General features: G+C 37.2%; 4 protein-coding genes, 3 long non-coding RNA genes and 2 pseudogenes across 7 annotated transcripts; 2 read left to right on the top strand and 7 right to left on the bottom strand.

Moving 5' to 3' along the window:
* Positions 1–870: 870 nt before the first annotated feature.
* On the top strand, positions 871–2,663 carry LOC117618194 (KRR1 small subunit processome component homolog). Its single transcript, XM_034347799.1, has 7 exons — positions 871–1,021; positions 1,252–1,328; positions 1,448–1,555; positions 1,746–1,835; positions 2,200–2,247; positions 2,330–2,374; positions 2,505–2,663. Exons 1-7 carry the CDS (start codon positions 889–891, stop codon positions 2,661–2,663), a joined length of 660 nt encoding a protein of 219 aa, XP_034203690.1. The 5' UTR covers positions 871–888.
* Positions 2,664–13,119: 10,456 nt separating this feature from the next.
* LOC117618192 (putative protein TPRXL) lies at positions 13,120–13,791 on the top strand. Its single transcript, XM_034347798.1, has one exon. It carries the CDS (start codon positions 13,120–13,122, stop codon positions 13,789–13,791), a length of 672 nt encoding a protein of 223 aa, XP_034203689.1.
* A 1,556-nt stretch (positions 13,792–15,347) lies between these two features.
* On the bottom strand, positions 15,348–18,428 carry LOC117619628 (UPF0481 protein At3g47200-like). Its single transcript, XM_034349627.1, has 4 exons — positions 18,263–18,428; positions 17,879–17,987; positions 17,296–17,358; positions 15,348–17,019 (listed from the first exon to the last, which is right to left on the bottom strand). Exons 2-4 carry the CDS (start codon positions 17,956–17,958, stop codon positions 15,591–15,593), a joined length of 1,572 nt encoding a protein of 523 aa, XP_034205518.1. The 5' UTR covers positions 17,959–17,987; positions 18,263–18,428; the 3' UTR covers positions 15,348–15,590.
* Positions 18,429–24,783: 6,355 nt separating this feature from the next.
* On the bottom strand, positions 24,784–25,218 carry LOC117619629. The gene is made up of 3 exons (XR_004584594.1): positions 25,202–25,218; positions 25,026–25,100; positions 24,784–24,947 (listed from the first exon to the last, which is right to left on the bottom strand). It is a non-coding gene; the product is annotated as an uncharacterized LOC117619629 (long non-coding RNA).
* Positions 25,219–27,426: 2,208 nt separating this feature from the next.
* On the bottom strand, positions 27,427–29,386 carry LOC117619630. Its single transcript, XR_004584595.1, has 3 exons — positions 29,236–29,386; positions 28,014–28,074; positions 27,427–27,457 (listed from the first exon to the last, which is right to left on the bottom strand). It is a non-coding gene; the product is annotated as an uncharacterized LOC117619630 (long non-coding RNA).
* Positions 29,387–33,274: 3,888 nt separating this feature from the next.
* LOC117618191 lies at positions 33,275–37,638 on the bottom strand (annotated as a pseudogene).
* Positions 37,639–39,011: 1,373 nt separating this feature from the next.
* LOC117619627 (UPF0481 protein At3g47200-like) lies at positions 39,012–42,354 on the bottom strand. Its single transcript, XM_034349626.1, has 4 exons — positions 42,205–42,354; positions 41,872–42,001; positions 40,985–41,050; positions 39,012–40,648 (listed from the first exon to the last, which is right to left on the bottom strand). The coding sequence occupies exons 1-4, from the start codon at positions 42,215–42,217 to the stop codon at positions 39,190–39,192; spliced, it is 1,668 nt and encodes a 555-aa protein (XP_034205517.1). The 5' UTR covers positions 42,218–42,354; the 3' UTR covers positions 39,012–39,189.
* Positions 42,355–43,912: 1,558 nt separating this feature from the next.
* LOC117617137 lies at positions 43,913–50,900 on the bottom strand (annotated as a pseudogene).
* An 8,938-nt stretch (positions 50,901–59,838) lies between these two features.
* LOC117619999 lies at positions 59,839–61,388 on the bottom strand. The gene is made up of 4 exons (XR_004584647.1): positions 61,146–61,388; positions 61,027–61,098; positions 60,847–60,914; positions 59,839–60,109 (listed from the first exon to the last, which is right to left on the bottom strand). It is a non-coding gene; the product is annotated as an uncharacterized LOC117619999 (long non-coding RNA).
* Positions 61,389–71,794: the final 10,406 nt, after the last annotated feature.

Below are 71,794 nucleotides of genomic sequence, written 5' to 3'. Positions count from 1 at the left end.
TCTCTTCATGTTTACTGTTCTGCTTTGGACTACTGTACTCCACATTCTCGCCGACCGTCAACATCTTTTCGTCCCTTTGCTTTCTATCCTTTTCTGGTCATTGTTAGAAATTCAAACCATCTATAATTACAACATTCAGCTTATAAAAAGCAATTTAACGGGTAAGTGCTCTTAATTACTTGAGCTATATAGGGCCCTTGCTAGATCTCCAAAAAATACTTGATACATCCCAAAATCCCAGACGGATTGTTAACTAGGAACAGTCAATGATCTTTAGCAGCAAAGAAGATCAAAAAAGAAAAGAAAAAAGAGTAGAAGTCAAGTTTGCAAATTAACTGAATAAATATGGAGGAAATCAAACCTGCAAGTTTTATCTGTTGAGGTTCTTGAGTCGACTACCACAGTGTAGGGCTTATAAGGGCGATAAATATTTGTTATGTTTTTTGATAAATGTTGTTATGTTATATGGGCTATAAATGTTGTTATGTTTTTTGCACTCAAATAATATTCATGGAGTTTTAGGGTTTAGGGCTTTTTCGTCCAAGCCCAATAGTATTTTTTTTTTTTTTTTTGGGGTCAAGCAAAGCCCAATTTTCTAGGCAATATAACCTCACCATTGTCTGATATGTTTCTTCTGTGTGCGTCTGTGCTTAGCTAGGGTTTCGACAATTACCCAAAACAACAGCGTTTAGCTACGTTGAATAACAACGTCCAATTTTCTAGGCAAGAAACGCATCCTCTTTCTATCTATCTGTGTCGGTGCCTCGTTCTCTTTCTCTCTATCTGTGCCTCAGGTTTTCATAGGTACCCAACACATTCTCTCTCTGTTTATGCCAAGGGTTTCAACAAGTTCCCAAACCAACATTAGCAACAGCGAGCTTACTTACAATGAGTAACCACGTCAATGGCGCGGAGGATCCAATCGTCCACCGCATGGTTATCGACAAGTCTACCCCTGCATCTGACGAAGATAGCCCAGTTGATTACAGCATTCTCCGCATGCCCTTTCTTAGACGCATCAGTATCTTTCTTTCTTTCTTTCTTCTTATTTTTCCTTTTTGTTTGCCTTCTCATGAATTTACTGAAAAGAAATTTTCCTCTTCTTATTCGTTTGAGTTATATGTGATTATGCGAGATTTCCTTTTCTTCATTCCAGTAATGATTATGTTTGTACCCAGTTTTGGCTATGATAATTATGAAATAGAACGAATAAGCTTTCTTACTTATGAGTCTTTGCATTGTTTTTCACAGCAACAGATTTGCAAGAAGCTTGGCCGGTGTTGCAATCTGCTTTAGAAGAGTATGACATTTCATGTGCATTGGATGTGGTATGTTATACTAAATGTTGGTTTTATATTTGTTGACTTTTGTAAATATGAACTATGGATTACTGGGGTTTTTTATTTATTTATTTATTTATTTATTTATTTATAAAAATCATGGTTAGGATCGGTATTTCATCACATTCACGACAACCAGGACTAAGGACCCATATGCTATTCTCAAGTCTAGATATCTTATTCGACTCTTGTCAGCAGCTGTTCCTGCACTTCAGGTACCAATGTCAAATCTTTTGTTATTCTTTCTTATCGGTAACCACTCAGTTATTATTCAAGTTCAATCAATGTCAAGCATGCCAATCATATTTGTTGGACGGTTTTCAATCAAAATTTTATGTCCAATTTACCTATCCTTTTCATCTATGTATTCAACTTTTGATTTAAGTTCCCAACATTTTGATCCAGGCAGTAAAAGTATTGAATGGAATTCCATGTCACCTCATCTACACTGGGTATCACATAGGTGGGCTTTGCAAAAAATTTGGGATCAAGATGGTAGGTATTTCTTAAGTTTCCTTCCATTTTTGTTTCGTATAATTACTTTTGTTCTTTTAAGCATTCTTCTTTAGTTATGATGCAGGAACTTTAAATTTAAGGAGTGGTATAGCATGGCATTTAGAGTTGTTGTTTGGCTTTAGAAAGGTTTAGAATTGGTTAGGGTGTAGTGATACAACAACTAATGTGACAATAATTTGAGGAATATGGGCCTTCCAGTGTTATGCTCTCTATCCCATGGAGAGTCTGACAAAGACTCTCTTTTCCGCGCAAAAGCTCAAAGATAAGTGTGTGTGTGTTTTTTTTTTTTTTTAAATTTTAATTTTTTATAAATATATTGTATTGTGTATGTATGTGCGTGCAGGATAAGTATGTTTCTAGGAAGAAAATACTCATGACTCTCCCGGTACAGGTAAATAAAAGTGTTATAGATCACGTTTTTTTCTGCTTGTCATTTCTATTTTTTTTTTTTTCACAATGTAATTGGGATGCAGGCACTTGAAAAACTGACAGGCTGTGACATTTATCTCCGCCCATCTGTTAGTGTTTCTTTCTACTTTTGATGGTTGTATTTGTAAATTTATTTTAGCCGGTCTTCCCACATGCCCAGATGGAGTGGGAAGAGGAAGATGACTTCTAATGATTTTTAACTTGCTTGTAAATGAATAGGATGACCTAGTTGCCGTTATGGGTCCGGTTCAAGGATTGGAACTAGTCAGAAGGATTGTGGAAGACTGCATTGTTCATAATGTTCCTCCGGCACCCGGTGTCAAGAGGCTTACAATTTATGCTCAAACGATTAAGGGAGTTAAGGCATTGAGGTTATGATGAGTAATCTCGGGGTTGAGAACTAATGTTGGGGTCTGCTGCTCCAGTTGTGGTCGCTTAGTCCATTAGTTTAGACTTTACTAGAGATGGATGCATCAGATTCTGCATTTAAGAAATATATATTATCTACTTGTTGAGATGCTTAATTTGTCTTTAAATGTAATGACGTGTTTAATTCCTTCACTAATCAATATCATCTACGTAGAGTAGAGTTTTATTATCTATTTGCATTCAAAGAATATTGAAGATATATATATATATGATCAGATAGAAAAAGAAAAAGGAAAGAAAAGAAAACAAAATAATTTTGCTGATTGTATTAAGCAAGGACAAATATATCATCGCATATGACGGTGCGGTGGATTGGATTTGGTGTGGATTTGGAACACATGCTGAAAAGATCTTTGCTGGGTTCAAAATTTCAAATAGAAAACTGTCATCTTCTTTTTTTGTTTTTTTGTTTTAAGAACAGCCAAAACAAAAAACTATTAGCACAAATCTGGGCTTCTATGAATCGCTTTTGGAGCAAATCTTTTTTTGGGTACGTGCACAACCAAACTGGATATCCAAAAGAGCGAGGAGCTATACTATCCCAAGCCGCCAAACTGGATATCCAAAAGGGCAAGTCAGGAGCTACTATCCCAAAACAAACTGGGATATCACATCCCAGAACAAACTGGATATTCAAAAGGGTAAGTGAGGAGCTATACTATCCCAAGCCGCCAATCTGGATATCCAAAAGGGCAAGTCAGGACCTATCATCCCAAAACAAACTGGGATATCAAAAAGGGAAAGTAAGGACCTATTATCCCAAAACAAAAAGGAAAAAGAAGAACCTTATCACAGAGCTATTATATATACAGTCCTCTCAGCCCCAATTGTGTTCCAGGTTTAAGATAGTGCATGCACACATCAAGCTTCTCGATCATATCTTTTCAATTTTTACTCCTTTTTCTTTCTTACATCACATTCATAGTTTGTGATTTTACGTACAATGGATGAACAATGCCGTTTACCTGGACAAGAATCACCATCATTCTACAAAAAACTTGAAGATGTGGATCTATTATTCATCGATGATCTAAACGGTGGTAGTGTTGGTGTATAAGTGTGGCTGTTGAAATGAAATTAGGATAGGAAGGTTCTATTCTAGTTAGGAAGGCTGCATTGGATCATAGTCCAAGTGTACAGGAGAGAATGTAATAGCTTTAGCCACTTGTCATTATCTCATAGGGTAATGATTAAATGGCTAAGATTGAGTGATGTGTTAGAGAATATTCTTTTCTCTAACGGTTTTGTCAGAAATGATATATGCATGATTTTGGTGCTGAGCTAATTGACAGCCAGCTTCTTCTCCAAGCTCTCTCTCTCTCTCACACAGAAACTCACTACTCTATTCTCTAAAACTCTCTGCATTTTCTTTGAAATCTATTACATGTTTGATTGAATCAATATGCAAGATAATGTTCTGCATATACTAACATGGCCTCAGAGCCTGGTTTGATCAAGTAATACTGGGCGTTTTTCTGTGCTAAGCTATTGAAGTTGCAGCTGAGCTTGAGTTCTGCAGATCTGAGTCTAACATGGCTGGGTCAAGTGGTGGTGAATTGAGAGCACCAATTTTCAATGGTGAGAACTACGATTTCTGGAGCATAAGGATGAAGACCATCTTCCAATCTCATGGACTGTGGGATTTGGTGATCAAAGGACTTGATGATATGGATCTAAAGAAGTCAGATGAATCTGATGATAAGAAAAAGGAGACATAAGAATCAAGTGGGAAAGGCATGGTTGCTGAGGTACTCATGAAGGATGCTGAGGTACTCATGAAGGATGCTAAGGCTCTTGGATTGATTCAAGGAGCAGTTTCAGAAGAGATATTCCCACGAATCTCTCATGAAGAGACATCAAAAGGTGCCTGGAGTATTCTGCAGCAAGAATTCCATGGAGATAAGCAGGTAAGGAGTGTTAAATTGCAAGGTCTTAGAAGAGAATTTGAATATACAAGAATGAAGGATGATGAATCCTTAACTGTCTATGTTACTAAACTATTTGATTTAATAAATCAAATGAGAAGTTATGGGGAGGAATTGCCTAGGGAGAGAATTGTTCAAAAACTGCTTATTAGTCTGCCATCTACCTATGACTCTATCTGTTCAGTTATGGAACACTCTAGAGATCTGAATGAGATTGAGGTGCAGGAGGTTGTAGCCTCACTAAAGAGCTTTGAGTTGTGTTTAGATAGGCATTCTAAAAACAGAACAGAGAAGGCATTTGCTAGCCTTAGTGTAGATGCCAAACAGACTAAAACTAGAGAACAGAACCGCAAGCAAAATAAGAATTGGAAATCCAAAGGCAAGAAGTGGGATAACAAGCACTACTACATTTTACACTTTGCGCGACGAAGAGAATTTCGTCGCGCAAAATACATTGTAGTCGCACAAATTTTAACGCGACAAAAACTTCGTCGCGCAGAATCCGTCGCGCAAAGATCGTGAAGAAAGACTTTGCGCGACCAATTTTTTTCATTGATCACGCAAAGTGACTTTGCGCGACGAAAAAATATTGGTTGCGCAAAACTTTGCGCGACGAAACACATTGGTCGCGCAAAGTTTTGCGCGACTAAACAAATTGGTCTCGCAAAGTTTTGCGCGACGAATATAGGAATATTGGTCGCGCAAAGTCTAAAAAAATTATTTAAAAAAAAAAAAAATTCCCGCATCCCATTTTTGGTACCCGCCAAAATTTTTAAATTTTTGCCCGAGGAAAAATACATATTGGTCACGCAAAGTCTAAAACAATTATATATAAAAATTCCTGTGTCCCATTTTTGGTACCCGCCCAAATTTTTGCGCGACAAAAAATATTGGTCGTGCAAAGTCTAAAGTTTTTTTTTTTTTTTAAATTTTAAAAACCCGCATCCCATTTTTGGTACTCGCCCAAATTTTTTGAGTTTTGCATGACGAACTGTTGGTCGCGCAAACTTTTGAGCGACGAAAAATTGGTTCGTAGCACAATATTTATAAAAATAATTGTTATGAATAATTTAAAAAAATATTTTATTTTATGATTTAAAAAATAATTAAGGTGAAAGCTACTTAATAAATGTATATACTATTCAATTTCTTAAGTGTTATACGTACAAAATAAATAAATTTAAAGCTACTTAATAAATAAATAAGTATATATATATACACACACCATTCAACGATCCAACCATAAGACTTGTTTGTATATACTTCAAGATCGTATACCCCAAAAATCGCAAAAAACAAACATTCAGAGATCTAGTAACGGGACAAAACTTTTCGATAGTTATAAATGAAAAATCACGATTTAACGGTTATTTTAACTCCGATTTTGATTATTTTTTTACAGCTACACTCCTTGACCCTATATGAATACAATGACTGAATTTGATCTTCAATTTAAAACATTTGCACTAATGGATACCACAAAATCTTATGTTATATTTAACGAAAGTATAAATAAACTCTTAATTGTTAGTGAATATATTGTTTTGATGGCATATGCATTCTATGAAACTAGTTTCAACGATCCAACCGTCAAACTTGTTTTTTTATACTTCGAGATCATATACGCCAAAAATCGGAAAAAATAAACATTCATAGATCAAGTAACGGGACAAAACTTTGAGCGACGAAGTTTCAAGTTTCGTCGCGCAAAGTGACTTTGAGCGACGAATAGCTTTTCGTCGCGCAAAATTTGGTCGCGCAAGGGGCTTTTTTTACTAGTGAAGGCAAGTGAAGGCACTAAAACTCCCTGCAAGCACTGTGGTAAGCTACATTTTGGTGAATGTCGATTCAAGGGCAAGCCAAAGTGTTATAACTGTGATAAGCTTGGCCATATTGCAAAAGACTGCTACAGCAAGAAAACACCACAGCAGGTCAACTATGCTACTCAAGTGGAAGCTGCACCAACAATGTTCTATGCTAGCAATGCAAGTGGTGTTGTAACAAAGGATGAAGAGATCTGGTATTTGGGCAGTGGGTGTAATCACATGACGGAAAAGAGGATTTGTTAGTTGATATTGACGGAAAGGTGACCCCAAGGTTGAAATGGGACTAAACGACAGCTTGTAGAGGTAAAGGAAAAGGCACTCTTGTGGTTGAAACCGCGTGCAAGAGACATATCAAAGAAATAATGCTTGTACCCACATCGAAGAGACTTACTGAGTGTGGGACAGATGATAAAACATGGCTACTATTTGGTATTTGGAGATCACAAGGTGGAAATCTACAATGACACTCTCATACAAATCTGTGGCAAAAGTTGGATGAAAGGAAATAGAAGCTTTCCTTTGAAGTTCTTTGGCTGAAATGCACTTTGCTTATAGAGCAAGTGTGTAGACCATTCCACTAACCTCGGGCATAGAAGATTTGGACATCTCAATATGAGTAGTCTGAAACTATTGAAAGAGCAAGATATGGTAGTAGGGCTGCCAGAAATTAAAGAAGTTAAACAGGTGTGTGAGGGTTGTGTTCTAGGCAAGCAGAGTAGAGAAGCATTTCCAAGAGAAGCTATCACTAGAGCATGAACTCCACTAGAACTTATTCACAGTGACATCTGTGGTCCTATGCAGACAGTTACCAAAGCTGGAAATAGGTTCTTTCTCACTTTCATAGACGATTGCATAAGGATGTGTTGGGTCTATTTCTTAAGGCACAAGTTAGAAGCTCTATGTGTGTTTAAGAAGTTCAAAGCCACTGTGAAATTTCAAAGTGGTTACAAACTGAAAAAATTGAGAAGTGACAGAGGGGGAGAATACACTTTAGTGGAGTTTGACAGGTTCTGTGATAATGCAGGCATTGAAAGGCAACTCACAACCCCATACACACCACAGCAAAATGGTGTGGCAGAGAGGAAGAATAGAACTATAGTAGAAATCGCTAAGTGTTTGCTGTTGGAGAAGAAAATTCCATTTGATTTATGGGCTGAGGCAGTCAACATATCTGTGTATATTTTGAATAGGTGTCCAACTAAAGCCTTGAGCAAAAGGACACCATTTGAGGCTTATGGTGGGAGGAAACCAGGAGTTAAGCATCTAAAGGTATTTGGTTCATTGTGTTATGCTCATGTACCAAAACAGCAAAGACAGAAGCTAGATTTGGCAAGCAAAAGGTGTATTTTCTTGGGGTATGGCAGCTGTGAAAAGGGATACAGGCTGTACAATATTGAAACTGAAAAGGTTATCATTTCAAGAGATGTGATATTTAGTGAGAATGAGTGTTGGGATTGGAATACAAAGAAGGAGACTAGTGTGAACATTCAGCTCACTGAAATCAGAGAAGAAGAACAAGGAGCAGAAGGGAGTTCTTATGAATTTGAAGAACAATTGGAAGTGAATGAGATGCCTAGCTTAAACACTGAAACCAGTGACCAAGAAAGGGAAGCAGTATCACAGGATGTTGATCATACTCCTCTCAAGTACAAGAGCATTGCAGAAATTTATGAAAAGTGCAACATGTGCATTATAGAACCAGAAAGTTTTGAAGAGGCAGCAAAGGATGACTCTTGGAAGAAAGCAATGGAAGCTGAAATCACCATGATTGAGAAGAACAATACATGGGAGCTTGTGAATAGACCATTTGATAAACCAATCATTGGAGTCAAATGGATCTATAAGACTAAACTGAACCTAGATGGATCTGTGCAGAAGAATAAGGCTCGGCTAGTGGCAAAGGGATATTCTCAAAAGCCTGGAATTGACTTCAATGAGACCTTTGCACCAGTGGCTCGACTTGATACTGTGAGAACCTTGGTGGCTGTTGCTGCACAGAGAAACTGGATGTAAAGTCTGCATTTCTTAATGGAGTGCTAAATGAAGAAGTGTATGTGGACCAACCATCTGGCTTTGTGATACAAGGAAGTGAAGATAAGGTGTATAAGCTGAAAAAGGCCTTATATGGTTTGAAACAAGCTCCAAGAGCTTGGTATGATGAGATAAATTCCTATTTCATCAAGACTGGTTTTTATAGAAGTCCAAGTGAAGCTACTTTGTACATCAAGATGTCTACAAGTGGTATTCTCATTGTGTCTCTATATGTAGATGATATTATCTACACAGGAAGTTCAAAAGAAATGATGGCTGCATTCAAGGATGATATGATGAGACAATATGAGATGACTGACCTAGGACTGCTTCATCATTTCCTTGGTCTTGGAGTCCTACAAACTGATACTTGCATCTTCCTACACCAGAAGAAGTATGCAAAGACCTTACTTGACAAGTTTGGACTTAAGGATTGCAAGTCTGTTGCAACACCACTGGCAGTGAATGAAAAGTTGTCAAAAGTGGATGGAAGTGAACTAGCAGATGAGACTTTGTATAGGCAAATGGTGGGGAGCTTGCTCTATCTGACTGCAACCAGACCAGATATCATGTTTGCAGCAAGCCTCTTGGCTAGATTCATGCATAATCCAACCAAGAAGCACATGGGAACAGCAAAGAGAGGGCTGAGATATGTTCAAGGCACCATAAACTATGGAATTGCCTATGATAAGGGAAAAGGAGCAGTGTTAATAGGCTATTGTGATAGTGATTGGAGTGGAAGTGAAGATGACATGAGGAGCACATCAGGCTATGCTTTCAACTTGGGGTCAGGTGCATTTTCTTGGGCTTCAATCAAGCAAAGTAGTGTTGCTCTGTCAACAGCAGAGGCTGAGTACATGAGTGCAGCAGAAGCTACTGCACAGGCTATGTGGCTGAGGTTTATGTCATCAGATTTTGGAGAGGAACAGGTAGAACCAACTCAGTTGTTGTGTGACAACACTTCAGCTATTGCTATATCAAAGAATCCTATTCATCATCACAAAACTAGACACATCAACCGCAGGTTTCACTTCATAAGAGATGCTCTTCAAAATGGTGAGATCGACTTGCTATATTGCAAAACTGAAGAGCAGCTTGCTGACATTTTCACCAAGTCTTTAGCAAGAGATAGATTTGAGTATTTGAGGAAAGCTCTAGGTGTTATTTCAGCACAACACTTAGAAGGGAGTGTTGGTGTATAAGTGTGGTTGTTGAAATGAAATTAGGATAGGAATGTTATATTCTAGTTAGGAAGGCTGCATTGGATCATTGTCCAAGTGTACAGCAGAGAATGTAATAGCTTTAGCCACTTGTCATTATCTCATAGGGTAATGATTAAATGGCTAAGATTGAGTGATGTGTTAGAGAATATTCTTTTCTCTAACGGTTTTGTCAGAAATGATATATGCATGATTTTGGTGCTGAGCTAATTGACAGCCAGCTTCTTCTCCAAGATCTCTCTCTCTCACACAGAAACTCACTACTCTATTCTCTAAAACTCTCTGCATTTTCTTTGAAATCTATTACATGTTTGATTGAATCAATATGCAAGATAATGTTCTGCATATACTAACAGGTAGAACAGTTGTTGAGGGTCAGGTAGAAGTCAATGATGATAACGTGGTTGGCGATGATCCCAATCACGGTCAAGGAGTAGCAACCAATGATGGTAACGTAGTTGGTGACGATCATGGTCAGGGACAGGGAGTACCAGCCAGTGATGGTAACGAGGTTCGCGACAATCAACTTACGGGAGGAAGGCTGGAGACAGTTGGGTATGTATCCTAACAAATTTTAAGTATTATTTTATTATTTTTCATTTGTCTTATAAATGTTTAGTTCTATATATATGTTTTCTATAAAAATGAATAAGACAACCTTTCTCAAACAGTTCTTAATGATTTTCAGGGAGTGCTACAAGTTGGTTGTGGTGCGTAAAGGGCATAATGACGAAGTCATTGAAGTGAACAAGTTTCGGAATGTGGCATCCATAAAGAACCAGATTGAAAATTTATTACGGATAAGTGCAATCCAGCAAGTCCTATTCTTCAACCGCCAATATCTCGATGAAGATTCGCTTATAATTGAGAGCATTGAAGGGCTTGCATCCCATTACACATTGAGCTCTTTGAGTTCGAACCACTGGGGGAGGCAGCCACAGCCACGGCTTCGACTTCGGCAGCGCAGCCATCATCTGTTATGTGCTTGGGACAGCGCTCGTGTGATTGGGCGATTAGGTATAGGGACTATTGGTATGTAGTTTTCTTCTTACGGCCACCTATGGCTGCAGTAATATTTAGAAGGCTCAATTGGGATAACAATTAGACGATAAGGGTTGCTTCGAGGGAACCCAAAACCTCCAAGTTAGACAAGCTAACAGTAAGGGATAATATCTGATATCTCATTAAAGAAAAGCCACTGAAATTTATATAAATAAGGACTCTAACTGAAAGCTTAGAAAGGGGGAAACTTTTCCCATGACGCCCACTATAAAAGTGGATAACATGACTCCTAAAACTACTCAACAACTAAAGACATGCAAACTCCTACAATTATGCAACAACTAATAACCATGTAATCATCTCCACTAACTCATGAGAGAGCACGTGACATTCCTTCCCCCATCGAAAAAACCTTGTCCTCAAGGTTGACATCTGGAAATCTGAGTTGCAACTCTTTCAAATTTTCCCAAGTTGCATCTGCTGGAGACAAGCCTTTCCAATGTACCAAGACTTCTTCCTGATTCTTCCTTTTTCGTTGACCAAGGATGGCTTGTGGCATGGGAAAAAGAGTATCCTCTCCATATGAAAGTGCAGGCAAAGAGTCTTGGACTGCCACGTTAGTGCTCACCTTCTTTTTGAGCAATGACACGTGAAAGATTGGATGAATTCTGGACCCCTCAGGAAGCTTCAATTTATAAGCCACTTGTCCCACCCTCTGGAGAATTTCATATGGCCCAAAGAATCTTGGTGATAACTTCAGATTTCTTCGTAGTGACAAAGACATTTGGCGATAAGGTTGTAATTTCAGATAGACAAAGTCACCAACCTCAAAGCTTTTATCAATTCGCTTGGCATCGTAGAACTTTTTCATGCGCTCTTGAGCCACAAGCAAGTGTTCTCGCAGGTCCTTGAGGACTTGTTCTCTGCTGCGTAGCTCCTGATCAACGGCTTCCACTTGAGTGGTTCCTGGAACATAGGACAATAAATTCGGCGGTGGTTTCCCATAAACTATCTCGTATGGAGTCTTTTTGGTAGAAGCATGTATACTGGTATTGTAGCAATATGCAGCCCAAGGAATCCATCGCACCCATTCTTTTTGGTTGTGACTTGTAAAACATCTTAGATACATTTCAACAGTCCTGTTTACCACTTCAGTTTGTCCGTCAGTTTGGGGGTGATAAGATGAGCTAAAATTGAAGCTTGTTCCCGGCAATCTGAATAATTCCCTCCAAAAAAGGCTTGTAAAAGTGGGATCCCTATCACAAACAATACTTTGCGGCATACCATATAGTTTGAAGATGTGGTCAAAAAATATTTGAGCTATGGTTGTGGTAGTATATGGGTGAGAGACCGGAATGAAATGGGCAAACTTTGAGAGTCTGTCAACTATAACAAAAATAGTTGTTTTCCCATTGGATTTAGGAAGGCCATCAATAAAGTCCATTGAGATGTCTGTCCATACCTGTAAAGGAATTGGGAGAGGTTGAAGAAGTCCTGCTGGCTTAGTATTTTCTCCTTTATTCCTTTGACAAGTGTCACATTGCTTGATAAATTCTCTGATACTGCTTCGCATTCCCTGCCAGTAAAAGACTGACCTTGCTCTCTGCAAGGTTTTGTGGTAACCCTCATGTGTGCTTGAATGCATCTCCTCCACTATGACAGGTATTAGAGAAGAATTTGACATTAAATAAATTTTATTTTTGAAGTAGAGTATGCCATCCTTAAATTCCCAAGGACCCACCGCTTCACCTTGTTCACACTTGTCCACCAACTCTTGCATGGTCTGGTTGCTTTGTACCTCATCTTTGATTGGATCTAACCAATTCGGCACAGGGGTTGAGATGGCTGCCGCTCCACTTGCATTCCTTCTTGAAAGAGCATCGGCCACCAAATTTTCCTTTCCCTTCTTGTACTCTATGGTAAAGTCATAGCCCATCAACTTGACAAGCCATTTTTCTTGGGCCGTTGTAGTAATTTTCTGCTCCCACAAATGCCTCAAGCTTCTTTTATGTGCTTGGGACAGCGCTCGTGTGATTGGGCGATTAGGTATAGGGACTTGGTATGTAGTTTTCTTCTTACGGCCACCTATGGCTGCAGCAATATTTAGAAGGCTCAATTGGGATAACAATTAGACGATAAGGGTTGCTTCGAGGGAACCCAAAACCTCCAAGTTAGACAAGCTAACAGTAAGGGATAATATCTGATATCTCATTAATGAAAAGCCACTGAAATTTATACAAATAAGGACTCTAACTGAAAGCTTAGAAAGGGGGAAACTTTTCCCATGACGCCCACTATAAAAGTGGATAACATGACTCCTAAAACTACTCAACAACTAAAGACATGCAAACTCCTACAATTATGCAACAACTAATAACCATGTAACCATCTCCACTAAGTCATGAGAGAGCACGTGACATCATCTGCTGCAGCAGCAGGTGTAAACTTTCCTCCAGAGAGTCACAGACGTGCACCCAATCAGAAATTTAAGATGAATGTCATCCTGCGCTCTTCAGTTGACATTGACACTCCTAATCCTAGCATTACTGAGATTAGACAAAACACTCGTCAACAATTAATAACGAATATTGTGGATAGTACTAAATTGATGTTCGTGTCAAGTTCAGGTCAAGAATTGGACGACTATCTGTCATTAAGTTCTAATCTTAATAAGGAGATTAAGATACTCTTGGAACCTTCTGCCATGGGCATGGCTTCACTGACAACAACCACTGGGGCCGTGATCGCCACGTCAGCCCCTATGCCGCCATCCACGTCAGCCCCCCCACAGACATCTGCGTCGGCGGCAGGGGGTGAAAGTAGGAGGGTGAATCCCTCGATGAGACATACTGTCGGATCTAAAAGTGCTGCACCAGATCCAGCATCAAGATCAGCTCCTGATGATGAACATATTGAAAGTGACGCGTCAGCTTCCTTGCCATCTACGTCGTCATCTTCCGAGTATGTACTGTCGCCATCTGCTTCCTCGTCCTCTTCTGAGTATGGACTGTCGTCACCATCTATTGAAGGGTCAGCACCTGGAACTAGATATTCTCTGCGTCCTCGGCGCTGAACCAATTCGCTCGTGTTTTGGATATTCACCACCAGCCTTTTTTTTTTTATCTTTATCCGCGAGATAGATTAAGTTATAGTAATTTATATGAGAGATAGATGAGGTTATAATTTATGCGAGAGATAATCAAATTATAATTTATGTAAGAGACACATCTAGCTAGAATATTATTTACATGCTAAATAATGAGAAACAGAAACATTGTTTTTTCAAAAAAGTATTGATTTTCTATGGTCACCTCAGTTTTTTGTGTGTGCCAAAGATAGGAAGGAGAGGGGAAAAACTCACACACACGGTGACACGGATACTATTGAGACTTGAACTCAGGACTACTTGGGAGCTCACCAAAAATTTGAATCAATCCAACACACACTTCATTGGTCACCTAAGTTCCAGTATTCTATCTTCTTTCACAATAAAATGAAAACAAGATGATACATAGAAAACTACTCACAACCCTAATTCTCGTACTAAAACAAGTTTAACAAGCACGCTAGACCGTTTAATTTAATACTATGCCTGCACATGTATATAATTCGATATGAAAAGTATAATCAACTCATTGAAATATTATACAACACTTTCAAAGAGTAATTGCAAATAAGATCATCCAAATTGCCCTATCATGCCTAATTCGGGCATGCTCCACTAGTTTCTTTGACACGGCAAAATAAACAACCGCAGGATCCATTTCACACTTCTTCTTTTTTCCCCAATCTTTGACACCGCCCTATTGTCAGGCTGCGTGCAATAGTGCATATAAGTTTCATTGCAGAGGCTGTGACAGTTTGGAAAGGGCTGGCTGAAGATTGAGGTCGAGTCCATTGTAACTTTCTCATAGACGTCTGGAGCGGTCTGCGTATGGATGCCCAGTTGGAATTCATAGCGTATGAAAAAAGAGCATCTTTAACGAAATTGCTCATAGGCATAATAAAGTTGCTCATGATGTAGCATCTTGAAATGGTAAAAATATTGTAAGCTCCTGGGTGGATTGTAAATCCTCCTTCCTGGCTGGTAATGCCTTGATTGAAGCTTGAAATTGTACCAAAGCCTTCATATATTCCCGTATTTAATGAACTCCTATCGGTTTGCCATTACAAAAAAGCAAGAGTATTTTATAAGAGGTCGAGTTAGATCAACTTTCATGGCAGTTTTCTTCTTAATGTTGAAAGAGATCCCAAGTATATCCAATCTCTTGTTGATTGAAAAGAGGGTAAGCTACTATTTGAACGAAATTTATTTTGAACTATATACAATCCAAGGTACAAAAATTGAAGCAAAGCAAATGGAGTTGGTGGCCCTCTGAAAAATATATATCACCCGGAAAAAGCTCAAGGCAGCAGGGGTGAAGTTTAGGCCAATTGAAGATGTAACCTTTGTCATAAAAAGGGATGATCAGGTCTGGAATATTTGTAATTATTAGTTCAACTTAACATGTTTTAGAAACATGGACTTGAAGCTTATACAGTTGTCTGTGGAAGATGAGACACAAGACCAGACAAAGCAGCATGTGGCTTTGAAGCTGAAAATTCAAGATCCAAGTCTTCAACTCTGAGTGCAATGAAAACAAGAGCATAACTCTTTCTTTATTTAATTCTAAATGGAAATTATGTTCATTACAATGAATTCACAAGAGCTGCTCTGCAGTCTTTAACAACAATAACAGAACTAATTCGTAACTCGAACTTTATGTTAAATCTATAACACTAGCCAACTTATTTGTTCAGTTCATCACTTGAAGTAATGACTGAAATTAACATTCTGTCTATTTAGAATCATGAGTTGAACGAGCATAAAGCTTACGACGTGAGAGACTTAATGGTTCCAATGACTGAGAAAACAAGGACAACAACTCCAAGTACAGTTGAACTGCCAGTCCAGAGATCCTTGAAGTAAACTCGTTTCAGGGTTGCCACATGAAGGTTCCAAAAATTCTCATGGTGCTTATTAAGCTGTTCACAGATATCAAAATAGCAGGATTTATCATCCATGATCTGCTCGCAAAGTCTATTAACCAGCTTCGCCACTGCTTCGTTGCTGCCTAGCATGTTAAGAATAACTCTGTTCTCAACCAGCAAATCCACATCATCCACAGTGTCCACCAGCTGATCCATAAGCAAAAAGTAATTGCAGATATAAGGCTTGTCTGGGTACAAAAACTGCTCCAAGGCCATGATGTTCCGAACAACGCATTCTGTCTCATCCTTGACACAAAATTGCGTAAGCTTCAAGTCCATATTTCTAAAACATGCCAAGTTGAACTTACATGTAGTGGCCTCATCTTTTTCTATGATAAAGTGGCCATCTTTAAGTGGCCTAAATTTCACCCCTGATGCCCTCAGCTTCCTTGCAGCATATATATTTTTTATAGGAGTAATACTATGTTCAAAATCCATTTGTTTGTCAGGACATAGAAAATGCCTAACCAAATCAGTGAAATGTTTCGGTCTTACTCCATTCTTGACGGATTTTCCCTTACTATAATCTTTGAAGAACTCACAGGTAAGCTTAAGCAGGGGATCATCATTAGCAGGTTCGACTTGGACGATGGACTGATGCTTGGAAGGAATCCACCAGCAGCAAGGAAAGCAATGCTGGCAGCAAGGCGAGCAGTACTGCGGGTAATGATTGGTATTGCTATGTCTATTAGCATGTTCTTGTACTTCTTTACATGGTTGGAAATTGGAAGAGGCAGGCACAGCAAAGTCCTGATATAGTTCTTGAAGAAGAGAATAAGGAAGCTGATTTTCAAACAGTATCAAGTCCTGCTCTACAGCTTTCCTCAGCCATGGTGATCTCAATATATAATCATTTTCATGATTTTCTGGTTCGCAAAAGTTCATTAAAAATAGCTCAATGATGAAGCACGCATCAACCACAATTATGTCTTCAAAGTCTTTGTCAAGCTCAATGGTCCCTGCGTAACAACGAAGAATATTTTCTTGGCGAGTCTTGATGAATTGCTTTAGTTCATCGTCATTCTTGTTAAAACGTGCAAGAAAATTCTCATAATATATCTTTTTATGGGTCTCCATGTCCTTGAGTTCTGGTTTGCCATGGTGGAAAGGGCCTATTGATAGTAATTGAGGAGTGTATGCTGCTTCATTTACTCTGCGGAGTTTGCTGGGAACCCTATAGATACACCACTTGTCTGGATTGTCCAAGACTCGTACCCGGCGTTCATCTTCATTCTCTGTTTTCTCAGTGATTTCTGACTTAGTCTTTCTCCTTTTGAAAATGGAACTACAATCAGTATGAAAGGAATTGACAGTGTTGCACCTAATTTCAGTGGCAGCACTAGAACAACATTTAGCTGTAACAAACGTTCTATTAGCATAAGTCATAAGTATTGATAAACAGCAGGCTCCTATCCTATGGACTCTTCCGGTTTCCAGAATGACTACAGAATTAGCATTTTCAACCCTGATAGATTATTGTTGACTACAGGCTCCTATACTATATGGTCATAATTTGTAATTTTATCAAATTTATATTCTTGTGTACCTTCGCGAGCAATAATCTTGGCTTGCAGTCCTTTTGAAAGCTGCACTGCGGCAAACATTGCGCCTGATAGTATAAGAGAAAAAGTTTAGAACATATAAGTGGATGACATATATCCTAGTGACTAATGAAATGTCATCCAACTTAAATCATAGTATTAGTAATTGAATCATCTCAAAATCGTTTAAGTAATTTTATTTCACTTTATTACCCTGAAGTTTACTGACTTTCAGACTTTATTACACAAATTTTTTGTCGTCCCACTTTCTTAAGTTAAATTTCCTTCTACTTTCATACCCACCATCAATTTATTCTATAAAAACCTGTTAAGTAGAGATATGCAGTAGATGGGCCCGCAAGTTATTTAATAATAAATATTATTATAAAACTATAAATCTATTGAAAACAATTTATAAAATCAAATAAATATTGAACAACTCTCACTCTCTTCGAAACAACCACTTATTATTGGGTATGAAAGTTTTAATTTGACTCGCACATCCTCGCCGGAATCCCTAATTTCTAAAAATTTGGCTGTATCTTTCTCTTTTTCCCAAAACAGCTTATGGTGAAATGAAAGTCATACCTGCCGCTGAGACCAAGACACTTAAAGGAGGGAGGACGCACGGCCTCATGTTCGTCGTCCGAATTCTCGTCAACCATCATCTTTTTTGTCCCTTGCTTTCAATCTATTTCTGGCCATTGTTAGAAATTCAAGACTTAAATAAGATGAATAATAATGATGCAAAATCCATATCTATATCAACTTTACCTTTGTGATGAATATTCGTTTTCAAATTGAAAACAGAAGAAGAAAACAAGAGTGAGAAAATGAAATATACAATAATAATATTACTTTCACACTGACTTCAAAACCGAAATTGAAATTCTATATTGTTCATCGACCAAAACCTGCAACTAGAAACACAACTTAGCAAATAATTAACTGAAGATAGAAGATTTTAAGAACCTGCAAGTTTCATCTCCCAGTTGCCTGATGTGGTTCATGAGTCGACCACAATGGTGCAGGCTTCTTATTTAACACTGAGTAGAAAGTTAGATGAAGAGAGATGCTTGCGTGGTTCAGCCAACCAGATCGAATATGGGACCTTTACATTGATCCAAGTCAAACAAAGTCTTTCTTCCGCTGTGGGAAGGTTTAAACTTTTGTACGAATTCCATCCGCATTCATCCAATTCCATCCACATCCCGTTAAATAATTCTAAACACACCCCAAAAAACTTTTTGTACACCCACTAAGGTTTTGTCCCATTAGCTAAAAAGTTAAAAACCAAAAAAATAGTTTGGAAAAAATAAATTACTCAAGGCTTCCCTCCTCCCCCACCCCCGCAAACTCAGACACCCTTCTTGTCGTTAACCTTCCCATCAATGGCAGACCAAATTCATGGTGAAACCCCTGCACCCCCTTATTATGAATAAATAGGCTAACGTCAAAAGACATCTTAAAGGTTTGGGGTCATTCTCGATATGGCCCTCGAATTTCAATTTCATCAATTTACACCTCATAGTTTTCAAATTTGACCAATTTAAGCATTCCGTTAAGTTGATCGATTGATCGTTAACTGATGATGTGTCCACTATAAGACCCACAAATCTCTGTAAAAATATATATATATATATTTAATAAAAAAAATAAAATAAAATAAGAAACCTCCCTCTCGTCTTCTTCCCCTTCTTATCCATGCTAGGCAAATTGGGAGTTCTTGATATCCACTCTCCAACTTTTGGAGAAATTATAGAAGGGGAGTGTTGGAAAGTAATCAATACCCAATTCTACGGGAACTAGAATAGGAAAAACTTCTCTGTAATTATTTGACTTTTCCTAGAATTGCTGTACAATTCTTTTCCTAGCTAGGTTTACATTCTCCCTGTATAAATATATTGTATAATCAATAAAATTATTAATTCCAGCATAATATCTTTCTATACCAATTTTACAGCTTAGTCCATTAGTTTACACTATATTGCAGATGATCAATTCTATAACTAAATTAATAAGAATGGGATGGATTGATGGATGCATCAGANTGGTTTTCTACCTATTTTTCATGCTCTAGCTGATGGTTGGGTAGGATTTCGTTAATTTTGAGCGTAGATTAACTGATTTCCAACTTAGGTTTTGGCCGGGTTTGGGTCTCCGATTCCGGCCACTTCCGGTCAGTTTTTGGGGTAAGCCCAAGAACAAAAGTGACTCCAAATAGGGTGTTATACCTAGGGTAGAAGTCTTGGCCCGAGATGTTGAGATTTTCCGGCAAACCTTTATCGCTTTGGACACCCACAAGCTGCCCGCGCGTGTGGCAGCGCGTGGACACTGTAGCATAGGGGCATTATTGTCCCAATGCGATCTCCTAGTTGTCACGAGTGCGTAGGATTTCGCGGATCTCAATTCGGACGTCGTTTGACTATCGAACGGATATCGCCTATCGGGCGTTATCAGGGTTCGATAGGTTGGGACCGTTGGATGGTCTCGAAAATAATATATGTTAAACTAGGTATTTTTAGGATCGCGGACGAATTCACGGATCGCGAATTGGAGCCCCGGATGTTCCGATTCAATAATTTAAAGTTTATATTTTATATTCACCGTTAGATCGTGCGATCGTGAGCGATCCGACCGTCCGATCTGAACCAAACTTGCAGGACAAGTGTCCTATACCTTATAGAACCCATAGGAACTTTCGGATCGGAATTTGGAGGTCGTGGTCCCCGTGGGCCCGTTTGACCAGGGTTAGGGTGGTTTGACCCTTGGTTGACCGTGAGTCTCCCGAAGTAATCTCACCTTCCCAGGGGGATTATCGGGTGCTAGACTATTGTTGGGATTTACGCAATATTAGAATTAAAATATAATTATATGGTTGTACAAGGGTACAACAGAGTCTAGAATATCAGTTGGAGTGCTGTACGCACTACCTTAAGTACCTCCCCTGAAAGGACCCGCCCCGAATTTTCCCCAAAATTCGAGACGAACCCTTTAGAATTCCTGACATCACCCCGATGCCGGGCCCACTTACTAAAGACCGAGACTTTCTACCGAAATTTCGGCAGAGTCTCCCCTATAATGGGGCATTTCCCAAAATTTCACCTGCATAAAAACACATTTAATCTCCCCAACTGGCAGCATGCACAATATAATTTCATGCAATTCACACAAATGGCCTTCGACCTTCCATTAAATCTCAACCAACTACCAAACAATTCGAATACAAATTATGACTAATATTTAGTCTGCGGCTGCGCCTAATGACCTTAGGCTGCCTACGTACCCTCCTTGAGGGATCAAGCCACACGTAGTTCTCCCATACAACCCAATTTCACACTCAGGCGATACCTCATTTCATTTCTCTGTATTTCACATAATCTCCCCATACGCCGGTACAACCAACGCCACGTATGGGGCCTGTCAACACGCCGGATAACCTACGCCACGGGCGACCATGCCATACTATCACATATCTCCCCATACGCCGGTACAACCAACGCCACGTATGGGGTCTGTCTCAACGCCGGATAACCTACGCCACGTGAGACCTACACATCATATCACATAACTCCCCATACGCCGGTACAACCAGCGCCACGTATGGGGCCTGTCCCAACGCCGGATAACCTACGCCACGCGGGACCTCAACATTATATCATAAATCTCCCCATACGCCGGTACAACCAACGCCACGTATGGGGCCTGTCGACACGCCGGATAACCTACGCCACGTGCGACCTCAACACAATATCACAATATCCCCCCCATACGCCGGTACAACCAACGCCACGTATGGGGTCTGTCTCAACGCCGGATAACCTACGCCACGCGAGACCTGACTTTCACTTGGTGGTGCTTGTAGTGAATCCAAAATCCGGGGAGGTACCTGAGGTAGTGCGTATAGCACTTCAAACCGACATTCTAGACTTGTATAACCCTCCACATTAGTCTAGCTCCCGATAATCTTCCTTGGAAAGGTGAGATTACTCCAGGAGACTCCCGGTCAACTAAGGGTCAAACTACTCTAACCCTGGTCCAACGGACCTACGGAACCTACGACCTCTGAACTCCGATCCAAAAGTTCCTATGGGTTCTATAAGGTATAGGACACTTGTCCTGCAAGTTTGGTTAAGATCGGACGGTCGGATCGCTCACGATCGCACGATCTAACGGTTAATATAAAATATACTCTTTAAATTATTAAATCGGAACATCCGGGGCTCCGATTCACGATCCGTGAATTCCTACACGATCCTAGAATTACCCAAATTAACATATATTAAATTTGGGACCATCCGACGGTCCCAACCTATCGAACCCGGATAACGCTCAATATGCGATCGTCCGTTCGATAGTCAAACGACGTCCGAATTGAGATCCGCGAAATCCTACGCACTCGTGACAACCAGGAGATCGCATTGGGACAATAATACCCCTCTGCTACAGTGCCCACGCGCTGCCACACGCGCGGGCAGCGTGTGGGTGTCCAAAGCGATAAAGCTTCGCCGGAAAATCTCAACATCTCGGGCCAAGACTTCTACCCTAGGTATAACACCCTATTTGGAGTCACTTTTGTTCTTGGGCTTACCCCAAAAACTGACCGGAAGTGGCCGGAATCGGAGACCCAAAACCGGCCAAAACCTAAGTTGGAAATCAGTTAATCTACGCTCAAAATTAACGAAATCCTACCCAACCATAAGCTAGAGCATGGAAAATAGGTAGAAAACCATACCTTACTCGCCCAATTTGGTGGAGAAATGAGAGAGAACGAAGGGTCGAAAGTTTTGTAAAAATCTGTCCAAACCGCTGCCTTTCGTGGCTGATTCCGGCGACTACGGTGGCGGATCGAGGCGGCGCTGGGGTGGAATGGAAAGTAGGGAGTGTGGTGGTTCCAACGGGACCGGTGCCGCCCCAAGTGGCGGCGTGTGGTGGCGGTGGCGACGACAAGAAGTCGCTGTCGTCGCAAGGGGGGGTTTCTGGTTTCGCAGGAGAGAGAGAGAGAGAGAAATCTGGGTTTTAAAAAAACAACTTCGAAATATTTACGATTTTGCCACTGAACTTGTTTTGCTCGTAACTTCTTCGTTCCAACTCCAAATTGGGCCCACTACGTGTCTACGGACTCATCTCAGTACGACCTATCCAAAAATATAAGTCACGGTCCCAAACTCTCTCCGGTTAAAAATATGACTAAAATACCCTTAAATAATTAAATAATTAAATAAGGGTTAAATTTGGGGAAAATTTGGGATCGGGGTGTTACATCCCCGGATTTTGGATTCACTACAAGCACCACCAAGTGAAAGTCAGGTCTCACGTGGCGTAGGTTATCCGGCGTTGAGACAGGCCCCATACGTGGCGTTGGTTGTACCGGCGTATGGGGAGATATTGTGATATTGTATTGAGGTCGCACGTGGCGTAGGTTATCCGGCGTGTCGACAGGCCCCATACGTGGCGTTGGTTGTACTGGCGTATGGGGAAATTTGTGATATAATGTTGAGGTCCCGCGTGGCGTAGGTTATCCGGCGTTGGGACAGGCCCCATACGTGGCGTTGGTTGTACCGGCGTATGGGGAGTTATGTGATATGGCGTGTAGGTCTCACGTGGCGTAGGTTATCCGGCGTTGAGACAGACCCCATACGTGGCGTTGGTTGTACCGCCGTATGGGGAGATATGTGATAGTATGGCATGGTCGCACGTGGCGTAGGTTATCCGGCGTGTTGACAGACCCCATACGTGGCGTTGGTTGTACCGGCGTATGGGGAGATTATGTGAGATACAGAGAAATGAAATGAGGTATCGCCTAAGTGTGGAATTGGGTTGTATGGAAGAACTACGTGTGGCTTGATCCCTCAAGGAGGGTACGTAGGCAGCCTAAGGTCATTAGGTGCAGCCGCAGACCAAATATTAGTCATAATTCGTATTCGAATTGTTTGGTAGTTGGTTGAGATTTAATGGAAGGCCGAAGGCCATTTGTGTGAATTGCATGAAATTATATTGTGCATGCTGCCAGTTGGGGATATTAAATGTGTTTTTATGCAGGTGAAATTTTGGGAAATGTCCAATTTATAGGGGAGACTCTGCCGAAATTTCTATAGGCGTTGGTTGTATCGAGGTGATGTCAGGAATTCTAAAGGGTTCGTCTCGAATTTTGGGGAAAATTCGGGGCGGGTCCTTTCACCTCGAGTTTCAATTTCATCAATTTACACCTCATAGTTTTCAAATTTGACCAATTTAAGCATTCCGTTAAGTTGATCGATTGATCGTTAACTGATGATGTGTCCACTATAGGACCCACAAATCTCTGTAAAAATATATATATATATATATATTTAATAAAAAAATAAAATAAAATAAGAAACCTCCCTCTCGTTTTCTTCCCCTTCTTATCCATGCTAGGCAAATTGGGAGTTCTTGATATCCACTCTCCAACTTGAGGAGAAATTATAGAAGGGGAGTGTTGGAAAGTAATCAATACCCAATTCTACGGGAACTAGAATAGGAAAAACTTCTCTGTAATTATTTGACTTTTCCTAGAATTGCTGTACAATTCTTTTCCTAGTTAGGCTTACATTCTCCCTGTATAAATATATTGTATAATCAATAAAATTATTAATTCCAGCATAATATCTTTCTATACCAATTTTACAGCTTAGTCCATTAGTTTACACTATATTGCAGATGATCAATTCTATAACTAAATTAATAAGAATGGATGGATTGATGGATGCATCAGATTCTGAATTTAAGAAATATATATCATCTACTTGTTGAGATGCTTAGTTTGTGTTGTCATGTAATGACGTGTTTAATTCCTTCACTAATCAATATCATCTACGTAGAGTAGAGTTTTTTGATCTATTTGCATTCAAAGAATATTGAAGATATATATGATCAGATAGGAAAAAAAAAAAAAAAGGAAAAAAAAGAAAAGAAAGTAATTTTGCCCTCATACGGATTGGATTAAGTAAGGAAAAAACACGTCATCGCATATGGCGGTTCGGTGGGTTGGATTTGGAACACATAGGCCTGGGCACGGTTCGGGTCGGGTCAAATTTTGGCCGACCCGCGAGCTAAACCGAGGGAGAGCTCGGTTCTCGGGTCGGGTCGGGTCTAGGGTGAAGCCCGAAAATGGGCCAAATCGAAAATGGACTCGATTCTCTGGTCGGTTCTGAATTCTTCTCGATTTGAGCTTGAGCCCATTTTTACAATTTTCCAAAAGCCCAAATCTTATTTATTTTCGGCAAAAAAAAGCCCAAATCATATTTTTTTAGCAAAACAAAGCCCAAATCCAATTTCCTTTCAGCCAAAACCCTTTTTTTGTTGTCAAATTGCCAAAACCTATTAAATTCTTATGAACAAGCCCAAAACACTTTTTACTTCTCTGTCAAAACCTGAAATTATGTACATTCAAGCTATAAAAATCCATCATTCCAATCTAAGTTTCTAAACTAAATAAATCTCACATACACACATTCAACCAACCAACCAAGGAAAGGAAATATAATCTCTTACAAACCATTACAAAAAATAATACACAAACCAAATTAAACTTATGACATTAAAGATTACAACCCATCACAAAAATACACATAGAGATAATATCCTTGCAAAAAATATGCTGCATCCATTCTTCCAAAAGCCTTCACAAAGCAACCTACACAACACTTAAAAGAATTAACACAAAGTTTCACCATCAACAAATCATAATTAAAATAAGATGCAATAAAAATACCTTCCAACATATCTTAATCACACTACAAAGGGAGAGTCTTATTCAAATTTGTCATGGATGTTTTACTCCCCATTTCTACAAAATATAATAAAATAAATCAAACCAATTTGAGTTAGAACACATAAAAATAAGAAAATAATCGGATTCAAATATACTTATAGAAATGAAAATATTACCCATTTCAATTGATTCATAGAACTCCATCTCCTCAATGCTTGGCACATATTGCAATGAAGATATATCTTCGGACCTTATCTAATTTTGAGAGCAAATCAAAGCCTCAACCATCCTAGGAGACAATGAGCTTCGAAACGAGTCAATCACTCTCCCACTTGTGCTAAAACAAGACTCCGAAGCTATTGTGGAAGTAGGGATTGCAAGCACATCCTTTGCAATTGATGCCAAAGTAGGATACTTGAGCCCATTTATTCTCCACCACCCTAGTATATCAAACTCCTCATCAATGGATTCAAGTGGATCCAACAAGTACCTATCCACTTCATGTGTTATAACCACATTCTCACTCTCTTGTTGAATTTTTTTCCACTTTTCCATCATGGTTTTTCGTTTACGACCTCCAAAAACCAAAGAAGAGTCGCTTTCATTGTTAGTACTACCACCACTCTCATTGGTAGTACTAGTAGCACCCATATTGTTACTACTAGGCTTATACACTTCATACATATTCATAAGAAGTTGTTTCACCTCATTTGTCTTTTGAGCCACCAATCTATCACAAGTAGGATCATTTTCAAATATTTCTTCAAAGATGTGCTTCAAATTGCGAAGCTTGAATCGGGGATCAATCACAACTCCTATCATCAAGAATGGGTTCACTTTATGAAGTTCACCCCAATATTTATCATATTTCTTCTTCATTGATGCTGCCATATCATTTAAAAGAGTATCCATGGTTGTCCGTTCTTCAATAGGAATTGTAACATCATATCTATACAACTCCCGAATCTCCCCATCTATGGCAAGCAAGTCATGGAAGGTTGAGTGTGATGTTGGATGCAAAGAAGCTGAAATTTTCAAAGTAACATCATAGGTCTTCAAAAACATCACAAATGTCACGGCTTTTTCCCAATCTTCATCACTAGGTGGACCCACCCTCTTATTAGTCTTAGACTTTCCCTTCCCTTTCCCACTTCCTTCAATGCCTTCAATTCTCTTGTCATCTCCTTCATCTTCCTTAAAGTACATTAAGTAGGAAGAATCGGGATCATCCCCCATTCTATCAAAAGCTTTTCGAAATTTCAATGCCGCATCAAGCATCAAATAAGTGGAGTTCCACCTAGTGGGCACATCCATCACCACCAACCCCTTGCACTCTATTTTTTCCGTCTCAACACACATTTTGAAGTAACTCAACCGAGAAGGTGAGGACCTCACAAACTTGACCGCATTACGGATTGCCACAATTGAGCTTTCTAATCTCTTCAAACCCTCCTTAACTATCAAGTTGATTATATGAGCACTACACCTCATATGCATGTGAACTCCTCCTAACACACTATTCGAATCTTTCCACCCATTTATTTTCTTCCTCACATATTCAATTGCCTTAGTATTGGCAGCTGCATTATCTGCAGTAATTGTGAGTATCTTCTCATGTCCCCAATCAATCAAACAATTTTCAAGCAATTTCCCAATGCTCTCCCACTTATGACTATCAATTACACAAAAATTTAGGATCCTTTTGTGCATTTTATAGTCGGAATCCACAAAGTGGGCAGTCAACACCATGTAATTCACATTTTGAACCGATATCCAAGTATCGGTTGTAAGACATATTCTATGTGAACGAAGGTCAACTTTCAACTTCTCCTTCATTTTTGTGTACATTTCTAGAAATCTTCTTCCAAGAGTTCTACGAGAGGGTGGATTAAATTGTGGGCATGCAACACTACAAAATTCCCTAAACCCTTCACCCTCCACAAAGCTAAAAGGTAGCTCATCTCGAACCACCATCCTAATACAAGCATCCAAACAATCATCTTTGTTAAATTCCTAGAAACAAGAGCATTACCCTTGGATGCATCAAATGCGAGCGTCCGTGTGTTCTTATCCTTGTGCCTATAAGGATATTGCAAGCATTGTTTGTTTAGATGCTTCCACATGTTGCTAGTCCCATTTTTCTTGGTATCACTAGCATAAGTAGCACTACAATACTTGCACTTAGCCCTTTTTTCAACTTCTTTTCTTTTACTCCCATCTACCCCTTTCAAATCCAATACCAAATCATACTTTTCAAAATGTTCCCACACATCACTCTCCTTCTTACAAGGTTTCCTTTTCCCGGTACTAGGTTCTAATGGTGATGGTGATGGTGTTGGATTTTGTGATGCTGCTGTAGGAGGTACAACAGCATCACTACAAGGTATAGAATCATCATTCCCATGCATTTGAGCCTCATTAGAAGCAGGTTCCTATTCATAAACAGTTTAAAACCATATTTAAACACAACCATATTTAAAACCATAAACATATTAAAACATATATCCTATTTAAAAAAACACATTTAAACTATCAAAACAGATTTTCCTATGCATACAACTCCCTAAACATATATCCTATCCAAAAATCAGATTTAAACACAGTAAAAACATATTTTTCCTATTCAAAGATGCAAGAAACAAAGTCAAAACAGATTTAAACAGATTTAAATCACATACAGATTACAAATTACAGATTTAAACACATTACAAACAAATTTTTCATATCCAAAGATGCAAGAAACAGATTTAAACAAATTACAAATTATAGAATACAAAAACAGATTACAAAAACAGATTATAAAAACAGATTATAAGGGCAGATTACAAAAACAGAGTCCAAGTGGGCAGATTACAAAAACAGATTACAAACACAGATTTAAACAGATTACAAAAAGAGAAACAGATTACAGAAACGGATTTAAACAGATTACAAAAACAGATTTATACAGATTACAGAAACAGATTAGCAGCAGCAGCGAATATTTACCTCCATTTAAGCAAAATTTTCCAAACTTTCAAAGCTCAGCAGCAGCAGCGACGCTAAACAACTGTGAATGAAATCAAAAAAAGGGTTAGGTTACAAACAAAAAAAGTTAACCACAAAAAGTTAACCAGACTGACGACTTGGCGTTTTTTATAGGAAGCAAAGTGGTATACCTTTTGAAAAATTCAATTCAATGCATATAAAACACTTGAGAAACTCAGTTCTAATCTAGATTATGATGAGCATTAAAATTATACCAAAATAAATCACCAGCACTAAACAATGCACCACAGACTTCCTAAAATGAATTGGGACAAAACACATGCACTAATTTCGAAATTAACATGCAAATTTTTAAAATGAAATCAGAGCAAACTTACTAAACTAGAGTCTAAATCATCCTTTAAATTATATGACCATATTCCCCTTCCTTAAAAGTGAAACTTAAAACCCAATTACCTTTTTTCAGTGCACCCAATGAAATCTTAAATCAAGATAAGGGAGAGATAAATAAGATGAAATAAAAATATTTTTAGAACACAAAAATAATTATAAAATGAGACAAGTTACAACTCAAAACATTTGAATAAGAGAAATTAAAAAATCCCAAACACAGGCTTATATAAATTTGGGAATGGATAAGTGAATAGAGAAATGGGATTAAGGAAAAGTTTTGGTTTAAATGATTTTTTGTATTGACTGCCCCAACAGGTTGTGGATAAATTCCAGACGTTGTGGAAACCTCAGAGATACAACTACCACTTTGGTGACAAATATACGGAGCCTTAGGCCATTTAGTAGTAATTATAATCTCCGGAGTATAGTTAAAACTTCATCTATTAAGGAAGACAAGGACTCATGGACGGCACAATCTGTGTCTTAGCTAACTAGAAGCATGATACAAGAAATCAAACTTCTAAGCATAAACAAGGTATCAAGGATTCTCTTCTACAGAATTCATCTTACAAAATATAGAAGCAAGCTTCAAACACATATTAAAGCCAAACAGAACGAAAACCAAACAATTAAAAATGTGGAAAATACAACAAAGGTTAATTGTTCCCCAACAAACCATATACACCACAACAGTCTCAAGACCTCCTTTCCAATGGACAATGATTTTTCCTTTCAGCATAACTGGTGATACAATTAAAAAATTCTTCAAACATTACCACAACAACTAGAACTCGTACTTGCCAGAGGAGATCGAGAGAAGAAATGGTACCTGCCAGAGGAGAGTGAGAGAGATCGACGAAGGAGCGACGCCGATGTTCTCGCCAAAAGATCTAAGGTCGGGAGAGATGAATCGATTGAAGACTGAGGACTCGGGAGAGAGAGGCGCCGCTGCTTACTTAGGGTTAGGGTTTTGAAGAAGAAGAAACGAAAAGAGGAGAAGACCGAGTGAGATAGAGCGAGAGCCGAGAGTCGTGTGAGAGGTGAGAGAGGGTTACGGAAGAAAAAAAAAGGGTGAGAGAGGGTTAGGGTTTTGGCCAATCAAGTGACGCCACGTGTAATATATATATATATAATTAAATATTCATCGGTTCGGTTCAGGTTCTCCGGTTCTAACAAAAATTGACCTGAGGGCCGAACCGTTGACTTTCGGTTCGGTTCAGGTTCAGGTTTGACTTTTTCAATTTGGTCAAAAAACACTCTTTTTCAGTTCAGTTTGGTTTGGTTCAGTCGGTTTGATCTGTTTATCGGTTTTTATACCCACCCCTAGGAACACATGCTGAAAAGACCATTGCGGGGTTCAAAATTTCAAATAGAAAACTGTCTTCTTAAATTTTTTTTTTTGTTTTTAAAGAACAGTCCAAAAAAAGGAGTTTTTGTTGATATATGACCAAAACTTATACCTAAGTTTCAATTTGTCACCTTAAAGAAAATTTTAAGAGAAATATCAACCAAACTTTTCAAAAGCCATGATTTCTCATCTGACTTTAACACCATCCAATTTTCCATCTATTTTTAAGATTTCCTTTTTCAAGGAAAAAAAAATTAGAAATATTTTTTTTGGGGGCCTAGCCATGACTTTTCCTTGTTTCATTAGAAAATACTTCAAACCCGAAAAAAAAAAGGGGACAAATGCAAAATAATTTCTTAATATGGCATGTTAATGTTCAAAATAGAATTATCTTAATCTGTTTCTATAGAGAATAATTTTGGAATCAATCTTGACGAACGTTGTTAATTGCTTAAGATCAAAGCAATGCAACTATTCATGACAGGACCCGATCTTGATTCTACTTTGGAATTCGGGCTGGAACCTGTGCGTGTCCGACACTTGGCGAATGTCGGGCACAAAAGACCTTTTTACCCTTCCGGTTACATACTATGATTTAAAACTTCTTTCGACTCTAGCCGAAAATTCGGCAGAGTCTCCCTTGTAACTTTCCACCTGTCAAACAAACAATAATATTCACACAAACTGCCAGAATAAGTAAACCAAACATTCACCAGTTCTGATTCTCCAATCTAACCAGATATCAGAGCAGTTACTAATTATTTAGAAGAATTTAAGTAATTTACAACAAAATCCTACATTTCTTGAGTGGCGCGGGAGCTAGGAGAGGCCCGGTGGTGGATTCCTGTGCACTTCTACTGCCTGGGGGCGCAAAACATAGGAAGGTGTGAGTGGACAAAAATAACATTCTCGAAACAATTGTAAACATAATAACTAAAGATAAATAGATATATAAAATTGAAGTTCGACCGTATTCAAATACAAGCATTCGTATAAATACATATATATATATATATCTATGTAGATGTAAAACATGCACAAATGTTGAGAAAACTTGTATAAAATGATTGAAAGTAATAATTGCATAAAAGTACTGAAACTCCTTTAAAACTACCACCTAGGTGTACCCCTGTAAATCCATCAACTCCCCTGGCAGGTCTCGGCGACACACAGTCTATCCGAGCCGCAAACTGGCAGGATTCAGAAGACTATAGTCAGCCTGATCCGCTGGCAGGTCTCGGTGACACAAAGTCAACTCGAGCCGCTTTGGCAGGATTCAGGGGACCGTAGTCAGCCTGATCCGCAATCCTGGCAGGTCTCGGTGACACAGAGTCAACTCGAGCCGCAAATCCTGGCAGGTTTCGGGACACCAAGTCAAGCTGAGCCGCAAATCCTGGCAGGTCTCGGGACACCAAGTCAAACCGAGCCGCAAATCCTGGCACTCACGGTCCGAGCGTCCCCGAAACTCGTGAGGCAAAAGTCAAGTGCACTGACAAAACTGAAAATAGACTGGATGTCCGTAGACATCGGTCTAACTGAGGGTAATCACCATAACTGGGTACATGGTGGTCTTAAAATAAACTATTTTTAGAAAAGTCTGAGCTAAGCTGCTATTTCTGTAATATAAATCTCAAAGTCTGCTGTTTATCACTTTTTAGCATGTTCAACTAAGTAGCATAGAAATAAAGATATTTTACGGCACAAATCATGCTTGGAAAACATTCAATAAAACTTATTCAAGATCAAATAATGAAATTCATTCATATAAACTCATTTATAAAATCATTTATATAAACTCATTTATGGAAGAAAGTCCACTCACTTCTGGTCCGAGCTAGTTGGACCTCTTGAAGTTCCCTCCTGTGGTTCAGTCTGGCCTCTGGTGCCTGATTAACCATGAATATTAAATTAATAAAACTGCTCAATAAAAGTATTAAATTAAAAACCCAGACCCCATGCTCCTAGAAATGTGTGCACTCACTTTAAAGTCAATCCTATGCCCACTTTAGCATTTCAGACAATTAGAAATGTGTGCACTCACTTTAAAGTCAATCCTATGCCTACTTTAGCATTTCAGACAATTAGAACGGTCTTAAAAGACTGGAAGCTTTACTAAGCGATAAACTGCCAGACCGGTAGATCCGGAACTCTGTGGGGTCCACAATCTCCGATGGTCGATCTGGGATTCTCTAGAGGTTCCTCACAGAGAAATACCCATATCCTGCGAGTTTGGCCCGAATTGGATGGTCGGATGGGCCACAATCACGTTATCGCTTAAATTCCAAACCCTAGCCCCAATGTTCGCAATTTTGGAGTATCCGGGACTCCGATTTACGATCCGTTGAATCCTATACGATCCTGAAATTATGTAGAATAACATATCTGAAATTGAGTACGATCCAACGGCTCAACGGTACAGCACCCAGGGATCGCACAATATGGAAAATCCGTTCGGGGCCCAAACGGACTCCAAATCGAGATCCGCGAAATCCTATGCGCTCGTGACAACACGAGGATAGCAAAAATACATGGAGTCACTACACTACCCTCACCCACACGCTGCCACAAGCGTCGGCAGCTTGGGTGTCTAAAGCAATAACGGCTCGCCGGAAAAACTCAAAACCAAGGCTCCAAACTCCTATCCTAGGTAAAACGCCACATTTGGAGTCACTTTTGTTCTTAGCCATACCCCAAAAAGTGGCCGAAAACGGCCGATCAAGGCGGCCGAAACTCGACCGATTTTCAATTTGAAAATCGAGTGATCTACGGTTAAAATCGATCAAAACCTATCCATCCATCAACTAGAGCATGAAAAATAGGTGAGAATCCATACTTTACTCTAACGATTTGGTTGAGAATTGAGGGAGAACGAGGGGTCTGAACCGGCGAACTCCGGGAGGCCCAAGGTTGGAGACCGGTCGTGGCGTGACGGCGAGGCCGAGACGAGTCCAACGGTACCGGTGCCGTAGATCGGCGTGGTCCGTGGCGGTGGCGGGCTGTACGGAAAGGGAAGGGGGCGCGAGTGGTGTTGCGCGGGAGGAGAGAGAGAGAGAGAGAGAGAGAGAGAGAGAAGAGAGAGAAACTGAGGAGAGAGAGAGAGAGAGGAAAGGGATAAAAATCTGACTTTTGTCCAAATTACCGTTTTGCCCTTCACGGTATTTTGACCGTATTTTCTTCGTTACCACTCCGATTCGAGTCCACCCCGTGTCTACGGACTCGTTTCGTCGTGCTCTACGCAACGGAGTAAGTGGAATTACCAAATTCCTTCTCGGTCAAAAAGTCAACTTTTTCCAAGTAAATAATGTGAGGGCAAAATCGTCTTTCTTCTAGAATAAATTAATACTAATTTTAGGATATTTTATTTTGGATTATTACAGTTCACTTATAGGAAATATTTTCATTACAAAGCTATAAAAGTGTTCTAGAAAGTTCAAATTGTTAAAGCTATAACACGAGTTACCCAGCCCACCACTTGACCTAATTATTTAAAATAATAATCAGACTAGAAACCTATCAAGCTTTATGACATGAGAGACTTAATGGTTCTAATGATGGAGAATACCAGCACAAAGAGTCCAAGAATAGTTGAACTGCCCGTCCAAAGATCCTTGAAGTAAACTTGTTTCAGGATCGAAATGTTACGGTTGCAGAAGCTGATCTCGTAGTGCTTGTTAAGCTGTTTACAGATGTCTGTATAGCAGGATCTACTGTCCATAATCTGCTCACAAAGTGAATTAATCAGCTTCGCCACTGCGTCGCTGTTGCATAGCAAGTTAACTATAACTTCGCTTTCAATCAGCACATTCACATCTTCCACAGTGTCGACAAGCTGATCCAGCATCAAAAAGTAACTGCAAACATAAGCCTTCTTTGGATACATAAGCTGCTCCAAGGCCATCAATAACGCATTCTACCTCATACCTTGCCCAAAATTTTGTAAGCTTCAAGTTCATATTTCTAAAACATGCCATTTTGAAATTACATTTGTGGTCCTGGCCTCCTTTTATGACGTAACGTTCACTACATTCATTTGGCCCAAACTTCACCCCTGCTTCCTTCAACTTTCTTACGTCGTATATACTTGGGATGCAGTCGCCATTTCCTACCCAAGTCATTTTTTCGGTTGGCCACAGAAAATATCTTACCAAGTCAGTGAAATGTTTCACTTGTACTCCATTCTCAATGGGTTGTGACTTCGTGTATTCCCTAAAGAACTCACAAGTAAGCGTAAGAAAGGGGTGATAAGGTTCGGTTTTCTCAATCTTTATAGGATGATCATCAGAAGGGGTCGAGCGGGAAATTGGAAAACAAGGCTGGAAGCAAGGAAAGCAGTGCTGCAGGTCATCCGCCTCTTTTTTCTCCTGAACATTTTTTCCGTGATTGGAACTGGAGTAGGAGGGGTTGGCAAAGTCATATAGCTCTTGAAGAAGAGGATAAGGAAGCTGATTTTCAAAGAGTATCAGGTCCTGCTCGACAGCTTTCCTCTGCAATGACGATCTCAAAATGTAATAATTTTCATGCTTTACGGTTTGACAGTTCCTCAAAAAGAGTTCAAGGATGTAGCAGGCATCAATTAGAATTACCTTCACAAAGTCAATATCAGGCTCAATGGCCCCTGCATAACAACGAAGAATGTCTTCTTCTTTCTCACGGATGAAGTTTCTCTAGTTCCTCCTTATTCCTCCAAGTTCGTTGGCAGAAATTCTCATAATATTTCATTTTATGTCTTTCCATATCCCTCAGTTTCGAATTGCCATGGTGGAAGGGGCCTATTGAAATCAATTGAGGAGTGTATGCTTCATCTTTTACATTCCAGAGTTTGCTAGGAATCCGGTAGATACACCACTGCTTCGAGAATTTAACAGGATCGTTGCATTTTTTTTTTCACTCTGATCAGTTTTCTTCGCCATGTGTAAAGCCATCATCTTTGTCCTAGTGACCACAAGAATAAAACCGTGTTTTATTAGTGGCAAAAGTGACTGCAATTAAATTTTCCAGCAAAGCATCTAGCAAAGGATTCACAAATTAATATGTAAATGATATGGCACGTGAAATGACAGTTCTTTAGTTTGAATAAATAGGCGAGGGTAAAATTCAAATGCTTCAACCTTAAATGGTACAAAGCTATATCATCACCTTGCAATGTAGTTTAATGATGATAATGTGTATTTTTCAGATATGTGTTCAAGGATTTTTTGTACAAAGGATTCGATCATCTAAAATGTGCATGCAAACATAGTCTGTTCGATAAAGCTAAAATAATGATGATAATGGTATTAAAAAGAATGATCCTAAAAGGAAGAGTCCAAAAATGGATGGTTTAAGATCGTTAGAGCGACGTCTCTTGTCGTTTGAACACCACTTCAATATGGTTCACTTTCTGTCTCCGTTTCTATCTCCCTCTCCATGCACCGGATAGGGTTTCACATTCAGGGACAACCTAAGTATTTGGTGCTAGAAACTACTTAATATCTCAAGATCCAAAGAGTACAAAGCGAAAGGTTGCAATAACAAAATATATAAATCCAAGAAAAAGATTAAAACAAACAAAACAAAACAAAATATTCACTAGCTGCATCAGAATTCGTTCTATATTCTATATACTAGATATATCATATACCCTCAACATATATGAAAATAGAAACAAATTAAAATGTAGCAAAATCAATGGATCGGAGTAAAGAACCTGCTGCAAGTTTCGATTACGCTGAAAACGGAAACAGCAGGTATCTTACAGTTGCTCAACTCAAAAGTTCTTGAGTACTACTCGATCACCACAATCTTATTCTTGTAGGCTTTTAATCCATCGTTCTACTATATTTATATTGATCACAGGGAAGTTGAGCAAGGAAGTGGAAGAAGATGCAGCATGCAGGTGTAAATTAATTAAAGTTAAACCAAGACTAAAAGAAGAGGGAATTTAAAGGTTTTATTTAATTAATTGAACTTAAACAAAGACTGGCGTTAAGTAAACTGACCACGTTCAAATTTTGAGAGTTTTCCACAAAACACTCATGGACGTGCAAGTCAACGTTTCTCAAGCTCCATGTTTTTGGCCAAGTAGGCTAAAGAAAGGATTTTTTGGTCTTTCTTCTCTTGAGATGCGTAGGTATGCCATCACCAAGCCACTTTATTGCTTGGATAGAAAGATTGTGTGATAATGTTTGCGCTTTTGACTTCTAGTCAAACGATTGATCGGCCAAGCAAGGAACCTCCTCTTGGCCTAGGTTCTTTCACTTCCTCGAGGTCAAGGATGATTGAGCTTTGTATGACTACTTTTAGGATTTTGGTGATAAGTGCAATGAATGTAAATGCAAGAACGAAATGACAGTAATGTAAATGCGATAAAATAGATTAAAGCGATAAAGACTTAAATTAAACTTGAATTTAAAAACACATGAAAGTAAATTGCAAGAAAGTAAGCTTACACTAGGAAAATGAAGAACTTGGATATCTAAAGTGCTTGAAAGATAAAATCCTAGACTAGGATTTGAAAGGTACAGGATAAAAAGATAGGTTTTTTGTGTTGAGTCGGAGGTCCTTTCCTCTTCTTCTGAGGAGATATTTATAGAGCTTTCTTCAGCTAATGGGTATGCCCATTAAATGGCCTCAATTGGCTTTTCCTTTAAAATCCCTTCAAGATTAATGTCTTCCAGAGCTATATGCATTTAATGAGAAACCACCAACCCATATGGTTGGTAAATAAAATTGAATTGGGATTGTAAAACTCTTCTCTTGATTTGAGATGCAAAAAGTCTTGGTAGGTTGGCTACAAGTCTTCCCATTTTTTGAATTCTACCACTTGCAAGGAGACTTATGCTGGAACTTCTGAAGTTAGCTTCTAGGGTTGGGTTTGGATTTCTAAGTGTATGATCCGACCTCTGGTGAGACATCATGTATTTGGAGCTTCTGAATTGGTTGAGAATCCCGTCGATGTGATATGAGAAAGAACACACGAAAAAGGCCACTTTGGAAAATGCCGGATGTGAGAGGCGAGGTGTGTGAGGCCACAAATTCTTATCAATAATTCACATACTAAGTATGTCCATGTGAATGCTTGACCTTTCGCTCCCACGTGTAGCACACCAAGAGGTCTAGGTCTATTCTTTATCTCATAAGACCATACAATATAATACATAGGTCAAAAGTCACTTTTGGTCCTCGTAGTTTGGCATTTCAACTACTTTTGACCTTGTAGTTTCAATTTCGTCACTTTTGACCATTTAGTTTCATATTTGTAGTAATTCAAGGACAAGATAAAATTCGTGTTAATTTCTTTAAAGGAGCAACCATGTGGAGGGGCAATTTTGTCAAACCAAAACCCCACGCTAAAAGCTGGTCTCTACATCTTCCCTCAGGCGCGAATATGGGCAACCAAAATCTCAAAATCCTTTCTTCACTATCCCAAATTCCCAGCACCTAACCAATCTCTATCTCCTCTATCCCTTTCTCTCTCCCTACAGATTCAATCTTCCAAATAACAAATTTCTCTTCCTCCTTTCTCAACTCCCTCCACCATTCTCCACCTCACACCCACCACCACTCAGCAACTATAGCAACTATAGCAATTGAAGGAGATAGTGGCTGCTTTGAAAATGAAGTACAAAAGTGTAAAATCAACAAGTTCTTGATTCGATGGTTGGAGGCTTTGCTGGTGATGTATTTTTACTTATGGTTTCTTTGGCATTGGCTTTAGTTGCTATCGTTTGGTGGTTCTGTTTTGTATTTATGTAGGATCGCTTATTCCTACATAAATATCTAATATCTAATACTATTAACCTAATTGCTCAAAAAAGAAGAAGAAAAACTTCCACATGTCTGCAATGTAATCTTAGTTTGACATAACATTTATGCTTAGGTCATCCCTTCTAGAACCAGTGCCATGACCATGTAAACAACTTGTGGCTACCATCATCTAAAAGAATTTTTGTCTTATTCAACATGTATACTTTTGTTTTTACCGAGTATTCTTTTAAGTTGCTACACTTGTACTATGTGAACAAGGTAGATGACAAAATTGGTACGCTTGTTTTTGACTAAATATATATTATTCTGTTCATAATGGTTTACAAAATAGATGAACAACTTTAGTACAAATTGAAAAGTTTAGAGTTTACATTGCTTAAGTTGAAAACTAAATAGGTCAGTTTGATATAAATTGAAGATTACAAGTTCATATTTTAAGGATTTGTGTTTGTTTCCTGTTGACATCCAATGTCATGGATTGGTATAGATAGAAATACGTCACTTAAGCGGGAAAGTGTGTAATTATTTTGAGCTGGTGTTTGATTGAATGGTAGTCTTTCCTTCTCTTTTTAGTATTTATTTTATTTGAATAAGTCTGTTAATGGTAGTCTTACTATTACTGAAGAGTTGTTTGTGCGCATGGTAAAGACGCTATAAGGCAGTATAACATTTAGAATCCAGTTCAAGGGGTTTCTGCTGAGTGAGTTGAGCTGGAGCTGTCTGAGTTTGAGGATTGCTGATGTTAACGTGCAATGCTACATGGTGTGAGCAATCAGAGGCAATAGCGATCTGGTGGGTGTGTGTGGAGATGATATTTGAGCTTTACTATTGTCAGGCTGTGTGCAAGACTGCATATAAGTTTCATTGCAGAGGCTGTGACAGCTTGGAGAAGGCTGGCTGAAGATTGAGGTCGAGTCCATTGTAACGTTCTCATAGACGTCTGGAGTGGTCTGCGTATGGATGCCGCGTTGGAAAAGAGCATCCTTAACGAAATTGCTCGTAGGCGGTATAAAGTTGCTCATGATGTAGCCTCTTGAAATGGTAAAAATATTGTAAGCTCCTGGGTGGATTGTAAATCCTCCTTACTGGCTGGTTAATGCCTCGATTGAAGCTTGAAATTGTAACAAAGCCTTCATATATTTCCGTATTTAATGAACTCCTATCGGTTTGCCATTATAAAAAAGCAAGAGAATTTTATAAGAGGTCGAGTTAGATCAACTAGCTCTTAGTTTCATGGCAGTTTTCTTCTTAATGTTAAAAAGAGATCCCAAGTATATCCAATCTCTTGTTGATTGAGAAAAGAGTAAGCTACTATTTGAACGAAATTTATACAAGGCTTACATCTGCAATTACATTCTTAACATCTATTTGCTGTATAGACCAGACAAAGATAGCAGCAAGTGGCTTTGAAGCTGAAGTTTCAAGATCCAAGTCTTCAACTCTGAGTGCAATGAAAACAAGAGCAAAACTCTTTCTTTATTTAATTCTAAATGGAAATTATGTTCATTACAATCAATTCACAAGAACTGCTCTGCAGTCTTTAACAACAATAACAGAACTAATTCGTAACTCGAACTTTATGTTAAATCTATAACACTAACTAACTTATTTGTTCAGTTCATCACTTGAAGTAATGACTGAAATTAACATTCTGTCTATTAAGAATCACGAGTTGAGCGAGCTTAAAGCTTACGACATGAGAGACTTAATGGTTCCAATGATTGAGAAAAGCAGGACGAAAACTCCAACTACAGTTGAACTGCCTGTCCACAGATCCTTGAAATAAACTCGTTTCAGAGTTGCGACATGAAGGTTCCAAAAATTCTCATGGTGCTTATTAAGCTGCTCACAGATATCAAAATAGCAGGATTTATCATCCATGATCTGCTCGCAAAGTCTATTAACCAGTTTCGCCACTGCTTCATTGCTGCCTAGCATGTTAAGAATAACTTTGTTCTCAACCAGCAAATCCACATCTTCCACAATGTCCACAAGTTGATCCATAAGCAAAAAGTAATTGCAGATATAAGGCTTGTTTGGGTATAAAAACTGCTCCAAGGCCATGATGTTTCGAATAACGCATTCTGTCTCATCCTTGACACAAAATTGTGTAAGCTTCAAGTCCATATTTCTGAAACACGCTAAGTTGAGCTTACACTTAGTGGCCTCGTCTTTTTCTATGATAAAGTGGACATCTTTAAGTGGCCTAAATTTCACCCCTGATGCCTTCAGCTTCCTTGCAGCATATATATTTTTGATTGGAGTACTACTATGTTTAAAAACCATTTCTTTGTCAGGACGTAGAAAATGCCTAACCAAATCAGTGAAATGTTTCGGTCTTACTCCATTCTTGACGGATTTTCCCCTACTATAATCTTTGAAGAACTCATAGGTAAGCTTAAGCAGGGGATCATCATTATCAGGTTCAACTTGGACAATCTCTATGGAATGATCCTTGGAAGGAATCCACCAGCAGCAAGGCAAGCAATGCCGGCAGCAAGGCAAGCAATGCCGGCAGCAAGGCGAGCAGTGCGGCAAGTCATGATTGGTACTGCTCTGTCTATCAGCCTGTTCTTGTACTTCTTTCCGAGGTTGGAAATTGGAAGAGGGAGGCACAGCAAAGTTCTGATATAGTTCTTGAAGAAGAGAATAAGGAAGCTGATTTTCAAACAGTATCAAGTCCTGCTCTACAGCTTTCCTCAGCCATGGTGATCTCAATATATAATCATTTTCATGATTTTTTGGATCGTTGAAGTTCATTAAAAATAGCTCAATGATGAAGCACGCATCAACGGCAATTATCTCTTCAAAGTCTTTGTTGAGCTCAATGGTCCCTGCGTAACAACGAAGAATATTTTCTTGGCGAGTCTTGATGAATTGCTTTAGTTCATCGTCACTCTTCTTAAAACGTGCAAGAAAATTCTCATAATATATCTTTTTATGGGTCTCCATGTCCTTGAGTTCTGGTTTGCCATGGTGGAAAGGGCCTATTGATAGTAATTGAGGAGTGTATGCTGCTTCATTTACTTTGCGGAGTTTACTGGGAACCCTATAGATACACCACTTGTCTGGCTTGTCCAAGACTCGTACCTGGCATTCTTCTTCATTTTCTGTTTTCTCAGTAATTTGTGACGTAGTCTTTGTCCTTCTGAAAATGGAACTACAATCAGTTTGAAAGGAATTGACAGCGTTGAACCTAATTTGTGGCAGCACTAGAACAACATTTAGCTGTAACAAATGTTCTATTAGCATAAGTCATAAGTATTTCAACTATGATAGATTATTGTTTATTTCTAATGCTTTGGCACTCCAAAATCACCCTTAAATAACCTCACGCACTCCTCATGTGTCAGGGTAGAAAATTTTGAGAAGTTTTTTTTTTCTTTTTGCTGGAAAAGTTTGAGAAGTTGGGAGTGCCAAAATCATTATGCTTATACTATATGGTCATAACTTGTAATTTTATCAAATTTATATTCTTATGTACCTTAGCGTCGAGCAATATTCTTGGCTTGCAGTCCTCCTGAAAGCTGCCCTGCCGAAAACGTTGTGCCTGATAGTATAAGAGAAAAAGTTTAGAACATATAAGTGGATGACATATATCCTAGTAACTATTGAATTGTCATCCAACTTAAATCATAGTATCAGTTAGTGCTTTATTAAATTATCTCAAAATCGGTTGAGTACTCGTATTTCACTTTATTATCCTGAAGTTTACTGACTTTCAGACTTTATTACACAAATTTTTTATTTCCGTCCCACTTTTGTACATAGCGTTTAATTTTCTACCACTTTCATACCCACCGTGAATCTACTCTCAAAAAGTCTGTTAATTAGAGACATGGCAGTAGATGGGTGTATGAAAGTTTTACTTTGACTCACCCATCCTTTCCGGAATCCCTGATTTTTATAATTGGGTTAACACCCCACCATCTTCCCTAGTCTCTGTATTTCGTGACAGTCTTTCTTTTTTTTTGGGGGGGGGGGGGTTTAATTAATCTGTTTATTGATTTATTTTTTGTTTGGGTAATTCAAAGAGAGATAGAGAAGGCAAGAGAGATAAAGATGGAGAAATATCAATACATTTTTTTCACTTCTTTAGTTATTTTTCTTATTTTCCTCCATCCAAACGGAGAGAGTAAGTGATTTTTAAATTTGACAAATATTTGGAATCACAGATGTAGTTAAAAATTGATTATTCAGATTATGACACCATATTGTACCGGGTAAGCTTCTAGAGAATGGTAAGTTATTTATAAACATATATATATATATATATATAATGCACGCCTTGAAAAAAAAAAAAAAATTTTAAAAAAAGGCTGCCCCTTTCTCTTCTTCCCAAAACAGCATATGGTAAAATGAAAGTCATACCTGCCGCCGAGACTAAGACACTTTAAGGGGGGAGTATGTTCGGCATCATGGTTAGGGTCATGCTTTGGACTCTTGTCGTCCGCATTCTCGTCAACCACCATCTTTTTCGTCCCTTGCTTTTTATCCATTTCTAGGCATTGTTAGAAATTCAAGATTTAAGTAAGACCAAGTTAACATCTTGAATTTGGTCGAATCTCTTATCTAATATCATGATTTTATCTTGACATGAATAATAATGATCCAAAATCCATATCTATATCAACTTTAGCTTTGTGATGAATATTTGTTTTCAAATTGGAAAAAGAAGAAGAAACCATGAGTGAGAAAATGAACCTGCAAGTTTCATCTCCCAGTTGTCTGATGTGGTTCTTGAGTCGACCACAATGGTGCAGGCTTCTTATTTAACACTGAGGAGAAAGTTAGATGAAGAGAGAGACTTGCGTCGTTCAGCTAACCAGATCGCACAGGGGACCTTTACATTGATCCAAGTCAAACAAAGTCTTGCTTCCCCTGACCACTATCTAGAAGAGGGAAGGTTTAAGCACCACTGAACTATTAAAGGGGTGTGCATTTACCAGCTAATAATGTTTTTTTAACAATTAACCACCCAAACTTCACTTTTATTGAGAAAGTGCCACCTCCATCCAATTCCATCCACATTCCGTCAAATAATTTTAAACACACCCAGAAATATTTTTTTTTTTACACCCATTAAAGTTTTATCCCGTTAATTAAAAAGTTAAAAACCAAAATAATAGTTTGGAAAAATAAATTACTCAAGGCTTCCCTCCTCCCCCACCCCACCCCCGCAAACTCAGACACCCTTCTTGCCGTAAGCCTTCCCATCGATGGCAGACCAAATTCATGGTGAAACCCCTGCACCCCCATTATTATAATATTAATTACAGGGACAAAAATCAGCGCATAATGGGTAATTCGCAAAGAGCATGTCTAGGGAGAACATACCACAAAATAATATTCTCTGGCATGTTTACAATGAAGGGGTCTGCAAAGCAACTTAGTTTTTACTGTTGAGAGTGAGAGTGAAAGTGAGAGCAATATGTTCTTGTTCGAAAAGAGTGTGTTGTGGAGGGAGGAGAGAGTAAAGTGGAGAGAAGGTAGAGGGAGTGTAATGATAAGACCAGGGGTTTCAAGCTAAAGCTAGAGGTAGTGGGGGAGGAGGAGGGGCTGTGCGGTGCGGTGCGGGGGTGCAGAGGAGGTAGCGGCCGCCTTGAGTGAGGGAAGGAGAAGGGAAAGGTAAGGGATGATGGTGAATTATTATTTTAATTATTTAGAAATTTAAAATTTTTCGCCTTTTTAATTATACTAAACTGACGAAATTGCCCTTGAGTTACAGAATTGTTAACAGATTTGGATGGAGGTGATACATTAGCACCAAATGTTCTAGGTTGGAAATTGATATAAAAAAAATTTATTAGGCGTATATGCACACACCCCTAATACAATTACCCAAACTTAAACTAAGACCTGGTGTTAAGTAAACTAACCAGTAAATTTGTGGGGTTTGGTGCAACATGTCCCTTTTATTCATTTTTAAAGGTCAGAGTGCAACAGGTCCCTAAACCAAAGAAATTAACTAATGCTTAAAGGCAACTGTCATTTAATATATAAGTAACCTTAACAAATTAATTTTGTGTTTCATCATGAAAGACGGGCATCAATGTGACTCTGTTAGGAAAACCATATATAATTTAATGAGCCAACTTGTTTTTTAATAGGGAAGGGAGTACAAATCGCAAGTGTGGCTCAAAGGATCCGAGGTTTTTTGTCTGGATTTTTTTTGCCATGATATGTTTGACTTCTCTCCCACACTATGCTACCTCATTAAATTTAATTTAAGGGATTTTAAGTGGATAAATTGAAACACCAATTGAAACACAATCCTTAGTAGATTAATTCATCAGTCAACCCAAAACACAATGATCTAAACTCCAATTAAAGAGAAAACAAGAAAGAGATGAACTAGAGCTTCCATTAATTGTTCAGACCAATAATAGTCAGACTAGAAACCAATCAAGCTTTACGACATGAGAGACTTAATGGTTCCAATGATGGAGAATACCAGCACAAAGAGTCCAAGTATAGTTGAACTGCCCGTCCAAAGATCCTTGAAGTAAACTCGTTTCAGGACTGAAATGTTACGGTTGATAGATGAACACATCAGCTTAGTATTGTTAGAATACCCACATGCTATTCACGTGTTAGTCTGTTAAGCACGGTTGTTAGTTACGTAATCCTTCAGTCCTTACAATTGTATATAAGCTGAACTGTACATTGTAATATTCATTCAGTGAATAATCATACAGAAAATCTCAGTATATTCTCTCTGTTTTTAGTCTGCTTCTACCTTTGTTTTTCCAAATACCTCTTCTATTATCACGGTATCAGTGCCCATGGTGGTGATCGAGATCTGCTATTTCGCTTCTCTCTCTCCGCTTCCTTCATCTATCTTGTTCTTCTCTCTCTGCAATTCCTAATTTCTCAGCTTTCTCTGATTTCTCAGATTTCTTCGAATCCAAATTTTCTAAAACCCTAATTTCTTCATGGCTTCTTCTTTTCTCAAAATTGAGAGTCTTCTTGGCCTCCTTACAATTCGTCTTGCTGATGATAACTTCTTGAAGTGGAGTTATCAGATCGAATATGTGCTTCAAGGCTACGAGCTTTTTGGGCATTTCGATGGTTCCACCTCCTCAATTTGCCATTGTTGATGAGGAAGGCGAAACTTCTGAGCTTACCACTACTTATAAGGAGTGGATTCGTACTAATAAGGCACTTTTGAGTTTACTTCTTGCTTCTTTGTCTCGAGGCGCTTGAATACGTCATTGGATGCAAAACAGCTCGTGATGCTTGGATCAACCTCTCTGATCGCTATGCTTCAGTTTCTCGCGCTCGAATTAACCATTTCAAAACTGAGTTGCAAACTTCACAGAAAGGTGGAGATTCCATCGAGCGATTCTTGCTTCATCTCAAACATCTTCGAGATCAACTGAATACTGCTGGTATCAAGATTTCTGATGATGATTTCATTATTAATGCTTTGAATGGCTTACCTCCCGAATATGAAATGATCAAGACTGTCTTGATTGCACGAGATACTCCATTGTCTCTCAAGGATTTCAGAGCACAGCTTCTCACTGCAGAACAAACCGTTGAGGCTCGTATTGTTCATCATACTACGTTATATGCAATTAATTCATCTTGTGCTCAAGGTTCCTCTGTGTCTTCAGGACAGGGTATTTTACGTACACCTTCTCAGCCTTTACCACATGTTCAGTCTTTTGGTGGTCAGTAGAGTTCTTTTTCTCGTGCCTCTGGTTCTCGAGGTTTTTCTACACAAACCTCTGGTCGTGGAAGGTTTAATGGTGGTCGCCATGTCTCTTCTCAGTTTCAGGGCGGTAGTACTTCTGGTTTTCCTGAAGGTTCTAATTCCTATCGATCTCATATGGTGCATGAGTGTCAAATTTGCAGCAAGCGTGGACATACAGCTGCTAATTGCTATTACTGTCATGCCAATTCCTCTTCTTCTACTCCTAATGTTATTGAATGCCAAATCTGTGGCAAACGTGGGCATGGCGCACTTGATTGTTTCCACAGGTCAAACTACTCATTTCAGGGCCAAGCACCTCCTTCTTCTCTGAATGCTTGACTACTCAGACTTCTTTCTCTCCTGAGCACGTCTGGATTGTAGATAGTGGTGCTTCTCATCATATGGTTGGCAATTCCTCTTAATTGGATCATGTGACTCCTTGTAATGTTGATGAGAATGTTACTGTTGGCAATGGGGCATGTTTGACTATTCAGAATCTTGGCACTGCTACTATTTCTTGTGCCCAATCTACTTCACTACATCTTCCGTCTGTTTTGCATGTTCCTAAGCTCAAAGCGAATCTATTATCCGTCCATCAATTGTGTAAAGACAATAATTGTTTTATCACATTTGACGTCTCTGTCTTTTATATACAGGACAAGATAACCAAGGCAATTCTTCTTCAAGGCAAGAGTAATCAAGGTTTATATCCCATTCCTCTTTTTGCTTCTCAAAGATCTCGAGGTGTTTCTTCTATTTCTTCGTCTCCAGTTGCATATCTTGGACAACATGTCAACGTCTCTATCTGGCATCAAAGGTTAGGGCATCCAACAAATACCGTTGTGCAAAGAATGCTTCAAGATTCTGCTTTATCTGTTTCTGTTGATAGTTCTCAAGCACTATGTACTGCTTGTTTACATGGTAAAATGCACAAGCTTTCTTTTCCTAAGGATCATGTTAAGTCTAATGTTCCCTTTCAGAGGATACACAGTGATGTATGGGGTCCTTCCCGACATAAATCCATAGATGGTTTTAGATACTATGTTAGTTTCATTGATGAGTGTACTGGTTACTTGTGGCTTTATCCACTGTTTAATAAATCTGGAGTGTTTGAAGAGTTTCTCAAGTTCTATGCTCTTGTCACTAATCAGTTTAAGGCTACTATTCAGTATTTTCAAAGTGATGGGGGTGGTGAGTTCATTAGTAGGCAATTTTCTTCTTTTTTGGATTCAAAAGGGATAATTCATCAGGTCTCTTGTCCATACACCCCTCAGCAAAATGGTTTGGCAGAGAGGAAGAATCGCCATATTATCGAAACTGCTCTTACTTTACTTGTTGCTTCTGCTCTTCCTGATAAGTTTTGGTTTCATTCAGTTGCTCATGTTGCTTATCTCATCAATCTTATGCCTAGTTCAGTTTTAAGATATCAGTCTCCTTTTCAAAACTTGTACGGCAAGGCTCCTGATATTAAATCTCTTAGGATTTTTGGTACTGTAGTTTACCCATATATCAGACCTTATAATGAACGTAAGCTTCAGCCAAGAACAGCTCAATGTGTTTTTTTATGGGATATTCTCCAGGTTATAAAAGGGTCATTTTGTCACAATAGATCCACCTCAAGGTTTGTTGTTTCCAGACATGCCATTCATGATGAAACTGTTTTTCCTTTTAAGTCTCATTCCATCTCGGCAGATTCAGTTCCAGTTTCATGCTCTTCCAAGTCTCAGCCTTTACCAGTTTGTGTTTCACTTCCTCCATGTATTACATGCTTTAAATCCTAGTGATATATCTGGTTCTATATCTCCTCAACGTGTTTCTTCACAAAATCATAGTTCACAGAATGTTTCTATTTCATTTTTAGAATCTACTAAGAATCCTTGTCTACCAATGATTCAGTCTTATTTGTGATTAATGATCAGCAACTACAAGTTCTCTTGCCTGTCTCCCCTTCTGTCTCTAGTTCTGTGTCTCCTCTTTTTAACACTCATGTTATGCAGACTAGATCAAAGGCAGGTATTGTTAAGTCTAAACAGTTTGAAGATTATCAGTGTTATTATACCACTCTTCCTGTTATACATGATGCTACTGAACCAGCCACTTATAAGGTTGCTTCTCAATCTGTTCATTGGATTCAAGCTATGAAGGATGAAATTGAGTCATTACATGCCCAGGGTACTTGGGAGTTAGTTCCTAAGCCAGTTCATAAAAATATTGTTGGTTGTCGATAGGTATATCGAATTAAGAAAAACTCATATTGTACTTTGGCTAGATATAAGGCAAGATTAGTTGCCCAAGGCTTCAGCCAAGCTCTTGGACTGGATTTCAGTGAAACTTTTAGCCCTGTGGTCAGACACACGATATAAGGCTGATATTAAGTTTTGAAGCGATGAATTAATGGTCACTTCGTCAACTTGATGTTAAGAACGCGTTTCTACACGATGATCTTAAGGAAGAAGTCTATATGCGTTAGCAGCAAGGTTTTGAGGATCCAAAACATCTCAATTATGTTTGCAAGTTACGAAAGTCTCTTTATGGTCTTAAGCAAGATCCAAGGGCTTGAAATGCCAAATTCACAAGTTATCTTGCAGCCATTGGTTTTGCATCATCTCACTCTGACCCTAGCTTATTTGTGAAGCATCTAGGTTCAGATATTGCGATCCTTCTCTTATACGTGGATGATATAATATTGACTGGTTCAAAGGTGGCTTTGGTGCAAGAAGTTGTTGATGAATTAAGCTCAACTTTTGGTATGAAAGATATGGGGAAGTTGAAATATTTCTTAGGATTACAGATTTCTTATAATACAGTTGGAGATATTTTTGTTAACCAAACTAAATATGCCAAAGATTTGCTTGCTAAGGCTGGTCTGAATTCTTGCCGACCTTGTCCTACCCCTTGTAAACCACATGGTCAATATTTAAAGACTGAAGGTGATGTTTTGATTGAACCTGCAATATACAGAAGCATTGTTGGTGCATTACAGTATTTAACATTTACCAGACCTAAAATCTCTTATGTTGTTAACACAGTATGTCAGTTCATGACAACTCCTTCAGAGTTACATTTTCAGTTAGTTAAGAGGATTTTGCGCTATCTTCAAGGTACCTTAGATCATGGACTTACCTTTACTAGTGGTGCTTGGGAACTTAATGCTTACAGTGATGCAGATTGGGCAGCATATAAGCACTGACGATCTACCATTGGTTTTGTGGCTTTCTTAGGCCATAATCCTATATCTTGGCAATCTAAGAAACAAAACTCAGCCTCCAGGAGTTCAACTGAAGCAGAATATAGAGCACTAGCTCATACAGCAGCAGATTTTGCATGGACCAGACAAGTTTTGCTTGATTTGAAAGTGTTTCTACCTCAGCCTCCTATTATACATTGTGACAACCTTTCTGCTCTAGCATTGAATTCTAATCCTGTGTATCACTCACGGATCAAACATCTTGATATATACTTTCACTTTGTTAGAGAAAGAGTTCAAAGAAGAGATGTCTCCATGCAGTTTATTCCAACAGATGAACATGTTGCAGACATATTTACAAAAGGGTTGCACAGTCCAATTTTTACAAAGCATTGTGGTAATTTCGGCTTGGGAACCCAGTTGGATTTGAGGGGGAATGATAGATGAACACATCAGCTTAGTATTGTTAGAATTCCCATGTGCTATTCACGTGTTAGTCTATTAAGCATGGTTGTTAGTAACTTAATCCTTCAATCCTTACAATTGTATATAAGCTGAACTGTGCATTGTAATACTCATTCAGTGAATAATCATACAGAAAATCTCAGTATATTCTCTCTGTTTTCAGTCTTCTTCTTCCTTTGTTTTTCAAAATATCTCTTCTGTTATCAACGGTTGCAGATGCTGATCTCATAGTGCTCGTTAAGCTGTTTATAGATATCTGCATAGTAGGATCTATCATCCATAATATGCTCACAAAGTGAATTAATCAGCTTCGCCATTGCGTTACTGCAGCCTGTACTGGTGGACCTAGAATTTTTTAAGCAGAGGTACAATTTAGAAATGCTAAAAACTCTTTGTGGATTGAACATCTAAGACTTTTTACCTAGATTGACCTTATGTCACTTCATGCATTCATATCATGATCATACATGAAAAATTGTTTCATATAAAAATATTAACTAAGTATGAAAAATAATTTTTTGGAATAATCATTGTTTTGAAGATAATTTTTGGCGGCTTTTACTCCTTACACATCAAATAAGAACACTTGCTTTTATGAGATTTTATTATGAATTATATATTGACTTAATGATCCATCATTTTCAGCCTTAATCATATTTTGCGCTAAAACTGATTTTTCATATTTTGATTTGGTGGGAATTTGATTTTCTAGTATTTTTATTTGAATCCAAACAGGGGTACTTCATTATTTACATTGTAAACTTAAGTAAATAGAGTAATATAAAAATAAATGAAAGTAAAAGGACAAAGATTTTTCCGGCGTTGAAAATAGAAATAAGGTAATCTGTACACCACCACCAGCTGAGTAAATGGGCAATTTGAAGTACCTACAATGATTTTTCCGACGAGAAGAGGTGCAGATGCACCTTCCTGCACCTTAATAGGTCCGCCACTAGCTGCCTAGCAAGTAACTATAACTTCGCTTTCAATCAGCACATTCACATCTACCACAGTGTCCACAAGCTGATCCAGCATCAAAAAGTAACTGCAAACATAAGCCTTCTTTGGGTACATAAGCTGCTCCAAGGCCATCACGTTTCGAATAATGCAGTCTACCTAATACCTTGCCCAAACTTTTGCAAGCTCTAAGTTCATATTTCTAAAGCATGCCATTTTGAAATTACATTTGTTGTCCTCACATCTTTTTATGACGAAGCGTTCACTAACTTCATTTGGTCTAAACTTCACCCCTGCTTCCTTCAGTTTTCTTACATCGTATATAATTTTGGTAGGGATGCAGTCACCATTTCCTACCCAAGTCATTTTTTCGATTGGCCACAGAAAATATCTTACCTAGTCAGTGAAATGTTTTACTTGTACTCCATTCTCAATCGGTTGTACTTCGTGTATTCCTTAAAGAACTCACAAGTAAGCTTTAGAAAGGGGTGACCATAAGGTTCGGTTTTCTCAGTCTCAAATAGGATGATCATCAGAAGGGGTCGAGTGGGAAAATGGAAAACAAGGCTGGAAGCAAGGCAAGCAGTGTTGCAGGTCATCCGCCTCTTCTTTCTCCTGAACATTTTTTCCGGGATTGGAACTGGTATAGGTGGGGTTGGCAAAGTCATATAGCTCTTGAAGAAGAGGGTAAGGAAGCTGATTTTCAAAGAGTATCAGGTCCTGCTCGACAGCTTTCCTCAGCAATGGCGATCTTAGAATGTAATAATTTTCATGCTTTTCGGTTTGACAGTTCCTCAAAAAGAGCTCAAGGACGAAGCAGACATCAATTAGAATTACCTTCACAAAGTCAATATCAAGTTCAATGGCCCCTGCATAACAACGAAGAATGTCATCTTCTTTCTCACGGATGAAGTTTTCTAGTTCCTCGTTTTTCCTCAAAGTTCGCTGGCAGAAATTCTCATAAAATTTCTTTTTATGGCTTTCCATGTCCTTCAGTTTCAGATTGCCATGGTGGAAAGGGCCTATTGAAATCAATTGAGGAGTGTATGCTTCATCTTTTACATTCCGGAGTCTGCTAGGAATCCGGTACATACACCCACTAGTAAAAAAAAACCCTTGCGCGAACGAAAAGTAAACTTCGTCGCGCAAAGTCCTTATAAAAATAAATAAAATAGAAAAATTATTTTTAAAATTTTTTTCCATGACGTAATCCAAACATTTTGTCACCTAAACCAATTTATTTTTGTTTTTTATTTTGTATGCATAACACTTAAGAAATTAAACGGTATATATTTATTAAGCAGCTTTAAATTTATTATTTTAGATCGGATCGGATTTTTATTAGAAAAATATATTCTTGTTGTTCGGATTATATTTTAAATTGACGATCGAATTATTTCATTGTATTCATATCGGGTCAAGGAGTGTAGCAGTAAAAAAATCATCAAAATCGGAGTTAAAATAACCGTTAAATCTTGATTTTTCATTATAACCGTCGAAAAGTTTTATCCCTTACTTGATCTCTGAATGTTTATTTTTTTCGATTTCTGGCTATATGATCTCGAAGTATAAACAAACAAGTTTGATGGTTGGATCGTTGAAACTAGTTTTTTTGAATGCATATGCCATCAAAACAATATATTCACTAACAATTAAGAGTTTATTTATATTTTCGTTAAATATAACATAAGATTTTGTTGTATCCACTAGTGTAAATATTTTAAATTGAAGATCAAATTCAGTCATTGTATTCATATAGGGTCAAGGAGCGTAGCTGTAAAAAAATCATCAAAATCGGAGTTAAAATAACCATTAAATCTTGATTTTTCATTTATAACCATCGAAAAGTTTTGTCCCGTTACTTGATCAATGAATGTTTATTTTTTCCGATTTTTGGCGTATATGATCTCGAAGTATAAACAAACAAGTTTGACGGTTGGATTGTTGAAACAAGTTTGACGGTTGGATCGTTGAAACTAGTTTCGTAGAATGTGTATGCCATCAAAACAATATATTCACTAACAATTAAGAGTTTATTTATATTTTAGTTAAATATAACATAAGATTTTGTGGTATCCACTAGTGTAAATATTTTAAATTGAAGATCAAATTCAGTCATTGTATTCATATAGGGTCAAGGAGTGTAGCTGTAAAAAAAATCATCAAAATCGGAGTTAAAATAACCGTTAAATCATGATTTTTCATTTATAACCGTCGAAAAGTTTTGTCCCGTTACTTGATCTATGAATGTTTATTTTTTCCGATTTTTGGCGTATATGATCTCGAAGTATAAAAAAACAAGTTTGACGGTTGGATTAAAAAAACAAGTTTGACGGTTGGATCGTTGAAACTAGTTTCGTAGAATGCATATGCCATCAAAACAATATATTCACTAACAATTAAGAGTTTATTTATACTTTCGTTAAATATAACATAAGATTTTGTGGTATCCACTAGTGCAAATGTTTTAAATTGAAGATCAAATTCAGTCATTGTATTCATATAGGGTCAAGGAGTGTAGCTGTAAAAAAAAATCATCAAAATCGGAGTTAAAATAACCGTTAAATCGTGATTTTTCATTTATAACTATCGAAAAGTTTTGTCCCGTTACTAGATCTCTGAATGTTTGTTTTTTGTGATTTTTGGGGTATATGATCTTGAAGTATATACAAACAAGTCTTATGGTTAGATCGTTGAAGTGTGTGTGTGTGTGTGTGTATATATATTTATTTATTAAGTAGCTTTAAATTTATTTATTTTGTACATATAACACTTAAGAAATTGAATAGTATATACATTTATTAAGTAGCTTTCACCTTAATTATATTTTAAATCATAAAATAAAATATTTTTATTTTTTATTATTCATAACAATTATTTTTATAAATATTGTGCTACGAACCAATTTTTAGTCTCTCAAAAGTTTGCGCGACCAACAGTTCGTCGTGCAAAACTCAAAAAATTTGGGCGAGTACCAAAAATGGGACGCGGGTTTTTAAAATTAAAAAAAAAAAACTTTAGACTTTGCGAGACCAATATTTTTTGTCGCGCAAAAATTTGTGCGGGTACCAAAAATGGGACACGAGAATTTTTTTATATAATTGTTTTAGACTTTGCGCTACCAATATGTATTTTTCCTCGGGCAAAAATTTAAAGATTTTGGCGGGTACCAAAAATGGGATGCGGGAATTTTTTTTTTTAAATAATTTTTTTAGACTTTGCGCGACCAATATTCCTTTATTCGTCGCGCAAAACTTTGCGAGACCAATATGTTTCGTCGCGCAAAACTTTGCTCGACCAATATATATTTTTCGTCGCGCAAAAATTTGAGCGGGTACCAAAAATGGGACGCCGGAATTTTTTTATATAATTGTTTTAGACTTTGCGCGACCAATATGTATTTTTCGTCGCACAAAAATTTAAAAATTTTGGCGGGTACCAAAAATGTGATGCGGGAATTTTTTTTTAAAAAAAATAATTTTTTAGACTTTGCGCGACCAATATTCCTATATTCGTCGCGCAAAACTTTGCGAGACCAATATGTTTCGTCGTGCAAAACTTTGCGCGACCAATATATATTTTTCGTCGCTCAAAAATTTGGGCGGGTACCAAAAATGGGACGCGGGAATTTTTTTATATAATTGTTTTAGACTTTTCGCGACCAATATGTATTTTTCGTCGCACAAAAATTTAAAAATTTTGGCGGGTACCAAAAATGGGATGCGGGAATTTTTTTTTCAAAAAATAATTTTTTAGACTTTGCGCGACCAATATTTATTATTCGTCGCGCAAAACTTTGCGAGACCAATATGTGCTACGAACGCAAAACTTTGCGCGACCAACCGTAATTTCGTCGCGCGAAGTGATACGATTTTAAAAACCGAAATAACTCCTCCACCATTTTCTCAATTTCTTTCTCTACTCTTACCTCTCCTCTCTCTTTCCCTCTCCCCAAATCCCACCCTTTCTCTCACACTCACTCCTCTCACTTAATCTCTCATCTCTCTCTTCACTATCTCTCACTCTCACTCACTCTCACTCACTCTCTCATCTATCTTTTCACTATCTCTCACTCTCTCATCTCTCTATCACTATCTTATCTAATTCTCTCACTTCTCCCTCTCATTCTCACTCACTCTCAATCTTGCCAAAAGGTATATTCTCTCCAAATTTTAAATTTTTTTCATTAATATGTGTTTTTGGAGTTAGTTTTGAGTTTGTGTGGGGTTTGGGGTTGAGTAAAGGGAAGAGATTGGAGTTTGGGTTGGATTTGTGGTATAACAACTTTAGGGGAGATTATGCATTCTTTTCCTTTTTTTTTTGGTTGTTGTTGTTATTTGACCATATTTGTTTTTTTGTAGGTAATCATCGAGACTTTGATGGCTAAAGTTGAGGATTAGGAAGCTATCAAAACATATTACCCGCCACTACCACCACAATATGCTTGTATTAGGATTTTATTATTGTACTTTGTTAATTCATGTGTACATTTTGAATATTATATATATATATATTTATTGGATAATTTGATCACTATTTTTCATATGTAATTTTATTTTGAATATGTCAATTTAAATTAAAGTAATTAAGAAAAATCTTACAATTAAATTAAATTTAAAAAGTAAAAATTCAAAAAAATTAATATAATTAAATTAATGTCAATTTAAATTAAAGTGATTTAAAAAAATGATACAATTAAATTACATTTAAAAAGTAAAAATTTGAATAAATTAATATTAAATAAATAATAAAACAAAAAGTAAAAAACCTTGCTCGACAAAATATTTTGTACCGCAAACTATTAAATTAGTTTATTTTAATTAAAAAAAATTTAAAACATAAAAAATATTTCGTCGCGCAAATATTTGCGCGACGTTAGTATTCGTCGCGCAAAACTCTAAAAATGTGGGCGGGTACCAAAAATGGAACGCTGGAATTTTTTATTTTTTATAAATTTTTTTGAGATTTTGCGCGACCAATGTTTTTTGTCGCACAAAACTTTGAGCGACCAATGTGTTTCGTCGCGCAAAGTTTTGCGCGACCAATGTGTTTCGTCGCGCAAAGTTTTGCGGGACCAATATTTTTTCGTCGCGCAAAGTTACCGACCAATATTTTTTCGTCGCGCAAAGTCACTTTGCGCGACCAATGAAAAAACTTGGTCGCGCAAAGTCTTTCTTCACGATCTTTGCGCGACAGATTCTGCGCGACGAAATTTTTGTGGCGTTAAAATTATACGACTACAATGTATTTTGCGCGACGAAATTCTCTTCGTCGCGCAAAGTGTAAAATGTAGTAGTGTACCATTGCTTCGAGAACTTAACTGGGTCATTGCATTTTTTTTCCTCACTTTGATCAGTTTTCTTCGCCATTTGTGAAGCCATCATCTTTGTCCTGGGAGACTACAAGAATACAACGGTGTTTTATTATTGCAAAAGTGATTGTAATTAAATTTCCAGCCAAGCAACTAGGAAAGGATTCACTTTTGTAATTTGTTCATCAACAGTCTTATTACATGCACCAAAAAGTTTTCGCAAACCTGTAAATGATAAGGCTTGTCATTAATAGGCCCATCTTAGCATGATATATTATATAATTACCGTAAAACTAATTAAAAATTGACAAGTAGTTAGTTTTGGGTTTTTCCCTCTAGGGGCATGTTTACGTATCAGTAATGGGTATGGGAGGAAATGGAATGATTTCCATTCCTGACTTCCCTTTCATTTACTTGCAATCAGGAATGAAAAAATAAGTGAGGCCCATCTCAAAATCCGTAATCACATCCCCTGTGAACTAGGTATAACACCAACTAGTTTGGGGGGTGGAGAGGTTAGTTTATACGATTCCAATTCATGTTTTCCTTTATTAAATACCAAAAATACCCTTACCATTTTACCATAATTCCAAAACAACCAAACCTTTAAAATAAAAATAAAAACTCACGCCAAGAAGTTCAAACCCAATTATATATATATATATATACAGTCCCGATCTCTTGGACCACAGGAGTCCAAGAGATTGTGGTCACCCACCATTGGATATTAATCCAATGGTTCAAAATGATATATATAAATGCAATATGACATAAATGATTATTACCTGATTCAAGTCATAAATGAGTGAACCGTTGAATTTACATCCAACGGTGAGTGACCATAAATCTCTTGGACTACAGGGGTCCAAGAGATCAGGATTGTATAAATATATATATATATATATTGAGGGATCCCTCAAATAATTTTATTTGAGGGACGCCTTTTAGGGTACTCTACAATTTTTTTCCCAACGATCCAAACCATCTATTTTTTAGGTTTTCATTCATAGATCATCCTTACAAAAAATTAGACAAACCGGAACCCGTTTCGACATCCAATTGTGTCTTACAAAATCAATGAACACGGTGCTTCAAGAAAATACTAAAATTTCAATAACTCAATTGAGTGGTCAAATGATATCTGATTCAAGTGATTTTTTGTAAAGATGATCTTTGAATGAGTATCTACAAAATAGACGGTTTGGATTAGTGAAATACAATCCGGAGTGGGGCATACAAGGGATATCCCTCAAATAAGCTTATTTGATGGATCCCTCAATAGAAGCTTTCTGTATTTATATATATATATATATATATCTTTTTTTGGCAGTATGAAGATTATGTAGGTTATTATTATTTGATTATTTACTAGTTACGTAGGTAAATGTATTTATTTATTGGAGTTTAATTTTTCGTTTGAAACTGGCTCAGGACAAAGTGTTATCAACATTATCATTGAATTAGGCTATTGTTATTCATCTTGTTCAGCATATTGATTCCTCATGTTTACACCTTACTGGTTTGTTGCAGGATTAGTTTGGTCTCCTTAGCCAATTTGAGAATTATATATGTGCTGTGGTGAAAATGTGTAGGGAATTTTAGTAATCAAATTAATTTGGATTATGATTCATGAAAATTAGTAAACAATAACAATGGGAATCAACCTCATTCATTTGCTAATTCCATATGTTTAATAAACAGCTTAATGGGAATGATTCTTCCCATATCGATTCAGTATTTACTCGATTCCTAAATTATATGATTTCTCACTTTCTCTATTACTGATATGTAAACATGCCCTAAATAGGCTCTATATACATAATTGTATTATATATCATACTAAAAACGAGGAACTAGTATGCAAACATAGGCTGTTCGATAAGGTAAAATGATGAGGAACAAATAACAAAATATATTCAAGAAAAAGATTTATATATTCTCAAAAAAATTTCACTAGCTGCATAAAAACTCATTCTATATTTCCCTCCTTACCCATAAGGAGGAACTCATTCTCATCTTTTATTGTGGCTCAACCACAAATTGACATGTGTCCTCTCTTTTTTAATTGTCAAAACAACTTCTTTTTTTCACTTTTTCTGAACCCGTAGCTTTTTACCTAAACAGAAAGAAAAAAAATCCCATTGTTTTTTTTTTTTTTACATTGATTTTTCTCAACTATTTTAAAAATAATAATTTTCCTTCCTCAGTCAAAATTTTAAGTATTTGTGGCCCTTTCCAACTCGAACTTTAATAATCCCTCTACAACCAAAGTTGCCATTGACAACATTTGTAGACATAGTTTCTTCATGTAGACTTTTTCAATACATTATCATGTTACCAAGAGAGAAAATAAAAACAATGGGATTTTTTTTTTCTTTTATGTTTTGATAAAAAGCTAATGGTTCAGTACGTAAAACTGAAGAGGAAAAAAAAAAACGAAGAAGTTGTTTTGACAATTAAAAAAGAGAGGACACATGTCACTTTGTAATTGACCCACAATATAAGGTAAGGAGCTACCCTCAACATATATGAAAATAGAAACAAATTAAAATACAGCAAAATCAATGGATCGGAGTAAAGAACCTGCTGCAAGTTTTGATTATGCTGAAAACGGAAACAGCAGGTATCTTACAGTTGCTCAACTCAGAAGTTCTTGAGCACTCCTCGATCACCACAATCTTGTTCTTGTAGGCTTTTAATCCATCGCTCTACTATTTATATTGATCACAGCATGCAAGTGTAAATTAATAAAAGTTAAACTAACCACGTTCAAATTTTGAGAGTTTTGCACAAAACACTCATGTAGATGATTGGCTATCGCCAGGGTGGCGGCCAAGTACCTTCTAACTTCTAGTAATTCTCTCCAAAAATATATCAAATGCAGTAGTTCACAAGTTGGACTTGAAAACAAAAACTATACTAGAATTTTCGTGGCAATTCTTGTGATATATATAATTGCATACCGATCTGTCCCATAGGAAAAGGCAAAAAAAACTTATTGCCTATCTGTCAATTGATATAAATAACTATAAGACTTTTTACTATGACATAAAAAAGAAGACGACTTTTTTATGTAGGTAAGGGGTAGAGAGGGTACATGAATCTGGGGACACAGATTTTTGATACACATTACGGCAAACTTTTATGATCGTTAGATTGAAGAGTATCCAATGGATGAGATTGCGTATAGCATAAATGTACTAGACATTGAAAATGACAAAACTCTAGCTGCAACATATGGAAATGAGGTAGTAAAGACACAAATTGAGTTTCAGGAGACAAAGTGACACAAATTGAGTTTTATTGAGAAGAATGAGAATACAATTAAGTTTCCTGAGGCCAATCAATAATTAAGCCCTTCCAATTCTGAATCAAAAGACACTCGATCGGTTTTCTCTTATATGTGGGTTGTTTATTACGTTGCTCATCTATTCTAGCCTTCTTCTCAGTTTTCTGTAGTGCTCAATGCTCGTCTATCATCTGCTCCAATACTTGAAACTTCATGAAGCCGCGGGTTGTTACATAATGACATGTTACCCTATTAACAGAATTTGCATTATAGCGAACATAGTGGAAACAAGGAAATAGGATCTCCATAATTTGGTTATGTGATTTGCTATAAAATCTGAGCCTGAGAGGCTTTGGATTATTCCTTACTCGGGTTCGAATAAGGACAATCCCAGGTTCGATTCCCTCCAATGTAACAAAAAAATGTAAAATTAGGGCACCAAATTTTAGATACTACAAAGGATTCTGGCACTATGGCCACATTTCCTGCAGAGTTTAGCAGACGCAGATTTTCACTTCGGGCTGGAGGCTGAATTTTGGTCTGAATCCTCCTTTCATGTCATCTGTAGAAAAGAAATTAGTGAATTTGTATTCATCTATTTGATTGAAAATGAATTTTTTTATAATGAAATTAGTCAGCGCACTTGACAGGCTAAACTGTGGTGGGCATCTATACCTCAAAAGTCTTTTATTTAATTTTTTTGTGTAAGATTCATTGATTTTTTTTTTTTCCTCGAAAGTTAGGAGATGAGAAAAACTCACACACATGGTTACTATAAAAGCTTAAACTCAGAACTACTTTGAGCAAATCAAAAACATAAGTCAATCCAACTAACACCCTATTGATTTAAAATTCACTGGATATCAATATTGTCACATCCCTGGCTATCGCCAGGGTGGCGGCCAAGTACCTCCTAACTTCTAGTAATTCTCTCCAAAAATATATCAAATGCAGTAGTTCACACGTTGGACTTGAAAACAAAAACTATACTAGAATTTTCGTGGCAATTCTTGTGATATATATAATTGCATACCGATCTGTCCCATAGGAAAAGGCCAAAAAAACTTATTGCCTATCTGTCAATTGATATAAATAACTATAAGACTTTTTACTATGACATAAAAAAGAAGACGACTTTTTTATCTCTTTTTTATGTGGGCAAGGGGTAGAGAGGGTACATGATTGAAGAGTATCCAATGGATGAAATTGCGTAGAGTATCCAATGGATGAGATTGCGTATAGCATAAATGTACTAGACATTGAAAATGACAAAACTCTAGATGGAACGTACAGAAATGAGGTAGTAAAGACACAAATTGAGTTTCAGGAAACAAAGTGACACAAATTGAGTTTCATTGAGAAAAATGAGAATACAACTAAGTTTCATGAGGCCAATCAATAATACGACTTTGAAAACGGTGCAGAAATGTAAATAAACTCGTTGTATTCACAAGCAACTTTTTATTTACAAAACCCACAAGAGTACAAAATTTACAGTAGGTTCCGACAACAAAACATATTCTGCTGGTTATTGCTTCTTCTTATTCAATCCATTAGCTTGCTTAAAAGCTTGGTGCGGCACTCCAAGCTTCATTTTCAATATCTGCTGGTTATTGCTTCTTCTTTTCTAGGTTGGGCAACACCTCAAGCATAAGTTTGCTTATTTTTCTCCGGTGATGGCTGCACTTATGAAAGATGTACCTAAAAACAGAAAACTGAATAAACATAATAAAACAAATTTAAATAAGGCACTAACAATATAAATTTAGGGATAACATATGTAATAATTGTGTGTCATTAGGACAATTCTAGCTCTTGGGATAGTGTCTGATCAAGTGGTTCTGCTCTGGACTAATAAAAAAATCAAAGACTTCAATTAAAAACAGAAACTTCAGTTTTGTTAAATAAATCAGGCAGGAACAACTTGACTTTGGAAAATCACTATAAATCCATATTGATTCGAAATGATGTAAAAATTTCCAGATCACAAGTAGACATATAAAACTTCAACATATCAAAATTTCATTGAATTCTGAGTTAACGAAGCAAGACAAAGACTAAATCCAAAACAGAATAGGCTGCAGAGCTTTCTGTTTTCTGCAGAATAATTCCAACTTGGAAAATTTGCCAAAAATCCAATTTAACTCCAATTTGAATGAAATCATATTTGAATTGAAATACTCATCGAAATGTCTATTTTTCACCCATCAAAAACCCAGTTTAAAACATAAATACGAACTAGATCATTTTGTCCAGAACAGAACACATACTCAGATTTCATCAACATCCGTCTCATTCTTTGGCATTCAGTTCTAATCAGCTTTAAACACCAAAACAGTCCCAAATTTAAGATAAAATGACTATTATCCCCTCAACAAACTCGTAATTATCCAACACACCCAACTACCAAGGCCACAAACTTGAAAGTAGAAACTTACCCAACTTCCACTTCAACCCAAAATTACTCTGACTTCTCTGTAGGTTCAGCCCAAGGTAGATTCTTCACCTACTGTATTTGCATGTCATCAAATAACATCCGAAATCACTTACACAATCTCACTTAAATCAATGTACACTGTACTAGAATTCCAGCAGCAAGTATGGCAAACAAATCTTACCTTAACAGCTCCAAAGTAATCCTCAACCTTCAATGAGCTGCCTAGTAGTGACCACCATTCTCCCAAACCACACTTGGAAACAAGAGATTAAAGCAAATCCAAATCCAAGAATGGTTTACCTTATCTTGTAGAGCTCGTTCATACGATCCTAAAGGCGAAAGCGGCGCAAGAATTGGAGTTGTAGAATGAAAGTTATGGTAGAAAGAAGTTTGAAGGAGAAAGAAGGGAGAGAATGGGTTTCTGGAAAGAGAGTCGTGAAGTAGGAGCTGAACTGGAACCTCATCCTTCAAAGGCTTGGTGTATATTTGTCCTATTCGTAACGACCCCGACCTTGCGTCAGGGAAAGTGGCTGAAACTCGTGAAGAGAACTCGAGAAACTTGTTTCCCCCTGTTTTTTCCTCTTTCGAATCACCAACACGCACATGGGGAAAGAAGAGATCAACACCTGTCCTTTCAATCCCATTCCAGCGACACCTATGCTAACCTGGCTCAAGGATAGTCGCAGGATCAGATTACCAGTCAAGGATCTGATGCCACTATTTAGCCACACCATTTCTTGATTTTCAATACTCCTACATCTCCAAAAATTCAGCCGAGTTCCGAAAAATTCTCCGAAAAATACTATGAACTAATAAACACATGTACTTTTTTTTAATCACATCCAAAATATTTTCTCTAAAATTCTACAAATAGTTTTAAAACACCATAAAATTTCCAATGTCTTACAAACATGGTCTTTATTTGGCATTTATGCTAAATTTAATAATGAATCAATAGAAAATGATAATAACTAAGAAAAAAAGAAGCAAGTAACAAGCAAATAAATGTACCTTGCGCTGCATTACAAGAGCAATCTCTCTTGCATCAATTTCTCCCATGCCACTCATTTCTACAATGGAAAATTCTTTTACTAATTTTACTTGTATCTCAATTTTTATTTTCCCCTTCTTTCTCTATCTCCTTCCACTAAAACCTAAAAAAGGGCTCTCGAGTTCTAAATGATAACCATTACAAAAGGAAGAACCTATATACATGAGCAATATTTACGTTTTGTACTAGGAAAGAAATTTGGGGAGGCACTTATATATAAATTTGGGCGATAAAGTAGATGATGGGATTAAATAAGTTTGTTTAGCTATAGACAAGTCGTTCACATGTTTCATCTGAATTTACAAAGACCACACATACAGCTGTTATGAAACTGAAAAAGTAACTGAAGCAACTTATCAATTTTCATGTCATTTCACGTGATCGAATATTCTAAATTTGATTTTTAACGTGTACTTCCCCGTGCATCAAGAGGCTTTCAAATAACATTTGATAGATAAAGAAATTTTGTAAAATACCTTCAAGTCCGTTGCTTTAAAGAGATTAGTTTGGCGACAAACTTCAATGAAGTTTGTTGAACTGAAAACAAATCCTTAACTAATTTTGTGTGAATACACAAAGAAAATGCATGCTTATTTTTATTTTATTTTAAACGCTAATTGAACACCATACATCACATTCTTAATATCTATAAGATTTCATGTCATAGAATATTCTGCATTAAACTATTTTTTAATGATATTAAGGAGGTGACGTATAGTGTTTAATTAGTGTTTAAAAAAAAATTTAAGCATGCATTTCCTTTGTGTATTCACGCAGAGTTAGTTAAGCATTTGTCTACAGTTCGACAAACTTCAAAATAATCTCGTTAAAACAATGGACTTAAGGTATTTTACAAAATTTCTTTATCTAGCTAAACTTATTTGAAAGCCTCTTGATGCACGGGGAAGTGCACATTAAAAATCAATTTTAGAATATTTGATCATGTGAAATGACATGAAAATTGATAAGTTGCTTCAGTTACCTTTTCAGTTTCGTAACAGCTGTATGTGTGGTCTTTGTAAATTTAGATGAAACATGTGAACGACTTGTCTGTAGCTAAACAAACTTATTTAATCCCATCATCGGCTTTATCGCCCAAATTTATATATAAATGCCTCTCCAAATTTCTTTCTTAGTACAAAATATAAATATTGCTCATGTATATAGGTTCTTCCTTTTGTAGTGGTTATCATTTTAGAACTCGAGAGCCAATTTTCAGGTTTTAGTGGAAGGAGATGGAGAAAGAAGGGGAAAATAAAAATTGAGATACAAGTAAAATTAGTAAAAGAATATTTCATTGTAGAAATGAGTGGCATGGGAGAAATTGATGCAAGAGAGATTGCTCTTGTAATGCAGTGCAAGGTACATTTATTTGCTTGTTACTTGCTTCTTTTTTTCTTAGTTATTGTCAATTTGCTCTTGATTCATTATTAAATTTAGCATAAATGCCAAATAAAGACCATGTTTATGAGACATTGGAAATTTTATGGTGTTTTAAAACTATTTGTAGAATTTTAGAGAAAATATTTTGGATGTGATTAAAGGAAAGTACATGTGTTTATTAATTCATAGTATTTTTCGAAGAATTTTTCGGAACTCGGCTGAATTTTTAGAGATGTAGGAGTATTGAAAATCAAGAAATGGTGTGGCTAAATAGTGGCATCAGATCCTTGACTGGTAATCTGAACCCTGCGACTATCCTTGAGCCAGGTTAGCATAGGTGTCGCTGGAATGGGATTGAAAGGACAGGTGTGTAAGATATAATAGTGCTAAATTGCTATAAAATAAACAAATAAACACTACAAACAAAATAAATTTTTACAACAGTAGTATGTAATTACAAGATCCTTAATTGTCTTAATAAAAAAAAAAAGAACCTTAATTGAGTCGAGGCAAGTGTTGGACACTCTGACCTTAAGACGAATTACGCCCCACACTGGTGCTTATGGTTCACTAGCTTTCGCCTCCCAGGATACAACGACTCCCCTCCTTATGAAAGAAGCACTGCAATTCACAAGGAACTTTGAACCAAAAGTATGCAGGAAACTCTCTTTATGCAAACTCTAATGCTCTCTATATATGGAAGTATGTATCTAGAGAATTGATTGAATGAATAAAACTGCAGGAGGATTGCTCTATTTATAGATGATGAAATACCCTTTCCAAAAGGGATCCCATTCTGAAAAGGCAAACAGTGCATCCTTTGGTCTTGAAGAGTTGTCACCCCAAACAATGTATCCCTTAGTTTGAAGAGTTGTCACCCCCCAATTGAAGATGTCTTTACCCAAGGGTCATGTCTTTAACCCAAAGGATTTTATTAATTTCCATTCAAATAGAAAATTAATATTAAATATAATATTAAATTTCTCACAATCCCCCACATGAATGGAAATTAGTTTTAACAATATGCAAATGATAATGCAGACTTAGAGAGAGTTCCTATTAGAAGAATATGGCATCTGGATAGGTAGCTTTTGGCTTTGAACCTTCCATAGTGAAGTACTATCGGATTTACTTGGCTAATCAGTGAACGTAATGTCTTGAACTGTTCGGCCGTTTGTGTAAACCCAGACAATAATACTCACACAATACCCTTCTAGACATATCTGGTTCGATCGGTTGTGCCCGTTTTGGCCCTGAGCAACTCCTGGCATTCATAAGTGCTTTAGAGAATTTAGCCCTAAAAATTCTTATGGAAACGGCCCTATTTCACACTTATATAGGTGATTTCCTATTGGTAATATCCTCTCATATCTTACTCGGATAATCAAGGTATAGGAATCATTAAAAGCATAGCTTAACCTAAACACATTTCATACAACACTGTATCATCATAGGATATGGGTAGGAGAATATATCTCTGCAGTGTTTTTTTTGAGTTATCATAATTTAGTTGTCCCTTTTGAACCTAGATCTTGGGATCTCCAGTCAACTAGGTTAGGTTTCCACTATGACTACTCATTTGACATGGGCTTTAACCCCATTCCCCTCGATGATCTATAAACTTGTTCTCCGTTCAAACCTTTAGTAAATGGATCTGCCAAATTATCTCTTGACTTTATGTAGTCAATGGTAATTATACCACTGGAGAGCAGTTGCTTAACGGTGTTGTGTCTTCGACGTATATGTCGAGACTTGCCGTTATACATATTGTTTTGTGCCCTTGCAATTGTAGATTGACTATCACAATGTATACATATAGCAGGCACAGGTTTTGGCCAACATGGAATATCTTCTAAGAAATTACGTAGCCATTCAGCTTCCTCACCAGCTTTATCTAATGCTATGAACTCAGATTCCATAGTAGATCTAGCTATAATAGTTTGCTTAGTAGATCTCCATGATATAGCCGCACCTCCAATTGTAAAGACATATCCACTTGTAGAATTGGAGTCTTTAGTATCAGATATCCAATTAGCATCACTATATCCTTCAAGTACAGCTGGATATCTTGTATAATGCAATCCAACATTTTTGGTGTATCTTAAGTATCTTAGAACTCTGACTATAACTTTCCAATGATCCCTTCCAGGATTACTAGTGTATCTGCTTAATCTATTAACAGAGTAAGCTATATCAGGCCTTGTGCAATTCGTAAGATACATGAGACTACCAATAATACGAGCATATTCTATTTGTGATACACCATGACCTATATTCTTCACAAGATTAAGACTTGGATCATAAGGAGTTCTTACTGGACTAGTATCATACTTGCTAAACTTCGCAAGTATTTTCTCAATATAATGTGATTGGGATAAAACTAGTCCATCAGATGTTCTAGAAATTTTAATTCCTAGAATCACATCTGCTACTCCCAAATCTTTCATGTCAAAATTTTTGGTCAACATTCTCTTGGTAGATTTAATCATCCCAATATTGCTACCAATAATTAACATATCATCAACATAAAGACAAATAATGACAAAACCATCTTGAGTGCTTTTCATATAAACACATTTATCACACTCATTGATCTTGAAACCATTTGACATTAATGCATTGTCAAATTTCAGATGCCATTGTTTTGGTGCTTGCTTTAACCCGTACAAGGACTTAACAAGCTTACATACTTTCTTTTCTTGTCCAGGAACAATAAACCCTTCAGGTTGTTCCATATAAATTTCCTCATCTAAATCACCATTTAGAAAGGCCGTTTTCATATCCATTTGATGTATCTCAAGATTATGCAATGCTGCAATTGCAATAACATTCTTATTGATGTTATTCTCGTAACTGGTGAATATGTGTCAAAATAATCCAATCCTTCTTTTTGTTTATAACCTTTGACAACAAGCCTTGCCTTATATTTGTCAATTGATCCATCAGCTTTCATCTTTTTCTTAAAAATCCATTTATAACCCAATGGTTTATTTCCAGGAGGAAGATCCACAAGTTCCCAAATGTGATTCTGCATGATGGATTCAACTTCGGCATTAATAGCCTCTTTCCATAAAAGAGCTTCAGAAGAAGTCATGGCTTCTTTGTAAGTTTGAGGCTCATTTTCTAACAAATAAGTTAGAAACTCAGGACCAAAGGATTTGGTTGTCTTAGCTCTCTTACTACGCCTGGGTTCATGTCCAGGTTCTGGTTGCAGTCTCTTGGTCTATATTTTCTTGATGACTTTCTTGGTTATCGCTATTAACAGTATCTAAGGTTCTTTAAGTGTATTTCTTTCTTGTGCATCCTTATAAGGAAATACATTTTCAAAGAAAGATACATTCCTTGATTCAATAATTGTATTCACATGTACATCTAATATATCAGATTTGTGTACAAGGAAACGATATGCACTACTGTTAATGGCATAACCGATAAATATACAGTCAATAGTTTTGGGTCCTATCTTAACCTTTTTAGGGGTTGGAACTGCAACTTTAGCTAGACACCCCCACACTTTCAAGTATTTATAGGAAGGCTTGTGACCCTTCCATAACTCATAAGGTGTTTTGTCTAACTTTTTATGAAGCAATTTGTTGAGAATGTAATTAGCAGAAAGTAAAGCTTCCCCCCACAAATTCTGGGGTGCTCCAGAACTTACTAGCAACGCATTCATCATTTCTTTTAAAGTACGATTTTTGCGTTCAGCAATACCATTTTGCTAAGGTGAGTATGGGGCAGTAGTTTGGTGAATAATTCCGTGTTGGGAACAAAACTCACCAAAAGGTGATTCATATTCACCACCTCTATCACTTTTTATTTTCCTGCTAAGTTGATTCTCAACTTCACTTTTATAATGTTTGAACATTTCTATGGCCTCATCTTTGCTTCTTAGTAAATATACTTGACAATATCTTGTACAATCATCAATAAAAGTAATAAAATACTTTTTACCACCTCTAGTTTGTACAAATTTCAAGTCACAAATATCACTGTGAATTAATTCTAGAGGTTCTGTACTTCTTTCTATAGACTGGAATGATGATCTAGTTAGTTTTGCTTCAACACAGGTTTCACATTTATTATGGAAATCAATATGAAACTTAGGTATTAGTTCCATGTTAATTAATTGACGCAATTTGTCATAATTAACATGCCCTAATCTTCCATGCCACAAATCAGATAACTCAAGCATATAAGCAGAACTAACTTTATTAGTATTAACTTTGTGTACAACAGTCATTACATTCATCTTGAAGAGTCCATCAGTAAGGTACCCTTTCCCCACATACATTCCATTCTTTGTAAGTACAAACTTATCAGACTCAAAGACTAGTTTGAACCCATTCTTGCTAAGCAGTGATCCAGAAACCAAGTTCTTCCGGATCTCAGGGACGTGAACTACATTATTGAGAGTGACTTCCTTTCCAGATGTCATCTTTAGAACTATTTTCCCTTGGCCATGAATTTTGGAGGTGGAGGAGTTTCCCATGAATAAAGGCTCTCCTTGATCATTTGCTGCATAGGTAGAAAACATCTTCCTTTCAGAACATATGTGGCGTGTAGCTCCAGTATCCACCCACCATTCCTTGGTGTTGCCCACCAAGTTCACTTCAGACACAATTGCAGAAAGATTAATATCTGACAAGTCAGTTGAAAGCTTGTCTTCTTCAGTCATGTGAGCCTCAGTCTTGCCCTTTTTCTTTTGGTTGCCTTGTCCATTTCTACTTCGGCAATCCACAGCTCGATGGCCTTGCTTGTTGCAATTGAAACATTTTCCCTTAAACTCCTTGGATTTCTTGGAGTTCCCTTGACTTGAGCCTTCTCCAGAGTGCTTCCTCTTCTTGTTATTTCTTGACTCTTTTTCCACTATGTTAGCCTTAGCTTCCATTATGGATCCAGACTTTTTGTCAGCACGGCGATTGTCCTCTTCGATCCTTAGCCTTACTATCAAATCCTCAAGTCCCATCTCCTTACGCTTATGCTTAAGGTAGTTTTTGAAATCCTTCCAAGAGGGTGGTAATTTTTCAATGACAGCAGCCACTTGAAAAGACTCACTCAATTCCATCTTTTCTGCATGTATCTCATGTAGAATGAGTTGCAGTTCTTGGACTTGACTTATGACAGTCTTGGAGTCTACCATCTTGTAGTCAAGAAACCGACCGACAATGAATTTCTTCATTCCTGCATCTTCGGTCCGATATTTCTTATCTAGTGACTCCCATAAAGCCTTGGCCGTCTGAATTGGACTATACACATTGTATAGTGCATCACTTAAACCATTTAGGATGTAGTTCCTGCAAAGGAAATCCGACTGGTTCCATGCATCAGAAGCAGCCACTGTTTCTATTGTATCACCTGGTCCAGGAGGATCTGCTTTCAGGATATGAGCCAAATTCAATGTGGTGATGTAGAACAACATCTTTTGTTGCCATCTCTTAAAATCCATCCCATTAAATTTTTCAGGCTTCTCTGCATGATTATGGGATGAAGGCAACACTGCAGCAGGTGCACTTGTCTTCACAGAAGGACCCACTTTCTGTATCTCATTCGACATTTTCCTTAATTGAGTGAACAATCTCAATGTCAATAAACAAATATTTCGTAGTCTTTAATAGATAAATAATGAATCACAATAGTGTGTTACAACAAAACACACAGAAATTAATAATACAATACCGATAAGAAGTATAGCAAACGCAATATGCAATTTATTCAAGATAACAGTAATACAGAATGCTATATTTCACAGATACAGTGAATTTAATGTATGTAGATAAATATAATCAGATTTTATAAACAGAATAATAAAAAATGATGCCAAACAGAAAATAGATTCCAAATAAATAAATAAAAAAGATGCTGTATATTTAGACTTTGTCTAACAATAGAAACAGAAGGCAATCAGTGTTTGTGGCAATCTTTATTGAATGGTCCCGATTATTATAACTTAGCTTTGGTTAACTTCGAATTGTATAAAACAAAGGAAACTAACAGGAAATCAATTCAATAGAATAAACAACTAATAAAAAGATGTTTTGCTGTTTGTACCAAAATCAAACCTTTTGCAGCGTTAACAATTGACTGCACAAACACAGATTAATGTATATAGCAATTAACACATCTAATTCGTCTTAAGATTGTAAGATATAATAGTGCTAAATTGCTATAAAATAAACAAATAAACATTACAAACAAAATAAATTTTTACAACAGTAGTATGTAATTAAAAGATCCTTAATTGTCTTAATAAAAAAAAAAGAACCTTAATTGAGTCGAGGCAAATGTTGGACACTCTGACCTTAAGACGAATTACGCCCCACACTGGTGCTTATGGTTCACTAGCGTTCGCCTCCCAGGATACAACGACTCCCCTCCTTATGAAAGAAGCACTGCAATTCACAAGGAACTTTGAACCAAAATTATGCAGGAAACTCTCTTTATGCAAACTCTAATGCTCTCTATATATGGAAGTATGTATCTAGAGAATTGATTGAATGAATAAAACTGCAGGAGGATTGCTCTATTTATAGATGATGAAATACCCTTTCCAAAAGGGATCCCATTCTGAAAAGGCAAACAGTGCATCCTTTGGTCTTGAAGAGTTGTCACCCCAAACAATGTATCCCTTAGTTTGAAGAGTTGTCACCCCCCAATTGAAGATGTCTTTACCCAAGGGTCATGTCTTTAACCCAAAGGATTTTATTAATTTCCATTCAAATAGAAAATTAATATTAAATATAATATTAAATTTCTCACAAGGTGTTGATCTTTTCTTTCCCCATGTGCGTGTTGGTGATTTGAAATAGGAAAAAACAGGGGGAAACAAGCTTCTCGAGTTTCTCTTCACGGGTTTCAGCCACTTTCCCTGACGCAAGGTCGGGGTCGTTACAAATAGGACAAATATACACCAAGCCTTTGAAGGATGAGGTGTTGGAGTTTTGATAATGTATCAGTTTTCTTGTAGAGAAAGTATTTGAAGAAATGCAGCAGAGAAAAAAAGAAGGTGCGTGAGAGAGAGAGAGAGAATATTACTCAGCTCCAAATAGCAATAGAATGCAACGTACACACACACTTTTCATTTCTAACAGAACGTTCCATTTGTACAACAGAGAATATGATCTCTGCCCCTACAATTTAGTGTCAGCAATATGAGCTGCACGCTTGGCATGAGCTAGGACCTATGAGCACTACTACATTTTACACTTTGCGCGACGAAGAGAATTTCGTCGCGCGAAATACATTGTAGTCGCACAAATTTTAACGCGACAAAAACTTCGTCGTGCAGAATACGTCGCGCAAAGATCGTGAAGAAAGACTTTGCGCGACGAAAAATTATTGGTCCCGCAAAACTTTGCGCAACGAAACATATTGGTCGCACAAAGGTTTGCGCGACGAAAAATATTCGTCACGCAAAGTTTTGCGCGACAAAAAACATTGGTCGTGCAAAGTCTCAAAAAAAATTTTAAAAATAAAAAATTCCCGCGTTCTATTTTTGGTACGCCCACATTTTTAGAGTTTTGCGCGACGAACACTAACGTCGTGCAAATATTTGCGCGACGAACTATTTTTTTGTGTTTTAAATTTTTTAAATTAAAATAAACTAATTTTTACTTTTTATTATTATTTCTTTAATATTAATTTATTCAAATTTTTACTTTTTAAATATAATTTAATTGTATGATTTTTTTTAAATCACTTTAATTTAAATTGATATTAATTTAATTATAGTAATTTTTTCAAATTTTTACTTTTTAAATTTAATTTAATTGTAAGATTTTTCTTAATTAATTTAATTTAAATTGACATATTCAAAATAAAATTACATATGAAAAATAGTTATCAAATTATCCAATAAATATTTATATATATATAATATTCAAAATGTACACATGAATTAACAAAGTACAATAATAAAATCCTAATACAAGCATATTGTGGTGGTAGTGGTGGATAATATGTTTTGATAGCTTCCTAATCCTCAACTTTAGCCATCAAAGTCTCGATGATTACCTACAAAAAAACAAATATGGTCAAATAACAACAACAACAAAAAAAGAAAAAAACACAAACTCAAAACTAACTCCAAAAACACATATTAATGAAAAAAATTTAAAATTTGGAGAGAATATACCTTTTGGCAAGATTGAGAGTGAGTGAGAATGAGAGGGAGAAGTGAGAGAATTAGATAAGATAGTGATAGAGAGATGAGAGAGTGAGAGATAGTGAAAAGATAGATGAGAGAGTGAGTGAGAGTGAGAGATAGTGAAGAGAGAGATGAGAGATTAAGTGAGAGGAGTGAGTGTGAGAGAAAGGGGGGGATTTGGGGAGAGGGAAAGAGAGAGGAGAGGTAAGAGTAGAGAAAGAAATTGAGAATATGGTGGAGGAGTTATTTCGGTTTTTAAAATCGTATCACTTTGCGCGACGAAAATACGGTTGGTCGCGCAAAGTTTTGCACGACGAAACGTATTGGTCTCGCAAAGTTTTGAGAGACGAATATATAAATATTGGTCGCGCA

The sequence above is a fragment of the Prunus dulcis genome, chromosome 2 (assembly GCF_902201215.1).
Source record: "Prunus dulcis chromosome 2, ALMONDv2, whole genome shotgun sequence".
NCBI classification, from domain to species: domain Eukaryota; kingdom Viridiplantae; phylum Streptophyta; class Magnoliopsida; order Rosales; family Rosaceae; genus Prunus; species Prunus dulcis.
Note: the sequence above shows the minus strand (reverse complement) of the source record. Positions and strands in the feature narration are given on the sequence as shown.

What these genes read in the sequence shown, in the direction of transcription:
- LOC117618194 (XM_034347799.1), top strand. Translation starts at nt 889, where the DNA reads ATGAGTAACCACGTCAATGGCGCGGAGGATCCAATCGTCCACCGCATG. An exon ending in GCCCTTTCTTAGACGCATCA is followed by an intron (nt 1,022 to 1,251) that starts GTATCTTTCTTT and finishes TGTTTTTCACAG; the next exon opens with CAACAGATTTGCAAGAAGCT. An exon ending in TCATGACTCTCCCGGTACAG is followed by an intron (nt 2,248 to 2,329) that starts GTAAATAAAAGT and finishes ATTGGGATGCAG; the next exon opens with GCACTTGAAAAACTGACAGG.
- LOC117618192 (XM_034347798.1), top strand. Translation starts at nt 13,120, where the DNA reads ATGAGAGAGCACGTGACATCATCTGCTGCAGCAGCAGGTGTAAACTTT.
- LOC117619628 (XM_034349627.1), bottom strand. Translation starts at nt 17,958, where the DNA reads ATGATGGTTGACGAGAATTCGGACGACGAACATGAGGCCGTGCGTCCT. An exon ending in TGTCTTGGTCTCAGCGGCAG is followed by an intron (nt 17,359 to 17,878) that starts GTATGACTTTCA and finishes TTATACTATCAG; the next exon opens with GCGCAATGTTTGCCGCAGTG. An exon ending in CAAGATTATTGCTCGCGAAG is followed by an intron (nt 17,020 to 17,295) that starts GTACACAAGAAT and finishes CATTTTCAAAAG; the next exon opens with GAGAAAGACTAAGTCAGAAA.
- LOC117619627 (XM_034349626.1), bottom strand. An exon ending in TGTCTTAGTCTCGGCGGCAG is followed by an intron (nt 41,051 to 41,871) that starts GTATGACTTTCA and finishes TTATACTATCAG; the next exon opens with GCACAACGTTTTCGGCAGGG. An exon ending in GAATATTGCTCGACGCTAAG is followed by an intron (nt 40,649 to 40,984) that starts GTACATAAGAAT and finishes TTCCATTTTCAG; the next exon opens with AAGGACAAAGACTACGTCAC.